The 72,089-nt window shown below is 39.9% G+C and overlaps 1 protein-coding gene across 5 annotated transcripts; it reads right to left on the reverse strand.

Moving 5' to 3' along the window:
- Window positions 1-1,789: 1,789 nt before the first annotated feature.
- LOC18440070 (uncharacterized) lies at window positions 1,790-55,204 on the reverse strand. Of its 5 annotated transcripts, none has more exons than XM_011627239.3 (9): window positions 54,646-55,204; window positions 52,077-52,168; window positions 51,243-51,943; window positions 30,039-30,109; window positions 27,053-27,142; window positions 26,744-26,938; window positions 26,550-26,648; window positions 17,616-17,748; window positions 1,790-2,713 (listed from the first exon to the last, which is right to left on the reverse strand). In XM_011627239.3, exons 1-9 carry the CDS (start codon window positions 55,018-55,020, stop codon window positions 2,535-2,537), a joined length of 1,935 nt encoding a protein of 644 aa, XP_011625541.2. In that variant the 5' UTR covers window positions 55,021-55,204; the 3' UTR covers window positions 1,790-2,534. The 5 variants fall into 5 exon arrangements, with proteins under 5 accessions (XP_011625541.2, XP_020526580.1, XP_088726527.1 ...); XM_088870400.1 differs by lacking the exon at window positions 1,790-2,713 and adding an exon at window positions 3,541-3,688 and having other exon boundaries at window positions 54,646-55,203; XM_020670921.2 differs by lacking the exon at window positions 17,616-17,748.
- Between the last annotated feature and the right edge of the window lie 16,885 nt (window positions 55,205-72,089).

Consider the following 72,089-nt stretch of genomic DNA (forward strand, 5'->3'; position numbering starts at 1 on the left):
AAATACTAAAAAGGAGATAGATGTTATGTCTATGGCAAAAAGGGTCATTTTGCAAAAAATTGCCCTAATCAAAAAAAGAAGAAAAAGATTATCCACCTTCTTTCACAAGTCCTGGATGAAGAAATTGATGTTGATTTAGAATCTGTGTTCTCTCTTGATGATGAGCAGACTTCAGAAACCCTATTGTCTATTGCATATTCAGACAACAATGAGGTAAATGAAATAAGCAACACTCAAATCTCATAGATATTGTCTCCACAAGAAAGTCATACAGAAATAGCTAATTTACCTTTTCAACCAACCCCAATAGCCTTGGTCCAGATACTTCCTGAACATTATGCAAAACCTTTGTCCAATATGAAAAAATAAATAAATTTTAAAAACTAAAATAATAATTCTAGTAGTACAATATTTGAACCGTTAGTTTGCATTGTTATTAGATGGAATACGTACTTGCATCCATCTTTAAGATGAATGCTCTACCCTTTTTGTTACCGTAGTACAGTCCAGCCCACATGAAACAATTTTCCTTTAGAAAATTATCCAATTACACACAAGACTAATAAATAAGTTCAACTTTTCTATTTTTTAAAAATTTCCCAATATCAAATTTTGGGTTAAGCTATTTCAAAGTTCACCATGGGCTTTCCACAATTTTCTTAAGCGCTCCAATATATCCCCACTCATACAAGGTAATCGATAGGTGCGTTTTTCGGAAAGATTTTCAAGGTCCTACTCATATCAAGTCCCTTTTAAAAAAAACTCATCCTAGAAATGTAAATAGGACCTAAACCACATCCTAAGTCGCTTCAAATATATTTTTGCTCTACATTCATGATTTTATAGCTCGAAAATTGACAAAATCTGATGATGAACAATGATAATTAGTCGAAAAAAAAATTCAAAACAGGCTACTTTCAAGGTTTCAAAATCCTCCCCCAGCCCCCACCACCTTTTTTTTTTAAGATCATTCGAGATATCTTGTGAAATCTTTGGTCCAAAATCATTGTTCGAAGGAGACCGCATTTGAATTGCATAGGTGCTTCCGCTTCCTGATGCACCAAAACTCTATATCCATTTCAACTAGCATACCTTGTAACTAATCACCATCAATGGCACGTAAGATAAGCCACTTCATTTCAATGAGGAATGAACTCCAAAACAGTCGCCATTAGCACGTAGTAAGGAAGCTTACCCTCTCAAATTGCACATAGTGAGAGCTCTACTTGATGGACAAGTTTCTACGAGTCTAAGTCACCGTTTAAAAATCTATTTTTGAGATGAATTTTAAGGACACATAACCTCTAACATCGAAATCATGAATATGAAAAAATAAATAAATTTAAAAATTAAAAATGATAATTTTATTAAAAAAGACATTTGAACTGTGAGTTTCAATTGTTTTTAGATAGACCACCTATTAAGATGGATACTTTATACTTCAGGGACCGCAACTATAGAAATGCGGTCCCCACCACATGAAACAATCTTTCTTACTTGATTACTTCAAACCATCAACTGAGGATCAACTCTTGAGAGTTCCCGACCAACACTGCTGATAGGTTGGACAAGTTCGCTGAGAATGGAACAAAGCAAAATAGAGCATTGGAAGAGTTTACACCTTTAATGCACGCCCCAGATCGATCAGATGTCACCTGCCCCCTTAGTTTAGAACCAGCAATTACGGTCTAAGAGAGCAGTCTCCTAGCCCTTCCCGAAAGGCTAACCAGATACCCAAAATAAAAACAAGTAGAAGAATGCAAAACATTCAAACAGGGGAGCCAAATAAGGAGAAAGAAATGTCTTCAACCCATTCGTGAGACATGAGGCGTATCTGATAGTTTCCTTGGCAAGATAGAGAATAACAAGGCATTTTTTGTAGTCATGACTGCTAGATAGGGAATAAAATTAAAACAAAAAAAAAAAAACAAAAAAGATGTTACAATAATGCCTGATGCTTGGTAGAGAGATTACAATACAAATGAAAGAACCAACCAAATGCACAACGCAAGCAGCAAAAACCGTCAACCTGTTACGAGATGAGCTATATCCACACCACTTGCCTCTCTTTGCTTGAGCATAGGCGTATCTGACAGTTTCCTTGGCAAGAGAGAGAATACCAAGACATATTTTGCAGTCATGACTGCTAGATAAGGAATACAATTAAAAAAAAAAAAATTGTTACAATTATGCCTGATGCTTGGTAGAGAGATTACAGAGATGGCTGCAGTACAAATGAAAGAACCAACTAAATGCACAAGCAGCAAAGGCCTACGACCTGTTATGAGATGAACTATATCCACACTTTTTGTCTCTCATTGCTCGAGAGGATGCAAGGAATCGGTAGCATGTGTGAGCCCAACTTTTGCACCCAACAAAATATGAATATCCTCGTGACGGACCAATCCTCAACAATTTCCAAGTAACTACAATGGCACCAGTGACCTCATAATACTGAGATCATTGATGATCTCAGAAGCACCAAGGGGACCAATGGTCTCATAATACTGAAAACTCTTTTATTTTTTCGTACTTCAATTGGTTTCTCTTTTTTGGTTATTAGCATCGGTAGTAGGAGGGAGTCTCTGGATCACATCTATGACCAATGATTGAAGGGTCAAGAACTTCTCCCTCATCTTCACATTATATTCGTAGAGATTTCGAAGATTCTTCTGTATTTCAAAAATATCCATTCCACTCTCAACTCTGATCTCTGCAAAAATCCATGAAAAGAAAATGATAGGATTTAGGATGAAACATTTGGTAAAATAACTTGAAATCACCCAGGATGATAAAAACAACATGCCTCATGTTTCTAGAAATTTTCCATTAAAATTTTGCAGATGTATTTTGGAATTTTTAGGATTTTTAAATCTTAGAGGGATTTCAAGTTGTTTTTTTCTTTTTATCCTTTTTTTTTTTGAGTATCTGAGGAGTTCGGAAAAGTAGTTAAATCCTTATGAATTACTTATTTTATTAGGGATACAATATCATTACAAATTGTTTATTAATTAGAAGTTGTAATTATATTGGAATTGGGATTCTTGAACGATAAATTAAGGTTTTAGCTTTAAATAGAGGTCAAAATAGGATTCTAGTTGAATATTGTTTGTTTTGAGAGTCTTAGTTAAACTAGAAAGCTAATGAAGCTCACACTTCCACCATTATTTTCAATTTTGAGTTGTTTGAATTCTTTCACTTTAGACATGACGCATGGTTTCCATCAATTCCTTGAGAGAATTCACAACATTGCAAGCCAAAGCAAGCTAAACCAAAACCTGATATCTCCAAGGGGAAGCCTAATGCTCCGTTATTATCTTATCGTAATGCAGATAAGCAGCAGGCAGGAGGTACAAATAATGAAGAGGAAGATCTGAAGACGAATTGGCGGTATGAGAACATCATCTCAAGGTGAAAACGAATTGATCAATTAATGGTTGGTTCAGCATAAAGGCATCACACAATGGACCAGGTAAAGTCAAATAATCGTGTTAATTTTAATGTAAATTTCTTTTATAATGACATGACAATGAGCGTGCATTTCTTTGTGATCTAATTTTTACACGAAGGCTGCCAAAAGATGTTGAAACACCAGTACATGCACATTCAATTTTATGTTGTGGTTGCTGGCTTTTGAGTCTCTGAATGTTTTAAAGAATCCTTCTTTTCTGCTTGAGGTATGTGAAAACTGCATAATCAAGGTGAAAATGAATAACCAGGGTCAAAATGCATAACCAAGGTTAACCGAGGTCAAAAATAACTGCAGTCAAAGTAAATGCCGAGCGCAAAATCAAGCTTAAATCTCCACTTTCTGAGCTGTCAAAGAGTATGGTGAAAATTGAAGTTCCAAACAAAGCTTAATACTCCACTTTCTAAACTGTAGCAGATTTCCAAAAAATGTAACTCTTGACTTCACCAAAAACTCGAAGAGCATCAATGACTAGACCTAAACGCATGAGACCCTCTCACTGTCTATGACGTATTTAACACCCACAACTTGGAGAATCCAAGATGCAATTGGGTCGGGATGAGAATACCCCCAGCCCCCAGATACAACCAAACCAAGTGAGGCACTTGGTAGAGTTCTCTAAATCAGCATGTTCAGAAAAGTCTCTAAAACGCATTGATCTCATGCCAATTTTCCCTTGAAAAACCCAGCTTCGGACAAACTTCGAATTTTGTAGAAACTTGAAGAAATTTGGGTTGGGAAAAATCTTAAGATACAAGGGTTTTTCGGCTAACCGTGGCTAAAAGTCACTGCTCTCAATGAACCAAAAAAACGAAAATGTGGGTAGGAAGAACTAATAATAAAGTTTGAAAGCAGCATATACAGAAGGTTATGCATAACTGCAACAAAAACTATTGCTTATGGAAATAGATAAGGTACATGTAGCAAAAATGAGTAAAAACTTCTCATGAGATTGACACATGTTGGGCATGTGGCAAAGCTCTTGGGAGGCGAATAGAGAGAATAATCACAGGAAAAGATCTTAACTGTGGCCAAAAGCTGAACCATGACCAAAGGGCGAATTTCAATGAAACGCTCTCAAATGGCTAAAAAGACTTAAAATGCAATGAGAAGTTCAACTTCCCTCTAAACAGCAGCCAAAGGCTAATCAAAAAGTTCGACCGGCAAAATAGACAGTGGCCTAGCCTCAAGTCATTCTCGCAGCCCCAACCTAACCACTTCTCAATAAGAGGTTACTAGAAGAAGAGATGGGCCCCATTGACAAGGAAGGAGATGATGTGGGGAAGCAAGAGGTACATTGGAGAAGTTCAAGTTGAGGGATGAGCACAAATTGAGGAGTAATGTCGGAGAAGAAGATGATGATGATGATGACGATGATGATGAAGGTACTATAGATGATGGTGACATAGAGGTGAATGAGATTGAGGGAGAGTAACAGTGTGAGGGCAAGCACAAACTGTGGACTAGCCTTGTGGGCTTCGGGTTTGGAGGGTCTACCCACGTTACTCAACTACAATACTCATTCCTAAACGATTGTGGAGAAAGCGGGGATGACGACGTTTAGGATGACAATGATCACAATGATTTTGAGCCTCCGCATCATTCATAATGGCTTTAGAATTGAGTAATTTGACTCGTATATTTGTCACTTTCAAATTTGAATGCATGCCCATTGAACCCATTATTTTATGTACTCCACTTTGGATTGTTAAATGAATGTTTGTCACTCTCACAGATAAACTCTTAATATATATAAGCTTTCTATTTTTCATCGATGCACATAGCATTTTTATTGATTTATCTCTTAATTTATTTATTCTATGATTTTTAAAATTATTTTTTACAGTTTTTTAGATCCTTTTAAATAGGCATCGCTTGCATTGGTCGAGCTGTCTCAGACTGGCCCATGGTCAAGCAGTAGATGCTTACACTAGATTACATATTTGACGTTTTCACCAAGAGAATGAAAAAGAAAAATTAATTGCCCTAAGAAGAAAGCTGGAAATGTTTCATCCATAGTTGGGCTCAAGAACAGGAATGGGACTGTGGGTAGTAGGCCACCCTATTAGGGATTGTTATCTGTATGACTTGAATTTTAGGGATCGCGGCTTTAGTAGTTAGGGAGAGGGATCCCACGCATATGGGATCACAGTTTAATTCCTAAAGGATTGAGATCCATAGGTTAGAGGATTAAGAAATTCCTGAGTCCAAAACTTGGTTCCCAAAGTAATACAATCGTGTTCCTCAAGTGGTTTTCACCATGGTTTATAAAGTTGTGAAAGCCAAGACCTCGCTTGTCAATAACAGGAAGCCCCCAGTAGTGGAATCAAGGTCCTTTTGATCCAAAATACGAGGACCCTGATACTGGTTGTCCTCAATGCCCTTTGATGTTGTTCCCCTAGTACGAGAATCGATGCCGTGGATGGCCATTAGACAAAATTCCCCTAGCAATGGGATTGAAAATTTGAAGCATCTTCACAATCTTAAGCCACAACCAGGTCTCTCTTTTGAAGCCAAGAACATACACCAAAATGTCGAGCTGGGGGTACATAGTACACACTATATCTACAAACTTTTAAGTCGAAAACTACAGACTAGAAAAGGCAAACCCATTTTTTGTTTCAAGTATACAAACAACAAAGTAAACTCATTTTTCATTAAGGACCATATTAGGGCAGCCGGGTTTTTTATCTCCATGAACTCATCACTACACGGGAGGCAGGACCAATAATTGACTTTTTCTATAGTTGGTGAAGCCTCCAACCATGGCCAATTACCCCGAGAGATGAACTAAGCCTATTTATAAAATGATCACATCTCCAATTACAAAAGGGCATGGTTTGTATAAGGTTCCGACCTTAAACAATCCAATTAACGTGCACCTCCAAATTTTACTATAAGATGTAATTTTGGTGTAAAAATTTCTTAGGAGGGCCTTATAATCCATTTTCATCTCTAATTATGAATTTTTAAACTCTAAAAATGGTCCAAATCAAATAGATCTATAAACACATGAAAATCTTGAAAATGGATGGTCTAGTTAATGTGTTGCTAGATGCACTATTTTTGGGACTTTATTTTTTTACATATTCATAAATCTCGACGCCGAGGTGATCAAGTAGAGGGTTTTCCAACATCAAAACGATCTTTTCCGATGGATTTTTGAGGTGCACCTTAATTCTACATTTTAAGGTTGCGACCTAATATAAACTTTTCTCATTACAAAAAAATTTAATTTACTTCTAAAATATATCTTATCTCATGCATAACAAATGTTGTAATTGGTATTTATTTTGCAGGGTATTGGAGACTAGAAAATAGCCTCAGAACAGTTTAAAGAAAGAGGCGGCACAGCCCAAGGCACCGTGTAAAGTCCATGGATAGCTGAATGAAATAAGGCAAATACACTATACTTCATTGGGATGAGTTTATAAAGTCCGAATAGTGGAATGATAATCTTATTCAAGTTAATACCACGATACCTACTAATGCCAATTTGTAGGGATGAGTCTTATTAAGTACAAAAGAATGGAATGATTATTCTATCCATGTTAATACACCAAGACACATACTAATACAATGGAAGTACCATAATTATGCACCCTTTTGCCTTCCCCTCTTTAATATACAATAGTCATGTCCTCATCGTCTCTTTAATGCAACCCTTGGACTTCAACGGTAAACAGGAATTTGTAAGTTAATTATTTAAAAGAGAAGGATGGACTCTGGCCGTTAGCCATTGTCCTTTCTGACTCCCAAAATATTCACCAATAACATGGAGTAGCATAAATTTTTGGAGACTACGAAATTTAGTTTAGGAAAAGTATTTGTGACCCCTGATTCTCAAACGTCGATCTTAAAGATGGACATAAAATAATGGGGGACCTGATCAAAATCTAATAGATGGTCCAAAAGAAATCCAAAAACAAAAATCACTTTTAGTAAGATTTATTGGTTTTTTTACGTACTCATGATTGCTATGGTGTTCTGAAAGAGGTGGACTCTGGCCATTAAGCATTATCCATTCCACTCCCACAATCTTCACCAATAAACACATAGCAGAATACTGTTTTTGGAGATATTAGTGATATTTGGGTCTATGGATGAGCAAAAAGGGATAATAGATTTAAAGAATAGTTTTAACGAAGGACTACTTTATGAGGAGTTAACAATGCAAAACGATCAGATGGATCAATTCATTATTCATTGCAAATGACTAATGAGACATGCTCATAATCCTATTCCAAATGACTAATGATACATGTTCAGAGCTTTATGGTAAGACTACGTTTAACCCAAGTTGCCAATCCTATTCTACCCTAGACTATCAAGGGTCTCCACCCTTGAGTCCTTGACTATGAAAGGTCAGAGCAAAGGCAGGTTAAATTCATAGGGTATTGTACCAAAGTATGATTGGTTGAATTCCTATGTTGTTCCATTTTTATAAGATTCAACATATCCATTTGCATCCAATCTTCACTTTTCCATCTCTAGAACTTTTTTTTTTCTTAATGAACCAAAATTCAACTCATTGTTCTATATTAAACCACAATTCATCCAAACAAAGATATCAAGATCCTTGTAAACTACAAGTGCCTAGGAATCAAATCCCTCCATTCTAATTACACAAGTTCTCTATGGACATGGCAGGAAAAAAGGGGAAGATTAGGGTAGGAGCCATAGCTTCTTACAGATATAGTATTATAGATATAGGGCAATGCCCTAGAACTTCGAAGTTGGAGCAGCTTATTTCTACAATTTTTGGTGAGGTCATCTTGAAGATGGAAAAAGAGGTTTGATTTGAAATTTTAAAGCTTTAAATGAAGAGAGAGAGAGAGAGAGAGTGCCTGTGGGGATGGGGGGAGGGGGGTCAGGGAGAGGAGAGAAAGGGGGAGAGAGAGCAGGAGTGAGACAAGACCATGGAGTCATACAAATAGATTAGAGAGACGAGAAAATCAGCTTCACACAGCGGGAGTGATAATCAAGTATATGAGAGAGAGAGAGATTCGTTAAAATCTTGTGAGACAGAGAATGCATGAGAGTTTGCGGTTGGAAGTGGGTCTCCCTGAGGAGTTAGGGGGCACCAGGGGTATTGTTTGCAGCACATATACTACAATGGAGAGTGATACCATCACGTCTGCACTCTCTACTCTCTTCGCTCCCACCTGATTGCAAACTAGAGACTAGGAGGGACTGAGGGAAAGATCACATAAGAAATTTCAGAGAGATCACAAAACAAACTCACAAAGAATGGGTTACCAGCTGCATGAAGAAGGGTCGCTTATGTACCCTGCCATGAATAAGGCAATGGGGTCATTTCGAAATTCGCACAATGACAAACCGCCCTACCCTCCAGCCATACACATGTGTTGTGTGTTTTTCAAATAAGAGAGGTAGTGAGAAACAAGCATTTTTTAAATATGAAATACAAATACAATATTAACATTAGCATAGTTAATAGGAGATATGTGAATAATCATTCGAGAATCGAATTTGAGGATCTATGCAATCTCTTAGCTTGTACCTATATGATATAGCTACATTGGCTGTTGTTTATCAACTTCATCCATAAAGCATTACAATCGAGGTTTCTACACTCTAAATATAGGTCGTCATCTTAGTGCTTTTATTAACAAAAAATTTTGATGTTAATGCACATTGGTAACTGCTCTATTGAGGCAATCTATAACCAGTTTGGCTTCTATTAACAAAAAAGTTTGTGATGTAATTTAATGCACTTCGGTAACTGCTCTATGGAGGCAATCTATAACCAGATTTGGCAAATGTGCCAACAAATAGGGTGGAGGCATTTGTTATCCCATTGTAACAATTGAAAATGCATAATTTACTTCATAGGTTCTCTCTCATTAGCTTCCTACAAAAAGCCCTGGCATTACGAGGGAAGGGGATTTTCTTATATTGCAACAGTATATTGTTTCATACATTTTTCATATATTGTAGTTCCGTAAAATAGTTCACATTTTTTTCCTTGACCGACCGCGAAGATACATGTGATAAGTAAACCACATGTACGTCAGACATAAATTACAATGAGATGTGTCTTGTGGAATGTGGATTTATATAATACTTAAGTCATATATCTAAGGATACTTTGGTAGCGGGCCTCCGCACTAGCCTCTCTCTCTATACTCACCATTCGTGGAACTCCACTCTTGGGCAGGCGTACATGCTTAGCCTCGCTCTCTCCTTGTTCCCCTGCCATTGACATTTGTAAAACCCGGAATTGAAAATTTGCGCTTTACTTCTAAGTTAAACCTCTCCTCTCACTTTGAACCTGGGACAAGCGGTAGTACACATTGACATGAGCTACCAATGTGGCGCAGGATTGGAGGCTACAAAACAATGTCACTAATGTACATGGTTTACTAGTTTTGTTAGTAAGGCCTGGGACTTCTATATTTGGCCTGTCAAGGGACGCAAATCCATATCTGTCCCCTGATACATCAAACATCGATCTTGAAGATGAATGGGGAAAATGGTGGCCCCACCATACCTTGAAATAAAGGTCTTAAAGTACATCAACAAGATTCATCGCACCCTTCTACCAACACTTATACTCCACGTGTAACATCTCACACGAGTATCCATGGAGAAAACCCTAGACTGCAAATTACAATTGTTAAACTTGATAGGACCAATTATCTGGAATGGTCAAAGTTTGCTAACATATTTATTGGTAAAAGAGGGAAGTCAGGATATATCAATGAAAAAATTAGTAAACCTAAAGAGACAGATCCGTTGCATGACAAGTGAGACTAAAAATTTGACTGTAATGTCTTGGTTGTTGCACTCAATGCAACGTCCATTAGTAGGGGTTTCCTATTTCTTCGAACTATGAAAGAAAATTGCAAATCGGTACACCAAATTTACTCCCAAAGAAAAAAATCTTAGGTGCACCAATTGAGGCAGGAGATATCCCATCTTTGGCAGGGGAGCAGTCTCTAGCAACATATTTTATTCACAGCCTATGGGAGGAGTAAGATCATTATCAAACATATAAACTAGCTTGTAAGCAATATAGGGATAAATACAAGGAGTTTGTGAAAAACAATCATATTTTTTGAGTTTTTCGCCATATTGTACCCCGAGTTTGAGTTAGCTAGGGGTTCAAATCCTCGGTTGGGATAATCTTCATCACTTTAATCAAGTATACTCCTTTATCCAAAGTGAAGAAAATAGGAAAGGTATCATGCTACCTGCACAACAAATAGATTGTTCTGCTCTTGTCCCAGCCTCATTACCTACTAGGAACAATAAGGGGAGTAGATCATCAAAATTTGGAAAAAGGGGTCCACATAGAGGAGATAAAAGTAGGTTGAAGTTTGATCATTGTGGTAGGACTGACCACATTAAAGAGAATTGCTAGGATTTAGTTGAAAGATCAGCAAAACTCAATAGTCCTAAGCAATTCAATGCACAAAATGCTTCATCCACTAGTGGTTTAGCAACTAGCAGAGCAGATCAAATACAACCCAATGAAGCTGCATTATCATCTTCTCCCCAAAAGGAGATAATATCAGTTCCCAAAGAGGAAATTGAGAGCCTTCATCATGCGTAGTTAGATGGCCCATCTACTACCACCACAGCATTGTTTGTCCACTCAGTTATCCATGCTTTTGCTAATCATGTCTCTCTTCATCTATCTGGATAGCCCTGAATCATTGATTTTGGAGATTCAGATCATATGACTAGTACATCTCCCTTGTTTTCCTCTTATTCTATTTGTTCTGATAGAGACAAAGTTAGAATTGTTGATGGACCTCTTTCTTCGCTGGAAAAGGAACTTTAAATATTTCTCCTCAATTGTCTTTGTCATTAGTTCTTCATGTTCTTAGCTTTGCTTCTAACTTAATGTCTGTTAGTAGCATCACCAAGAGTCTAAAATTTAGTATAACCTTTTTCCATTACCATTGTGTTTTTTAGGATCTGGATATGAAGAAGATGATTGGCAGTGGCCATGAAGCCAGTGCCTGTATATTCTTGGCTTGCCTGCTACTACTCCTCAAGCTCTTTAGCCAAGCATTGTTAATGAAGACCAGATCTGGCAAGGGCATCTCTGACTTGATCATACGTATATACCATGCTCTTCAAGATAAGACTAACTCTCCATTGCAGTACTCTCCACCTTGATCAGACCTAAGTACCTTAATTTTAGTATCAAACTGAGTATGGATCATCATACGAAAGAAGTTAAAGATTTTAAGAACTTACTTTGGTCTTCATAAGATAGATCCACTTACTTCACTTTGGTCTTCATAAGATAGATCCACTTACACGGAGAGTAATCATCCACAAGACAAATAAAATATTGATAACCAAAAAAAGAAGTCACAAGGAGGGTCCCACACATTAAAATGAACAATACCAAAAAGAACAACCATACTTATAATTGCCAGGTACAAAAGAGCTTCTACAATGTTTTGAGAGTCCACAGACTTCACATTGAAGCTCTGACACTAGTAAAAGTAAAAAACTTAAGAAATAGATTTTTCAATGAACATCAGGATTCTCGCTCATATAACCCACAACAAAATGGGGCAGCTGAGAGAAACAATAGACACCTCTTGGAAGTGAGTCATGCTCTTCTCTTGAGCATGAATGTACTGAAGCACTAGTCATGCTGCATCCTATCTCATCAATCGGATGCCTTCTAGTGTTACATACCTCCATATAAATATCTTTGTCCTAATTGTCCACATTTTAGTGTTTGGTTGTGTTCGCTTCCCTTATGTTCTTGGCCCAAATTGTACAATGTTGGAACGCCCCCCCCCCCCACCCCACCCACCCACCCACCCAAATAAAACACACACAAAGTCCATTAAGAAAACTGAGGGAGAGCATGATAAAATCAGTGTGAGTTAGAGAGATGCTAGAGGGAGAAACTATAATTCCCCAAGAGGCTAAAGCAAGAGAAATTGGGGGCGGTTTGGAAAAGAAAAATAATATTTAGGGCTCCTAGTGTTCCAGTTACTCTCGTTGGCCCATGTGATAAATCCATGTTGTCCTCCAAACACGCGTTCATTTCTTTGTTTATTCTATGTAAAGTTTGATCTTTTAGATTATAGCTAATCGATACTATTTCAGAATAACATTGCATAGTGAATAAAACATTGCAAATAAATAGCACTATTTTTTTTTCTTTTTCTCTATCAACCATTTCATTACTGATGTCCATATTTTGATTGTGTATTTGATGGTTCCTCGCAACCTACCATGTGACACATGGTTTTCTGCCCTTTTATGGCATTCCATAATTTTGGTTTTGCCACAGCGCCCCACCCTTCTAGTATAGTATCCGAATCTCATGAATACATTGAAAAATGAACCTCTGAATTGTTTTATTGTTTCTTTTTTTTTTTTTTGAGAGAAGGTTAACTGTATTCCGAATAAAAGGAATTACAATTTATCTAATCCTAAAGAAGGCAGTCCCACAGATTGGGTGCTCAGACAACAATTGAGAGAGAAGCGATAAAAGAGATGTGAGAGTTAGGGGAGAAACGAATAGAAGAAAACATACGGAAAAGAAAAAACGAAATCAAGAAAAAGTGGGCAAAACCCAACATGAGAATAAAAGGAGCATTCTCGAAACGAGTGACCAAGTAGAGACGAGGGCCTCCAATAGTGGTAGCATTCTTTGATAAATGGGAGACCACCCCATGGTAGTCAGTAGTGGGTTTGGTCCTCGACATCCGACAAAAAGATTTGGTGAGAGCTTCGAGCCACTGCAAGATGGTATAGGAGCGTATGACTCTTTTTTGTGGTGATGATGTCTGATTTCTGGTGGTGAAGAGATCATATGGCATGTAGGAATATAGCGTGCACGAGAAGGTTGTATTAGCTGGTGCCAATTGAAGATGATGACTTAATCCAACGGACACCCACTTGAGCAGAGCGTAATATACCTCCCATCTTGACTATGCCCAGTTCTTGGAGAGGAGTGTAGATGGGAGGCGGCTCCCATATTGACTATATCCAGTTCTTGGAGAGGAGAGTAGATGAGAGGACGGTGCAAACAGAGAGGATGAGGAAGGGAGTGTATGACCAACCCTAGAAATTCCATTCCCACTACGTAGAGTAGAGAGTGAATAGGTAAAGGAAGAAAAGAGAGAGGATATGGCAAAGAGTATTTATGATTCATAGATTGGGAAATCATGCGACACAAACATATTTCCCTAAAGTTGCAAATCAATTCAACTAAGAGTAAATAGAATAGTCTCTCTTTTGATTAAAATATAATCACAATGAAGTCTTATTTGTCACATGACTAAATTCTAAACTCTAATTTGATTAAAATGCGCTCAGATGAATGGGGACGAGGAGCTTGATATTGGAAAAGATATTTGTATAAGGGGCAACAGGCTAGAGTTTGATGAAATTGAAGATGTCGATAAGGCAATTCCGTGGTGGCAGGAAATGGAAATGCAATTTCCATTGCCAAGAAGCCCCGCACAACGGATCATATGTCCGAGTGCAGGTCCACTTATTGGGATTGTCCCCTGGACAAGCCGCACAAGACGATTATGAAGTACCCCAAGGTACATAAAGATGAATGGAGGCCTTTCAGGAAGAAGAGGCAGAGGTAATTAAGTTGTATGGCAGGGGTAAAAATAAGGGCTCTTTTCTCACTTGATCCTTTGTTGTTTCCCCAATACATCAACCATCCTGCATCAACAAAAAGGGAAGCAGTTAACCCCTCACATGTTCAATGCGCAGGTGAGAGAAGAAGTAGATGCGAAAGTAGCTCGTTTTTCTTATGCTCATGGCATCCCATTTCAATGTAGCCAAAGGCCCAATATTTTATGAAATGGTGCATGCTATTGACAATGCGTCCAAGGGCCATATGGCACCTCAATATGGAAAAACTAGGACAAACTTTCTAGATAACAAGAGGAACATGATCGATCGTGCGTTGGCTTGAAAAATAGCAGATTACTTGTGGCCTGTTAGTAGTTTCGGATGATTTGAGCAAATATTAAGAATGAGTCTTTGATCAAAGTAATGGCAATTTAAAGAAGGACGGCAATGTTCATCAAAGGATATGATTGCTCTTCCATTGAGAAGACAAGACATTGCAGATAGTCTTTTGAAAGATAGAATCGATTGGGCTCTACAATGTTGTTCAGGTCCTAACAGACATTGTTGCAAATTGTAAAAATGCAAGGAACATGATCAAACATCATCATCCCCACATTTTTTAGTCTGATTGCTTAGCACACCAGCTAAGATTCTTCATGAAGGAAATCATTGATAAAGACAGGAAGAATGCACCCTTTGATTTTCTACAAATGCAATGTTGTGAGGCTTAGAAGGTGATGAAGTATATCTAAAATCATACTAGGTGCTTGTAAGTATTTAGGACTTTCTTGAAACTCGAGGTCCTCAAAGTCAAGAAGACGAGATTCAGATGCCAATATATAATGTTAAGCTGGCTTTTGGAGGTGAGCTGTGCTCCAACATCATTAGTGTTGAGTGATGTATGGGAGGGTCTCAGAGGAGGTACAAGAGATGCAGAGCATGGCAAGGTCAGCGAAATCATTATGGATGAGGATTTTTGGATTACATATATGAATCTTGCAGTTTACAAGGCCGATATGGAAAATGGAGTTTACATATACTAATAGTGTTGTGAAAGGGATGCATATGAAAGCATGGATACTATAGTTGGCAAAATTGCGTTGGTAATTTATGACGATCATGCTCTATAACAGAGTCCAAAATAGTTGGTGGTCGAACAGACCGTACTAACCCTCCATTGCACTGTTTAGCATATGTTATTGAGTCTGAAGTATCACTCTCAGGAATAGGTGAGTAGACCTACTCCTACTGGGCCGAAGTAAACTCCACCATGACAATGAAGTGCTGGCTGCAAAAGTGTCTGCATGTTACTTTGCAACAGTTGATGTGTTGTATCTAGATGAGAGGGAGGGGTAGAAACATCAGAGATATCGTAGGAAATAGAGGAGCTTTTGCCCTGCTAGTATCCATTTGTGATACATGATCAATGATCTCTATTTCTTGGTGGGAGGGGTTCTCGAATTGTATTTGCTTGTAGTTAAAGTGTTATCTCAGAATGTCCTTATCATGCACAGAGACAAGCTGGAGCACTTATAAAAACATTGACAGTGTTAAGCAAAATAGACTAAATGCTGATTGATCTGAGTCACTGGTATATGTTCACTACAATGATAGTTGCTATGTAGATTGTGATCGGATTACAAAGATCCATGATGATGATTGTCCGCCAGCTCCACTGTCAGGACCTCTAGTTCCATATACATCCTCGAACCGGGGAGATGATTTATTTGGTAGAGAAACAAGTCAGCCTTGAGCCAATCATGAACATTAACCTCAATTGTCAAACAAGGGCTTCAAGCTATTGGAAGCGGCAAGAGGATAACAAAATAGCATACTATAATTCCTTCTATCTTGTTTATAGCTTCAGTTCTCCCTCTCTACCCCTTATATGGCAAAAGGGATCTCCCTTTCCTTGGATATGAAAATACAAATCATTGTACATATATTATTATAATTAGTTGTGTCTTGCATAATTTTGTTTTTCTTGTCCTTACACGCTAATTCGTAATGAATAGACAATTTTTCTCTATATATCATGGTCTTTGAGTGTTCCCTAGCATCTCTTGAATGAGTAACATATACTAGGGAACTCCATTTTGCGAAACCCAGGATATTAGATTTTTAATATATAATCTTGAATGTGATAGTGTTAAGACCCTATTCCCATACACTAGGGACCTCCAGCCATGATTCTCAATGACCTTATTTTTCATCACGATGGAGCTTGTTCCCTAAAGGATTTAGGTCACGATCCCTATTGAATAGGTGCGAGATATTGGAGCAAGATCCCGAAAATAAGAACCACGTTCCACTTGCAATGCTTGTTTGGGACAGCAAGGCCGCAGTCCTGGATCAGAACAGTGGACTGGTCCACACGATCCTGGTATCTATGGTTTGATCCATGGGCCACTTTGGGGAGTGTTGATGAGAAAAGAAACAAAAAGAAGAACTATAAGGTAATACATACTCCTTCATTTCCTCATATGTCCACATCTTTGTTGTAGGTTTGACCAACTCGTGATTTTTAGTTTGAATGGCTGTTCTTCGTAATTTATTAGTAGAAAGTAATGTGATATCAGACTGATAGTGATCACTACATCATGTATTTGGTTGCCGCCAATATCAGTGCTATTAAACTCAATTTTGATGGTTGCTCCCTATAAGGCCCAGGCAGCAAAGGCCTAGGAGGAGTGTTTAAACAGCTTACAACTTTGCTTCCCATCTAATTCAGGTTCCATCAGGGTCACAAATTTCACCAAAGCCAGAGCTGGTAGCTCTGCTTGAGGGCTTGAAATTACTCGACTACAGTTGGGTGCTTCACTTCAGGAGAAAGGGCACTCCATGAATGTGATCAGATTGGAAGAAGTCTTCCGATCAAATGGCAGCCGTTTCTGTAATTATTCATCCACCCTACCATCATACTCAGAATGATGCTACTAACTCAATGCCTGGGCTTGAGCAAAAGAAAGAGCATCGAGTAACATTTGGATTCTTCTTGCCTTCTTTTTTAACTGTAAAATGTTTTATTAGTAAAGTTTTTTTTTTTTTTGGCTTGCTGGTCCCAATCCTAGGTATGCATTTTGTTACACGAAATTTTTGTACATTGAGCACTATCATCAATACAAAGTCACTTATACTCAAAACAATAGTAGAAAAAGACTTGATGCATTTAAACCTAAGAGGGAAATGAAGCATGTAGAAAAAGAAAAAGAAAGGAAAAGAATTTGAGCACCATGTGCTCTCTCCATAAGACCACATTCTCCTCTAGTTTCTAGTTTTACTTTGGATTTATATGTGATTTGATTAGAGCACTTAACTACATGATGCCCTTGAACAATTATACATATTACATGAAAATAATTCCACCCTTGCGCTACTACAAGTGTCAAGATTTCAGCAATTGGTCACCTAGGAGAAGACCATAAGGCAATTTTTGGAATATATTTATCAAAAATTGAAGAATCGCCAAATCTTTAAGGTAAGCAGCCAACATTAATACGCTTTAGATTTGCAAACCGCAACAAAAAAAGAAATGCAAATGATTACGTACCTGGAAGAGGCAATAAAGGATTTATGCACTCCTTAAGGTGAACAAATTCACATTCAGAAGTGTGGTCCTCATAAGAACTAACTAAATCCTTCTTCTTTGTGTTTTTTATGGCAAGCACTTCGTGTCCAATAGCCTTTTACAAACACCAAGGACCAAGTAAGAAGATAAGAATAGGAGTTCATATTTGCAAAATGCCCATTCAATAAACCTTTGCCACAAGAAGAGTATATGATGTTCAATTCTTTCTTGTAAGAGAACAAATCTAAATGAATAACATAAATATCATTTGAAGTAGACAAAGAATTGAGGCATAAATATTTCTCTCGATGATTGAACAAAGAAAAGAATCATGGAACTTTAAAGATGTGCCTCAAATCTTGCTGGAAATTGAAGTTACGAAAATGAAACCCTCAAGTTGATAATCTCAAACTCAATATGAGAAGGAAAAAAAAACAAAAAGATTTCAAGCCTTACAAATACCATATTTTGTAAGACATTATCTGGAACATCCATTTTCAAGTGTTCACAAACGTATCAGATCAACACCATTTTTTGGAACCTTTTCATAATCAGGGAGGAAATAGATTTCTGCGCCATCATAACGTTTCCAACACCAAGAATACATTTTCAGAAGGGTGGTGCAGCTTTATTGTAAAGTTGTGGCAAAACATCCCACAAGAACTTAGTGGTAAAACTATACGGTGCGTTAGATAACTTTCCCTGCAATTTCTCTAGGACAATTCCTACTACTGACTTTCCTTAAATCTAGGAGAAAGGTGAAAATTGGTAGCCTGAAAGCTAAGAACCCTATTTGATAAACTGTGGTGCTGATATTTTCACCTGTTTGGTATTGGGAAAGCTGGAAACCGCCTGCTTAATAATCTCCTCATCACAAACATCAAATCCTAATATTTACTATGTCTAACACTATATCCCAACCACTTCCAACTCAACTAAGAAAGCTCAAGCTTTCTATAAAATAGACCTTCCACTTCATATTTAATGATTGTTTTAGCATTTGACGTCAAGCAATGCTAGTATGCTACATCTTAAGTTTGATTTCTACCACTGAACTACCTAAAAGAAGAATATTTAATGCTTGTACCAAAACTCAATTGGGGCATGAGGCACAACTAAGATTTTTCATTTTACTAAATCTTATACTACTTATTTATTCCAAAAAACATAAACAAAATGCACTACCAATTCCTCTCGTCTTTCCTTGTTGATAGTTCACAAAATCACTCTATCAGTGTCCCATACTTGCATACCAAAGAAATATATAATCAACGATTAGAAGGTGGTCGAATCAAGAGTTAAAGGCCACTGCATAGAAACTAGGTCAAGGTAAAGAAACTCCATCCGGTCATATTAACAACTATTCGAACTCAATTTTCACAATGTTCAAAAACTCAATTGCAAATTGCTTATTCAATTACTCTTAAATATCAGTTTATCTAAAACTATCGTTAATAGTTTTGACCACAATAACCAATTAAAGGACAGTGAAATGTAAGGTTTAAGGTGAAATCAGGTAAATGTATTTTTACTATGTACCAAAAAAATTTAAAGTTTAATTATGGAAACCCCACCAACATCACCAAAACAGATCCAATCAAATAAAATACCAAAAAAAAGAAGCGATTAAAAAAGACCAAATGAAAAGTATATACTTTTTATTTTTATTTTTCATTTTTGTTAATGTACGTTAACTACATTCACAAAAATAAATAAATAAATAAATTTTTTTATATAAATTTGACAAATTCACAAACCTTATCATAAAAGCTAGAACCCTAAAATTCTCGAAAAAATTGAAAATTGATGCCAAAAAACACTATAAACTTCATCATAATCAAGTACTCTAAACTAGCCACTGTTATTCATAATACATCGCACTACATGAGAAACCATACCAAAAAAAACAGAAAACCCATTAAACATTTCACAGAAATCAGAGGACCCATTATAGAGAGAAATAAAAAAAATATAGTGTATGTCAAAGAATGAGGGGAAATGTTATAGATAGATAAATAGAGAGAGAGAGAGAGAGCCCTTATACATGTGATCAATATTATCAGGGCTTAATGGGGTCGTCTATGAACTAAGTGTGTCTTTCGCTTCAAATGAGTTTTTCTCCTCCTCTGGTTTGACTAGCCTTTATAGTGAACCCCCTAGAAACTTTCAGGGCTGAACAATGGGAGGTTACCTTTGCAGGTTTGAAAATGGGCAGAAAATTAGAATTAAAAAAAAAAAAAAAAGAAAAGAACATCGGGTTGAGGAAGAGAGACAGGAGGGTTTGGCATATGGGATGAGGAAGACAAAGAGGAGCATGTGGAGTGTGGGATGAAGAAGAGAGATATTGTAGGACAAAGACGAGACCGGTAGAGAATGAGTGAATGACGGGGGGCGAGAGAGAGCAGTGGTTTTTGTTGGTGCAAGTGAGGGTTTCGTCTTGTGAATTTTCCTAGAAAGTGGCAGCAAAGGGTTACCCATGGGCTGCCACTGCACTCATTTAAACAGTGTAATGGGGAATTTAAGTTTCGACTTTTCCCTCTTTTACTATTCCCAAATAGGGGAAAGCTACAGTAAAAGGGAAATTAGGAGACTTTCCCAAGGATTCATCATTATCAAATGCATCCATAGAGATGGCATACTTGAGAAATTTTGATGAAGGTAAGTAAGAGCACTGAATAAAAGCCATAAAAAGAGACAAATAGATATAGTAAAATGATAATTTGTTTCTATTGGCCAATAAAAAGGCATTATCAATTATCTTCTGTCCTAAGACATTTATTTCTTCAATAAATTTTACATGTTCACATTCAAGGTGTTGGTGGTCAGGAGGCGTCAAGGCTGTTGGTCAAAAGATGGGGCAGGTCCTAGGGTGGTCCTGAGGATAGGGTGGTGGCAATGACGGGCCAGGTGGTGGCATTTGTGTGTGCTTGTGTCTATATTTGTCTTTTCGTTTTTGGAGGGGGGAGGTGGGGTGGGGAGGAAATCGGGAGAGGTTAAACATACAGTAAAATGACCCTTTTTCCATTGCTTAAAAAACACCATGGTAAATATCATGTGTTTTGACATATCAATAAATTCCACATATTCACAAGTCAAAAGGTGGTCTACAGTGTTGACCAGAAAAAAGGTGTGGGTGCTAGTGATTAGAAGAGGATAGTGCTAAGGTGGTGGTGGTGAGGAGAAAGATGCCTTTTTTTCTTTCTTTTATTTTGGAAAGACCGAAAAGGGCAAAGGGTGGCCCAAAGGACGTGGTTGGAAGTAGTCTGAAAAAATATGAGGACTTATGGCCTCACTAAGGATATGGCCTTTAATAGAGCAACATGGAGCACCATGATTCATGTAACCGAACCTAACTAATTGGAAAAAGACTAAAATGATGATGATGATGATGATGATGATATATATATATATATATATATATATATATATATATATATATATATATATATATATATATATATATATATATATATATATATATATATATATATTCCCTTTTGTGGGGTTTTTGTTTTTTGTTTTGGGGCAGGGCAATCCAGGTTCTTATCACCCTCAATCTTTGGCGAAGGATGAGGAGGAAAGGGCTGCAAAAAAGAACATGCCTCCACTTACTAGTGGAAATATGTTTTTTCTGAGGAAATTTGTTAGTGCAAATATTTTTATGAAATTTTTCTTCAAAACATAGAAAAATTTAGAACTTAAACGTTGTTTTATAGGTGGCATATTTGATGTGGTATCACATTTCGATTTGGATGCTATGATGACGTATAGAGATGCTAGCTAATTTTTGTATGTGCTTTTGTATGGGTGGTTGCTCCTTTTTTTATGATTTGAGATAAGGCCCACAGCAAGAAAAATACAACAGATAAAATAATTTTCCTAAAAAATATAGTGCTATGATCAAGCAGCCACTCATATATAGTCAAATCATGTCTTCAATGAAAGAAAACACATTTGAAAAGGTCATAGGAGAGACTAAGTATTTCAAATGGACCAATGAAAAATAATCTAATAGCCTGATGTAAATCAAAATTCTGCAGAATTTCTCCAAGCAGAACCAACATACAACACCTTGTCTCCCAAGCGACAAACCATAGCATAAAGCAAATGGAACAGAGAAAAATATGGATGGTGGGAACGATTTTCACGAAGGAAATAGTAGAAGGCTATGTTACAAAAGCAAGAAAAGGTGCCCTTAAACATATGAATCAACAATATGAGTTTATGCAGACCAACTCAAAGGTCTTCAAAATTGATAGAAAAGCTTGAAGAGAAAGAGAGAAAAAGAGAACAAGAAGTGCATGAAATACCCACCAATCTAACTCATGGAGTGCTTGTTTCTCTTTTTTTAAGTATTAGATAATTGCAGTGTACAATTATTCCCTTGACTATGATGGCTTTGTCAACATGGTAAATATAAAATGAGTACAGCATTATACATTAAGTACATATTCTTAACGTGCCTAATTGCACATAGTGGTTGAACATACATAAAACTTGTCCTTCAAAAAATGATGATTTTCACTTGTACGTCCTTTGGTGAAGATACCAACAGTTTGACTCTCGGCAGTGTTTTAAAATGCAGCTGCATCGCCACATATGCGACCACATCATGCTGGATGCGCTTGCATCCGCATTAGAGAGAGAGAAGAAAAAGTCCAGTAACCCTCAATGAAGGTAACTTTCTCTCCCCTCTTTTCTCTCCCCTCTTGTCTCTCCCCTCTTTCTTTCTCTTCATCCTTTCTGTCTCTCTCTTCTCCCTTCTTTTTCTCTCCTCTTTACTCTCCTTTTTCTTTTTCTCTTCTTCCTTTCTTTCCCTCTTCTTCCTTTTTCTTTCTTTCTCTCTCTTCCTCTTCTCTCTCTCTCTCTCATCTCCATCTCACACATGCACGACAGTAACCATTGTCGTGCATGTCTCTTTCTCGCTTTCTATCTTTCTCTCTCTTCTTCTTCTTTCCTCTTTTCTGTTTGCTTTCTTTCTCTTCCTATTCCCCCTCTTTCTTAATCTTCTCTTTCCTTCTCTCTCTACTTTCCTTTCTTCCTTCTCTTTCCTAAACCCTCTTTCTTCCTCTCAATCTTTCTTTCTCTCACCCTATTATTTCTTTTCTCTCTCCTCTCCAGTCATGCACGGCGATACCCATCGCCGGGCATGACATTCTCATTCTTCCCTTATCCTCTGGAAACATGCATAGTGAGCGGAGCCTTAACCCGAGTGGCGGGCCGGGCCTCTGTCCAAGTTTCCCCTTCACCATGTTGTGCACAATGATGCTCATCGCCGTGCATAACATTCCTTTGCTCATTCTTTGACAAGGACACTGAACCGGGCCCTTCACCGAGTGGCAGGTGGGGGCGTGTCCGAGTCCCTTACGGCACAAGCAGCGATGCCTAGCGCCGAGCGTGACTTTCCCTTTCTTGCTCCTGTCTCTCTCTCTTGACATGGGTGGCGAAACCCATCGTCATCCATGCTCTATCTCCCTCGTCTTTCCTCTATCATGGGCGGAGAAACCCATCGTCGTCCATGTTCTTTCTCTCTCCTCTGTCATAGGGGACAGAAACCCACCGCCGTCTATGTTCTTTGTCTCTCTTCCTTTTTCTCTCTTTTTCTTCTCACCTTTCTTCTTTCTCTCTCTTCTCTTCTCCGTCCTTTCTCTCCCTCTCTTCTCTCACTCACTTCTCTCTCCCCCTTCCTTCTGTCTCTCCTTTCTTTTATCTTCTCCCTTCTCTCCCTTTTCTCTTCTCTTCTCGCTCCACATTCTTCTCTCCTCTTTACTTCTCTCCTCTTCTCTTCTCTCTCCTTCCTCTTCTCTCTCTTCTCTTTCTTTTCTTTTCCTTTACTTCTCTTTTCTCCTATCTCTTTCCTTCGCTCTTTCTCTCTCTGTTTTTCTTATCTCTCCTCTTTCTTTCTTTTTCTTCTTCCTCTCTCATTTGACCAAAGGACAAGTCTAGCACTGTCACGGTAGTCTCATCATCGAGCAGTATTGTCGCCGTGCTGGTCTTGCTGCCACGTCGAACACGCCGTTGTGCCAGGCTGGTTGGTGTTGGTGTTCTGTCGTCGAGGAGTATTGCCACCGTGCCGGTCCGCGTTACCGTGCTCGTCTTGCTACCACGTCAAGTCAATCATCATGCCAATCTTGCCACTGTGCTAGGCTAGCCACCCAGTCAAATGTCTCTTTCTTTTCTTCTCTTCTCTCTTCTTCCTTCTGCCAACCCTCATCTTATCATTTCTAGTTCTCTTTTCTCCTTTGAATGTGAACGCCTGTGTGCATTCACCCAAAGATAAGATGGGGTCTCTTAGCCCACTTGTCTTGTAAATTAACCACGTGTATGTGACAGCAGAAACAGGAGAATACAAGCCAAGGGAGGCGATTCCGAACCAGTTGTACAACTGGAGGGCTTTCCGACGTGATTTAAGAGGGCGCCTACGCGATCCAACCCGAGTGAGTCACGGACCCAGGTGAGGTGTGTCCCGCCTCACAACAAATTCCTCTCTCATTGGTTGGTATACCTGCCCTTGTTCTTGCGCAAGGATCCCGAGAGAGTGCTATCAAGTCCCGGGTTCCCTTTGAAACCCAATACACATGCCACCAGATCATCCAGATCCGGGGGCGAGATCGAGGCACCTAACCGGTAAGCTTTTTCCCAACTCATGTTTGAGTACAAGCTTGTGGGATTGGGAGACATGGTGGAAATGGATGATCTCGTGAGCAATGAGGGCACTGTCGAGAATTTGCCAATAGTTATTGTAAAAAAAGAGAGGGGGGAGGGGGTGGGTTTGAGGGATCAGGAGTGGTTGAGGTTTGGGGATGGAATTAATGGTTGAGAAGGAGCTAGGTTGAGACTTGAGAGATATAGGACAAGGGGCCAAAGGACTTGGAGTGCATGGGTGGACTAAAGAGGAATGCCTCTCACGAGGGACGAACAGGAGGAGGAGGTCATACTAGAGGAAGGGGATTAGAATAGAGCGCAAGCCATGATCATTTAAATGTCCTCAAATTGGATGAATTCTTTTAGATACAGTAGCTGTTGTGGATAGATTGAAGACTTGAACAATACTAATGAAATAGAAGTTGCTCAATAGCAAAAAGCATGATGGCTGTCGCAGTGCCATCACCATTAGAACTAGAAATGGAGGTGTTGCTCATTGTAGGAAAGACCTCCACTAAAAGGCACCCTCAATTGTAAAACAAGCCATAGAGCTTGTGGTGCCATAAAATTCCAATATCATCATCTTTTTTTGCTTGCATCACTAAAGTGCAAGTTTCGAGTGCATCACACGTGCCTTTGACTAATGTGAGAAGGATTCATGTAGAGCCTTCCATAATTCTATAGCTGTGGCATTCCAATGACGTCTATGACGATTTCTTGAGAGAAGAGCTGTACTGATCCATTAAGTGTGTTGCTGATCAATACCAACCCACTTCTCATATGCAAGGTTCTTGAGTGAGACTTTAATTTTTCCATCTCATCAGTCTCACTTTTATTACGATGATCAAAGGGGGGTTTTCAAGAACACCATCTAATGCCCCATTATTATCTGACCATGAAGGAAAGGTGCAATGATGTCTTTCTATGATATAATATTGGACGAAGTCAGCTTTATAGTGACAATAGAAATGGGTCAAAGGAAGACATTATGTAGAGCTAGAAGTTGAGAAGAAGAGAAAAACGTTGCCGGACTTTTAGGAAAGATTGTTGGCAAAGTGAGCATGTGATGCTCTAGAGGAAGAAAATTGAGCAAATGATGCCCTAGAGAGTGGATGTAGATAATTAGCGTTTCCGTGAGAAAAGAATTTTGAGATTTTGTCAAGAGATGAGAAGCAAGAAATAAAGGGACTGCTAGGTGTGTGATACCCTAGAGAGAGAAATTTAGGGGAGTGAGTCCCTAAAGAAAGAAAACCGGGCGTGATGTCCTATAGTGATGACTTTTTTCCCTTCCTTTTTTTTTCTTTTTCTTCTCTTCTTTCTCTTTTATTCAGAGGCACGTGAATGGAAAAAGGAAGAAGAAGTAGTAGGAATCTGAAGACAATGTAGGAAGAAGAAGGAGATAAAATCTAGAATTATGTGAAGGGAAAGAGGAACATAGATATGTAGGAAGCGGAATGAGATAAATTCTAGAATTATGTGGAAGGAAAGAGGAAGAAAGTGCTTGGATAAGCCATGTCTATGTAGGCAAAAATGAATGGAACATGAACTATTCAAATACTTAATAGAACTACCCAACTTCAATATTGAGATTGAGAAACATGGAAGAAAATTCTAGAACAAATTGAGGGCATGTAGAAATACAATCAGAAATGCTCAAATAAAAAAATAAAAAAAGAAAAGAAAATTCAAAAGAGGTTGATGAGTACAACGGGGATTGACTCAAGGGCAGTAAACAAAACCCATGGATCGCTCAGGAATACCTGTTGATTGGACGAAGATTGTCCAAAAGTTTCAAACTTGAATGTGCAAGAAGGTGTTAGATAGCTTTGATTTCCTCCTAGGTAGAGAGACCAAAGAGCACCTCAAGACAAACCAATTTTAGTGAAAGATGCTTCCACAAGAACGAGAATCAACTAAATTATCTATTGACTGTACTTCTGATGCCGCATGAGATGATCAAAATGCATTAATGAATAAAGGAACAAAAGAACACAGAAAGAAAACTTTACAAGCTCAAGGGAAACTTTTCCAATCAAATTGATGCTACAAGTCTAATGTGGTAACAACAAAATATATTACATCATAATTAAATGCCGCAAGACAAATAAATGATAATGAGTCCATATACAGCATCTGTACAATGACTAATGTACATACAACACTATATAATGCCCTTGCATGCGTACACAAATAACAGTAACATCCTTGCTCACAGATTTGACAAATAAAACTTAAGTCAAAGCAATAGTTTGAAAGCAAAATCCAACTCACATTTTCTACACCATAGGAGCCTTTATACTCTGTTTCATGTGTACTTGTTGCTAAGCATGACTTTACCATATCTGCAGGAGGAGGTGTTGATATGCTATTCTGCATGCCAATTGTGAGTCGCTTTACTCAGAATGAACTACAGAAGCATACATCCAGTCCAATCGGAAAAGATAAAACATCACTAAAATGTTTACCTTCTCAAGAGGTCTCCTAGTAGATGCTACTTGATCCATATGATCTTCAATACTTTGTTGCCTCCTAGGTTCCAATGACCCAAATCTTTGCATGGATCGAAAAATCTTATGGACAAAGGTTTTCCTCTTTGTAATGCCCTGGTTCTTCTCATCAAGTAGTTCAGAACCCCATGTGTACATCACATATTTCCTCAACTTGTGATAAATCACAGAAAACCCACTCAGTTCATCACATCGAATAAACATTATGAAGGAATATAGTCACTGCAGTTACATGAGCTTTAGAAACTACAAAGATTGCGATGATACCTTATTCCAGCGCTTCTGAGCTAGCCTGCGACTTCTGATCTTTCTGAATGTGGCATCTTCATATCGGAGCTTCTTAATTCTGTATTCACACTATGGATTGATGCAGATAGTTATATATAACAGTATAGCTTTTTCAGCAGTGTTAATCAGAGTTTTGCAAAAAAGAAAATTATCAACTAATGCCCAAGTGTTGTCGTATTCTCATAATCAGTTTGAACATCAGAAACTAGAATGTCCAGGAAACCACTAGAGCTGTATGAATACCAAGAACATCAGATAAAAAGGACATGAGCAGAGACAATGGAACAGATCAACCTGATAACAAGAAATATTAGGGAAGTTGATCCTTCATTGAAGCCATATTAAGTTGTAAAATTTATTGCTGTCACTCAAACAGCTAAAGTCAACATGAAATTAAGCTTTAACATCTCATATTAATATTTGAATAGCAGTTCTAACCTTACAACTCTTTAGGAAAAAATACAAATAAAATTCTCCCAAACTCCTATACTTCAAAACATACTCCCATCAAAATCCTTTAAGCGACCATACTACTCCCCGTTATACACTGAAATAACCCCTTTCCTACAAGTCCACAACCCTTCATGTTTTCTCCCGAATTTTGTCCTTCTCAACTCCCTCGATTTCCTCCAAGTCCTAAGCCCCAAACCATTACCCACTCAAATTTCTCTCGCATACTCTTGCTCTCACTCTCACTCTCACTGAACATTCTGTCATTCTGTCGCACTCTCTAAAACACACACCCTTAATCTCAGAGAAGTCTTTGACTACAGAGTAAAGATCTACTGCGGAACCTTTTGTGGACCAAGTAATAGAGACTTATGGAATACGTCAAAGACTTCTTCAATCAACCTCAGAGAACCAATGATCAAATACTTGTTTCTTCTCCAGTTATTCTTCAATCAGGAACTAATGATCCAAAACTATACATCATTTTTCAGGCAAATTCATGACATGAGCTTCATTCCGGAAATTGGCTGGAATCTGTCTCATATGCAGTTTCTAGGTGATCATTTGCAATGGCCTTGACATATTTTGCCACAGCTTCTAACTCTTCTTATTGGTAATTTTTTTTATCAGGCTTTACGATAGGAAAAATTTTATTAGAAAATATTATCTGGCTTTATGATGGGAAAATTTTAATTAAAAGCTATAACCTGATACTGATATCAAAGTATTCCATTCCGGCCAAAACTGTTTGCCCAGTGAAATTTCATCCATACCTGACCATAGTGATAAGATAAAATTCTGGTTATTTTTTGGTTTCTTGGTTTTTTTGCCAAATTCTTGGTTATTTATATGATCTATCTTTGATTTTGGGAAATCACTTTTGAATAATGATTTTCTTCTTCATAATCTGATTTTTACTAAGATTGATGCAGTTTTAAGGCATTGGGATTTTGATTACTTTTGATGAACTTCCCTAATTTCTTGAGAATGAAGAGCTTCGCTTAATTGATCCAATAAACAAAAAAATGCTTAAACTCCAATCAGTAATTTTTGGGTTTTCGTGGACTTCATCAACTCCTAAGCTAAATTCCAATGGACATGGTTTTTATGAATTAGAAAGGAGTCCCCTCTTAAAAATCTATTTTTGAGGGTAGAATTTTGGACCCAACTTTTATGGACACATAATCTCTAACATGGAGATCCTGCATATAAAAAGTAAATAATTCTAAAATTAAAAAAATAAAACTTTTATGAAGAAAACGTTTGAACCGTTAGTTTCAACTGTTTTTACTTGGGACCCCCATTTGCATCCATCTTTAAGGGATGCAAATGTAGAAACCCCCCGAAGTTTCCAATTCTAATATCTAATTTTTGGGTTTTTCATGGAGTTTATCAGCTCCCAACAACTGAAGAGACAAACTTATCAAAAAGATCGATCATTTCATTGAATGCCACGGCTTCTAGTTCGAAACCAGATGGAGAGAGATCCCAATTGAAAAGAACCAAAACTTGGAGCCCTGGAATCTCATGTCGAAGGCTTCCACAGCTTTTCATTACTTCTTGAGCTTGGAAAGAGGTGATGAGAGAGAGAGACCTAAAAAGCTCTTGTTTTAGCGAGAGAATGGTGACAAAAGTGTCGAGGTCATGGTTCTCTGGAAATGGGTTTTCTTGCTATGGTCTCTGAGGAACTCCTCCTCAACTTAGGCCTCCAGCGTTACTTAAGTTATCAACTCACAAAGCTACCAGAGAAAACCAACCCAGAAAAGAGTGCCCATATAGTCTTTCTTTTTTCAATTGATCAGTAGAAGCCAAACCATTCTCAAAAGATTTCATTAATACAAAACTGTAACCAATAACTACCGAACAAAACACACAACAAGCAGACTCTATAACATAAACTCTAACAAAAAACTGCAAGGATGAGAGAGCAGGCATTTTTGAGAGACAGAGAGAGAGGGTGTTTAATATAGGGTTTTGGGAGGGTTTTATTTGTAAATTTTCCTTTGTTTTATGTCACAAAGCCCCTTAGATTTCATTATGATGACCTAGAGGAGTCACAAGCATCTCATTAAAACCCCTGGCCCCAGAATAGAATCGAAAAATAATGAATATAGATCCAATCCTATGCAGAACTACGCAGTTTTTGCAAAGAGATTTCCCATTAATCTAGTCTCTAAGCAAAACTTCTGCAAAATTTGCAGTAGCAAGAACTTCTGCTACCATTCTTTCCCTATGAAAGCTATTGGCACAAAAATAGTATCAGGAAAAAGGCTAAGAAAGAATATAGGTTTCCAGTTCCACATTGATATTATGAAGAACAAACAGAAGAATTTTGAAATAATTCTTCGTTTTCTTGATGCATTGTCCCATCATACCCTCCCTATGAAGGACCAAGGAAGTAACATGAAGAAAAGTACAGTTCACATTGCATTAAAATCGGATTATCAATGGACACAGTCACAAGAAAACAAATAGCGCAAAAGATGATTTCCAAGGGACGTTAAAATAAACTTACTTGCAGCAAGAGGTATAAGAATACAGCAATACTAATGGAATAGAGGCCGCCGACATCCGCAAGGAAGCTTACTGCACAGATTAATAATAATGGAGCAGAGTAAATTTATCAAACAGACAGTAAAATGCCAAGCAGGAAAAGCCTTTCCAAACAATAAACAATATGCAATGGAAAAATGTTTGATAACATGAACTATTTATACGATACTTCATACAGACAAATATTCCCTCAAAAAAGAAAATATAATGAAAATCCAGAGGAAGCATCCTTCTCAGCATTTTTATGATTGACATTAAGAACCTACAATTTATGGGAAACAAGGCATGATATTAAAGAGGATTCAGAAACCATAACAGCTGGAACTGAAGCAAAAGGACCGAAAGACTTGTGAAGCTAAAGGAATGTTCCTGATTTTTTTCAGTGAATACAAGCTCATTTAATTAAGGGTCTGACAAACACAGCTGGATCAACTTGACTTATCAAGTGGAAAAGCTCATTTAGAGTTTGACAATCCCCCTGAATCATTTTACCTTATTAAGAGGAAGAGTTTTATAGATGAAAAACTCGAGAACTGTCTATTTTCTCATTAGAGAAAATTACCACATTGATTTGACAAATATAGCCTTTTTCAATATGATAGCATCGTGTATGACTTCTGTGATCAGAAGGGTTTCCCATCACAGAGACTTTGCTTGTTAAAAAAATTTCCACAAATATTTTGAGTTAAATATGTAAGCGGTTTTGGCAGTGACCGAGCAGCCACCGACTTTCTAGCCTTGAACAGCAGCGCTCTTTATATAGTAACGTAGTTTCAAATTTAATAATTATGACATTGTTTTATAATTTATACTAAGAATCACAATCCTAGTGCATAAAAGATCTTCACAGAATTTCTGTACTGCCTGAGTGACTATAACTTTTAATTGGTTGGTTATGCTAAATCAGGTGTATCCATTAAAGCCAGACAGCATTCAAAACATACGGACAAGTATCTTCCCAAACATTCAAATCATGCTGTTTTCATCAGCATACTCATCAGAATACTTCCTGTAACAGCTGTAACTCTTATACATAATGGGCCTCATGGAGTAGCTGCTATCGTATTATGGGCTCTTGCACATTAAAACCTGCAACTCCTATAAACAATGGACGTCAGGCCCATTAGAACCTGCTGTAATAGCTTTTTTGTAACTCCTGCTGTAATGGTTGTAATTCCTTTGCATGTTGACCTACCCCTAGTATAACCCCTATAGGAATATTTGTATATATAGGGCACATTGCCCTGTGATTTGTAGAGTCCGAAAAACATATGTATATACTTGTGCTTGAATATTACTCTCTATCTCTCTCTTCAATCCCAATCTTAACATGGTATCAGAGTAGGGATTGAAACCCTAGGATATCCATTACTTCCAATGACCCTAAAATCATGATTTTCCTTCCTTCTTGGGCTTGAAGCCGTGTTGTATCAGCAATCTCGTATTTCCAGCAAGATCATCTCACTTTCTTTTACCAACAAGTAAGTTTTCATCCCAAGCTCCTTTCTTTTTCAGCAACCACATATTTCCAGCAACCTCATATTTCCAGCAATCTGACATTTCCAGCAACCTCACAGTAATCCCAAACTCCTTTCTTTTCAGCAACCTCATAATTCTAGGAACCACATATCTCCAGCAACCTCACATTTCCAGCAACCTCACATTTAAAACTAAGGAATTAGTACCTTGAAAAGAAAAAAAAAAGGCCTTAGGGCTTCTAGTTTTAGAGAGAAGGAAAATGTTAAAAATCAAGCACAATAATTCCATGGGAAGCAATCAATCTGACCACCCAGGATTGATGATTACTACAGTTAAACTAGATGGACAAACTACTAGAATGGTCCCAATCTGCCAAAATGGTCATAGGAAGCCGGAGGAAATTGATTTATATCACATGAAAAGTCGGAGAGCTTCCCACAAATAATCCATCCCATAATGAATGGGAAAGTAAAAACTCGACATTAATGGCAAGGCTCCTTCATTCCATGCAGACAAGTATCAGCAGGGAATTGTTGTTTCTTAATACCGCAAAGAATATATGGGAAGCAACAGCCAAGACATACTCACAACGAGATGATATGGCTAGTCATTGCATCGCGAAATAGCGAATTTGCATCAAGGAGAATTGACTCTGGAAGATTGCTTTGGGATACTACGGCAAAAGTGGGAAGAACTAGACCACTATCAGCCTATTTATCCCAATGTTGATGATAATAAAAAATAGTCCGATCAAAGAAGGATCTTTGAGTTCTTAACAGGTCTACATCCTGACTTTGAACTTCAGAGAGTACAAGTTCTAAGAAAGGACAAATTGCACTCTCTTAAATCTGTCTATAATTATGTAAAGAGGGAGGCCAGTAGAAAAGCTATTGCAAAAGGACAAAACTCAAGCATCCATCATGAACGGTCAGCCTTTGCAACAAGCTTCAAGCAAGGAAAAGTGGGTATGAAAGGACCACATCGTGCTCAATTATCTCCCTCCAAAAATGAGAAACTCAAATGCTCCCATTGTGGGAGGAGGAGACATACCTGAAAGCATGGTTGGAACTTGCATCCACACGAGACTGAAACAGTGTTTTAAAATGCGGCCGCATCATGCGGGATGCGCTCGCATCCGCATCGCGAACTGGCGCATATGCACTTTTGATAGATGCGGCCGCATATGCGCCGCATCAGGCCACATCATGGCCGCATCCCACATCGCACTGCATTAGACCGCATCGCACCGCATCTGTTTCTACGGAAAAAAATTTCGATTTGTAGGGAAACTGTTTGGGGGGTTATTATACCCCCTAAACGAAGATTCCAGCCACTTTTGTGGCTTTTTTTGCATCAAATCGAAAGAAAAAAAATTAGGCGAAAATTTTTTTTGTATCCAAATCTTCACGCGGTTGTTTGATACTTGGATGTTCATTTGATGCCTTTGATTGTTGATTTGGGGATGTTAAGGTGAATTCGTGATAAGAAATTAGGGATTTCATAAGCCATGAAGAAATCGAGCACTACTTCACAGAGTCGGTAACTTTTTACTCGTTCTTGTACAATAATACTGTTATACTTATTTTTGGGGCAATGTCTTCTTCCCAATCTTCTAGTAACAAGGATCCGGCTTCGAATTATGCTAAACTAAAAAATCCGAAAGAAATTGTGTGATATGCTTGCTCTGTGGAAATACTTATTATATGGGTGATATTTTTCGACAAAAAGAGCATTTAGCCGGAATTTCTGAGAATGTAAGAGCATGCCCACAAGCTACAGATGATATAAAAAAGGAGATTAAAGAATGTTTGGATAGATTGAAAAAAGATTTGCAAGACAAATCCTTGTTACTCAAAGATTGTGAAAAAAAGCTCATTTGGTGGCTAAGGGTTTTACATAGTTATACGGAGATGATTATAAGGATACTTTTTCTCTTGTGGCAAAGTTGAAATCAGTACAGGTATTTTTATCTATTACAACAAATAGGAAATGGCCACTCCACCGACTCGACGTAAAGAATGGAAATTCTATATGAATTACCACTTGGGTTTTATCCTCAAGGGGAGAAAGGAAAGGTCAGCAAGTTGAGGAAAGCTATATATGGATTGAAACAGTCACCTCCGGGCTTGGTTTGAAAAATTCAGTATGGCAATATGTCAATTCAGATTTCAAAGGAGTCATCTGATCATTTTGTATTTGTTAAATAGATTTTGTTCTACCACAATACTGATAGTGTATGTGGATGATATTGTGCTCACAGGAAATAATGGTCACAAAATTCAAAAAGTAAAAGAGTTCTTGGGGGGTATTTTTTGAAATACTGCCTTGGAATAGAGGTGACTAAGTCTAAACAAGAAATATTTTTGTCTCATTGGAAGTGTACTCTTGATCTCCTCAATGACACAGGAATGCTTGGAGCCAAACCAACTGAATCTCCTATAGAGGTTAATCACAAACTGTATGCTCAACTATCAGAGCTTTGAGTAACCCTGGTTTATACCAGAGATTAGTGGGTAGACTTATGTATTTGACTATCACACGACCAGACATTGCATATACTATAAACGTGTCAAGTCAGTTTATGCACACACCATGCTCCCATCACTTGAAGGTTATTTATCGCATTTTACAATATTTAAAATCTGCTCCAGGGAAAGGACCACTTTATACCAATCATGGTCATCTTGATGTAAAAGTTTCTGCAATGCGGATTGGGTAGGATGTTCTCATGACTGACGATCTACCCGTGGCTACTTTATGACAGTGCGTCGTAATTTAGTCACTTGGAAGATTAAGAAGCAAAGTGTTGTATCTTCAACAGAAGCGAAGTATCGAGCAATGGCAAGTGCTACATGTGAAATAATTTGGCTCTATTCTCTTCCTCAAGGGATGGGCGTTAATGTATCAACTTCTATTCCTCTACATGGTGGTAATCAAGCGGCAATTTATATTGCCATGAATCCAATACTTCATGAAAGAACCAATCATAATGAGGTCAACTGCCACTTTGTTAGAGAAGCGATCGCTTCAAAGATAGTATGTATTCCATTTGTTCGCTCTGAGAATTAATTGGCAAACATACTTACCAAGGCCTCTAATCGAGTTCAACTAAAGGATACTTCGGGAAAGCAGGGCATCTATGATATATATGCTCCAACTTTAGAGGGAGTGTAACAATTGTCATGGGATCATGCAACTGGTATGGGCTCATGCTCATTAAAACATACGTGACAACTGTAATTCTCATACATAATGGGCCTCATGAAGTGGTTGTTATGGTATTATGGGCTCATGCCCATTAAAACCTGCAACTCCTATGAATAATGGACCTCATGCCCATTGAAACCTGCTGTAATAGCTATTGTAACTCCTGCTGTAATGGTTGTAACTGCTTTAAATTTTGTCCTACCCATAGTGTAACCCCTATAGGAATATGTGTATATATAGGGCACATTGCCCTACAATTTGTAGTGTGTGAAAAACAAATGTATTTACTTGTGCTTGAATATTACTCTCTCTCTCTCCTCTCCCAATCTTAAAACATCCCATAAATGTATATCTGAAGTTTCTCGACTTTACAATGAGAACTAAACAGGAAGGAAATCTGGAACTGAAATGCCCATGATTCTAATGTAGATCAAAATGCGATATCTAAGCTTAGGCAAATTATCCATTCCCTTTAAAAAAATGATCCTGTGAAAAAATGTCAAACATTTATAGTTAAAGGCACAACAGAACAAGATGTTAATGCCTATTAATTAAGGTATTTCACAGAAAATACTAGCTTAAATTAACTCTGCCATGGTGTACCCCAAAATATATTGTAACATTGTGTAATATTGAGTTACATACAAAGGTTATCCCTTAATTTCATCTGAACAGTGCATCAGTCAATTGTCTTATCTCTGTACAAGTGTTTACATCTCAAGGAAAGAATCAGGTATCATCCTCTATCCCTATTCCAGCAATGAACAGTGTTATCCCAGCACTGGTATGTGCCACCCAGGCAAGAATCGATCCTCAATATCTATAACTCCCCATATTCAAATTTTAACCTCAAATTCCAATCATACTGAAAGATGCGCTGATTTTGTTAAATTCTTGTAGGGTGTTGTGCCACCTAATCTGTCTGATATTTAATTTTTGTCTGTCTGAAATTTAAGTACAAAGCTGAAATTCCTAGATTAAACTATTATACTCAGAAGTCAATTTGAAATGTCGGCTGAATAATTTTGTTTTCTGTTGTCTTTTGGATAGGCACAGGAAATCAAACTTTCCTCACAGCTCAAATTAAGGCTTTTGAAAAAACATTCAATCCATAAATGGTAAACTAGGCTGCTTTCAGTTACTTGGACTCACCCAATATCTGTTCAGAGAAGCAGAATGTCGCAACCATAATAAAGAACTTAGGCACCGTGAGATTTACATATTCCAAGAAACAAAATGAACGAAATACATTGTTAGTCCCACTCCCCTCATCTACATCAATTTGCTTTGGTGATTGGATGAATTCAATAGACCCAGATCTATCTACCACAACCACCAGAAAAAGAAATACAGGTTCTTCAGGACCTCTTCAAAGACCACCCTCCAACACTCACCAGAAATACAGGTTTTTCATGTTAGGAATTAAAACACTAAAGTTATTAGAAATAAAAGCTATATAAACCAAACAGAGAAAATGGTTTGCAATTCATTCACTCGCAATGGCCGCTCATTCGAACAATGCAAACAACTTACCTAAACAAACCCATATATGCTTAATGTGGTAATGTCAAACACCATAAGACACAGACACCAAGAATACTTGCGTACATCAATGTGCAATATAAATAAAATATCAACTTATGCAATATGCATACCATATCAAACTTTGCATTGTGATATAACACAGCTAAACTTATAATATCTTCATCGTAATTTAAATAGTGCGATATATCTAGAACAAGGAATACAATATGATGTATATCAACCAGCATCAGATAATCAGACTAACTTCACGACCTGTTAGGTGCATGGAGCGAGTCCACTCAGCAAGTCCTAAGTGGACTCTTGAGTCTAACCCCTAGTTCAGCGAGGGTCACCCACAAAAAACCTGAAAATATGGGAAAAATCATAAAAAATAAGAAAAGTTACATGCAAAATTAAAAATGATGAAAACTTGATTTTTTTGGTTATATACTCTATAAGATTAGTATTTTTGATATTTTTGGCCACTAGTCTTTGGAAGCTCAAAATCTCGTAAACCAAGATTTTGAGTGGGTTTTCGTGCAAAATAAGCCATTGATTAGATAGAAAACTCAAAAATAGGTTAGGGAAGAAATTCCTGGAAAGGTCAAGCTACAGTTACGAAACTTTCACAAGCTATGGAACTGCGTCAAACCATAGATTGAAAATCAAAATCTTGTTAAATCAAGGTTTTACATTTTTTTTCTCTCTAAGTAGATGTTTTAAATGGTTAAGAGGATGCAAAAAGAAGTCCATGGGTGAATTTTCATTTCAAAGCAAACAGAGCTAGAAATGATGAAAAAATGGAAGAGAGGGCCCCCTACCCCCTTTCTTCTCTTTCCCTTTGTACCATAAAGTGTTGGACTCGGTGAGTTTCAAACTTGCCAAGTTGCTGAGTCTATCACAATTTCCTAGCCTGAGTAACTTGGATAAGTACAAGTCAGATTCCAAGTTTTTTTAACAATGATACGACTATATAAAAAGTATGCCATACATCATTAGACGTTGCTACTATATATATCATATTGCCTGCATTATAAATACATGTCAGACAGGATATCCATCCCCATATAGATGGACAAAAAGGATCAAGCAAAGGGAGAACAAGCAAAACCTAAAAACTAATTGAAAATAAAGGGAGCTTAGAGGCCAAGCTATAGAGACACACATAGATAAACCAAGAAACCTTAGGGATAAAACTCAAAAAACTACCCCCCCTTTTATCATAACCTATCTATAGTCTAAAACCCAACCAAAGCACAATATGGACCATCAATTACAAACTCTAAATCACAGCCATAAATGGAGTAAAAAAGCAAGAAAAAGACAATCAAGTCCAAAATACCCAAAAAGACAAAACTACCCCTGATTCCTTGGAAAGCACTTTGAAGGCCATTTCCGGACCTCTAGAGACCACCTTTGACAAAATTGGTTTTTGAAATCAGCAGAGCGGGTTGGGACACTGTAGAGCTCTAATAAAAGAGCTTTCTGTAGACCGTCAATAAGCCTAAATCTAAGCTACGAGCAAAAGGTTAGGCGATTCTGAAGGCGCACCAATCACATGTCAACTACGTCGATCTCCCCTGTTTGAGAAGACTCGCCCTCAAGTCCTACTCGATCATGAACTTCCTTCATACTTCCTCATCGATCGGCTTTAAGTCCTCTTCTAAAATCCATGAGTTCTCCGGCTATGGTATACTCTTCTACTAAACTAGGTATTGGCTATACGAACCACCCCACATGATGATGGTCCGAATATGAAAAACCCCATGAATGGATTCATTAACTCACTTAGGCAGTTGGGCATCCTACTGAGCATGCCTATGCTTGCAGGTGCTCCATGATACTCGTAACGGTCAGCAACATTGAAACACCTTATATGTTAAACCTGTCGAGAATCTTGATTTTATCAGCATTGCTGCCTATTCTTTTTAGGACTCAACCGGGAGTGATTCTTGTACTGCAACTATGATACGTGCTGACTTGAAAGTGTGCTTGCCTCAGCTACCAAATCTCCTTCATATTACTCCTATCAATAGTCTTGGTCAGCGTCGTCTTCATACTCGGCATAGGTCGCCTGTAGCTTCTCTCACACCTGCTTATGAATGTCTTGAACTTGCTCGGCCAAAGCCTCTATATCATTACTAGCTCCTTTGGTCTTAGTTAGAAGAATCAGGTCAAGCACTTTGCTCAGTTGCTGATCATACACAACCTCAGTTGCTGATCATACACTTGGGATAGGACCTAATCCTACTGCTTGGGCTTGTCCCCGGCGAGAATCTGAAGGAGATTTCCCCGGCTTCAGTTTACCACCTCAGTTTGGCCATGTGTTTATGGGGTGGTTGCCACTGCTGTACAGAAGCTTGGTTCCACCATAAAGTGCATCAACAAAGACTCACAAAGCCCGCATCCCAGATAGGTGATAGTTTCGAGGACTTCATGGAGGCATACCACTTCCTTGAGGAATAGATTAGTTGCATGGGTTGCGTTGAGGGTATTCTTGCAAGGGATGAAGTGTGTCATCTTTGAAAATCGATGCACCACGACAAAGATGGAGTCCTAGACTCTAGTTGTGCAAGTGAGTCCCACCGAAAAATCCATGTTGATGTCTGTCCAAGAGATGGAAGGGATGGGCAAAGGGGTGCATAAGCCGTTGTTTTGGGCCCATCAATTGGCTAGATGGAAAGTTTGGCACCTCTTTATTAATCAGTGACATATGGTTAAGTCTAAGACAATAATACTTCGCTTCCAGCAGATGAATTTTGTACTAGAACCTGCCCCTCTGGTTTCTTCTCTCTTAAAAAAGTTGCTTTCAACTGGTTCGATTTGGTTGACGAACCCTAACGACTACAGTCGAATGAAGTTCAAGCGCCCCCCTACCAAGAGATGGCGTCGAGCAAGATCTCCAGGCTGTACCCTCGCACCTCACCTGCTGAATCCTTCTCCGCCCTTCCTCCTCCCCCTCTTTTCCCAACCCCGTCACATTCTCCACCTCCTCTTCCCTCCCCTTCTATCCCCACAGTTCTTCCCTCTAGTTCCTCATCCTCCCAACCCACCTATGCACAGGCGGTGCCCTCCAAGCTCGTCGGCAGTTCGGTTGAGGTAGTGAACCCCTCCCTAGCTCACCCACCTAGCCCTCCATCTAAGCCCTGCTCTTCTTCCTCCCCTCTGACCATTTCTACCCCGGTTGAGATTTTAGCACCTCTCAAACTCAAACTTTGCTCATCCTTGGTGGGTTACTTTCAACCCAGGAGAAATGATTTCAGGGCTATCGAGAGATGGGGTAAGCGTCTTTCGGGGAGCCGGACCTGGGGTGCCATTGTCTCTCTAACGGATCCATCCTATTCAACTTTCCCACCGAAGCCAGTGCCCTTCAAGCTCTCCAAATGGATTCTTTGCTCACTTTTGAGCTCAATAAATGGTCGTCAGATGTAAGCTCTTTCAAGAAGCATTGGGTTTGCCTTACAACTTCTCAGATTCCATTACACTCTTGGTCCCCCTTTACCTTTGAGAGAACAGTCGAAGCTTGCGGTGATTTTGTTGAGATTCACTGGAAATCTCTTGAGTACCTTCCAAGGGGCTCCATACGTCTGGTACTAGAAACTTTGGACCCTCGTCTCATACCCCATTCTCTCTAGTTGAAGGTGGAAAGCTCCTGTTTTCGCATTCGGGTATCCGGGTCCTCAGCCTCTCCACCCTCCCCTCGGTTCTTGAACCACGAGGATTCTCAGCCCCCCACAATGTTTCCCCCTCTGACAGGAGAGTGGTGCCCGACCAACGCCACCACCCTAGGCGACGCCCCCGGTCGGTGGCTTCTGAGCTCGTGAGGGAGCCCCGTACAAGGTTTCCATCTAGGATCCCACCTCCCGCAGGTCAGCCGCCTTTGGAAGCGACGTGGCAACCTGCACTGAAGCAGCCCGACAGCAGTACGACTGCCACCCACCTTGCTGCAGGCCACGCCTACTCCCACTCTGTCTCTCCCGTTAGTGGCACTCCCGCTCCAACTGTCCAATCGCGTGCGACACCTGTTCACATCTCTTCACCCGCACTGCATCTCCTTTTTATTTGAATGGCGGTTTCACATCCCGCCCAAGTAAAGAGGTCTGGGTGGACGTTGATCACCCAGGCCCACCTCAACAGGCAGCATTTATTGACACAACTAGACCATCGGGCAGACCTCCTCCTCGTCGGCCCACTAATGTGTTGGCCCACGGACACTGTTTCCCTCCCTCCATCGCCTCCTTTCTCCTCCACTGTGACACCTGTCCCTCCCATCTCGTCTGCCTCGATTTCCACCCCCCCCTCAATCCACAGTTGAATCCTTTTGGGGACACTTGTCCCTCTATCCTATCTGATCCTCTTAAGAACCTACCCCGATCCTCGAGCCCCTCTCCCTTTCTCTGCTACAATCTTCCCCACTTACCCCCATCTTTTCCTTCTCACCTCCTCTTATCTGCTCATCTTCCTCTTCTCCCCCTCGCCTCCTATCTATCCCCACCCTCACACCTTTTGACGAATCCCCTCTGCCACCTCCACCTCCACCTCCACCCTTTCCCCAGAAACCTGCTTCCATCTCTCCTACCCAACCCCTCCCAGTACCTCTTATCTTACAGCCGGCCTTGTTGGGGTCTCCTGATATTTCCTCTCTCCCCAGCACCTCCCAGCCTGGGTCTCCCTCCCAGAGTTTTACCACCGCCGCCGTGACCCCAAACCCCTCTCTTTCGCTCTACACCTCTGTATTTGGACTGTCCAATCCCGACACTCTCTTCTTTAACAACACCGGCGCCCTCCCAAACCCTTACCCAATCTCGGATTCCTACAGAGTGGCCTCCCCTCTCTGCTAGGATTCTGGTCGTCTAGTCCCTTGATCCTACCCCACCTGACCCTAAGGCCCTGGCCTCTATGTTAGCCCCCTACCTCCACTATGCTCTGAACCTTACTTTCTTGGGTCGGGTAAGGACAGAGGTGCTCTCCTATCCCTCATCCTACTTGACCCATGCGATCCCCTGTTAATGCCTAGAGTGGCGTCCCACCCCTTCCCTTACCAAGCCTCCGTCGCCTACACTTACCCCAATCTCCCTCAGGTCCAAGCATATTCCTACCCCCTGCATCTACCAATGTTTTTCTACAAGCGACGCTCTAGCCCTTTCCTTGGTGTCACATATGCCCCACTTGGCCAAATCCCCGTTGGAGACAGGTCATTTCTCCTCTTCGGCCTCTCCTACGCCAGCCAGTTTGTCGGCCATCCTAGCTTCTCAGCAGACTCCTCCATGTTGTCACCCACCTCTCACCCCCTTCCCTGCACCGGGACCACCCTCACCCCCTCCCCCCGTCTCTCAGCCTGCTTCCCCCTCTGTGGAACCTTCCCGCTCTCCCTTTTGAACTCTACCCTTCCAATCCTTTTGACCTACCCCACTCTCCCCTTGATGAGCATTCTGCTCAGTCTTCATCTGCGTCTTCTTCTTTATCCTTGGTCACTCAACTCGCCATCGCCTTCTTCAGTGGATTCAGAGTATTTAAACGGAATTGACCGTGGACAAGGAGACATCAAGGAGATCCTAAGGGTCATGGGTTTTCCTCATCATGGCCCTGAGGGGCCATCCAACTGCTTTTTTAAGGCTGACGCACAAAGTAGGTTGAAGGTAAGGATTAAAGGCCAAAGAGAGATTTTAAACCACTACTCCAGCATAAATTACGACAAACAACCAATCTCGGTGCCACCTGCAGTGGCCCCCATTCCACCTTCCAACCAAGAGTCCCTCCTTAGGAGATCTCCTAAGCTAAACCCCTCTTCCAACCCCCCCTGTTCCTCATGAAACTGCTTACATGGAACATCCAAGGTTTAGGACAAGACTCAAATGCTCAATAGTGCGGGATTTGTGTGCCAAACACAACCCATCCATCCATCCATTGCCGCAGCAGGAGCATCTAGAGGTATATGGGTCATCTAGAACCCAGCAGAAAACACTCTCGTCTCATCTCACCTAAGGGCTTTTTCGGTGACTGCGATCCCCACAAGGATCGCGAATGGGCTACCCTAGAAATTCACAGTAGTTTACGGGCCCAACACAATGTCCCTCAGAACTGCGCTTTGGAAAGAATTAGATCTCGTGGCCAATCTTCCCCACCCAGCGTGGTGCCTTGAGGGAGATTTCAATCTCACTAGGTGATCCTTTGAGCATAACTGCAACTCCAATATTTCACAGGGGATGCTCGATTTCTCCGAGTTCATCTCACGTAATGAACTCCTGGACATTCCACTCCAAGGCAACCTCCTTACGTGGTCTGATTACTCCTCCCAACCCACCATATCCAAACTTGATAGGTTCCTACTTCCTAACCTCTCTGCAATGGGACGATGTCTTCTTAGGGTCCCATGCTATAGCTCTCCCGAAATCTACTTCCAACCACTACCCTATTCTGCTCCAAACCCACTCGGCTCATAAGGGCCCCAAACCATTCCGATTTAAGCCAGCTTGGTTGGAAGAGTCTTCTTTGTCCTCTATCATCCCCCAGTGGTGGGACTCTTTCTCACCTTTAGTCTTGGGTAGGGCAGGGTTCATTCTTCAAAGGAAAATTCAACTTCTTAAAGCTGCCCTCAAAAATTGGAGTAGAACCATTCTTGGGAACTTTAGCCAAACCAAAAGCTCTATTTTGACGGCTATTCAAGCACTAGACTGTCTGAAGAGTCCAGACCCCGCTCCACCTCTGAGTCCAACCTTCGGACCCAACTTAAACTAGACTACTTCTCAACCCTCAATAAAGAAGAGATCTTCTAATTTCAGAGATTTAGGGTCAAATGCCTTCGCCATGGTGACCACAACACTGGCTATTTCCACAGATTAGCAAATTGCCAGCATAGGGAGAACTTCATCTCCACGTTTAACGTGCAAAATACTGTATTGGATCAACGTTCTGAAATAGAAGAAGCTATCCTCTTCTTCTATCATTCCCTCTATTCGGCTCCTTCGGACCCGAGGCCTAGGACGGGGGACCTCAATTCCTCACCATCCCTAATCATTGGTCCCGATGGCCGGAAAGACCCTTTTGGGAACAAGAAATTTTGGACGCCATAACAGACCTGGGCAAAGACAGAGCCCCAGGTCCGGACGGCTTTCCTGTTGTCCCATTCAAGATCTTTTGAGATACTTTTAAGCCTGACTTCACCAATTTCGTTGATGAATTTTTCGATGGGGGCATCCTCCACAATGCGATGAATGCCACCTTCATCGCTCTGGTACCCAAAGTCGAAGGGGCTGAGGAACTCAAGGATTTCAGACCCATAAGCTTGGTCAACTCAACATATAAAATTTTGTCCAAAGTGCTGGCCACTGGAATTAAAGAGGTGCTACCCTTTGTGATTTCCTTGAATCAGAGCGCATTCATTAAAGAAAGGCAGATCCTTGACAGGGTTCTGGTGGCCCACGAGTGCATCCACTCTGGACATCTTGCCAAAATACTCGGTCTAATCTTTAACATCGACTGGGAAAAGGCCTATGACCACATTGACTGGTCAATTTTGGATGAAACAATGGCTAGGATGGCGTTTGGGGTCCGCTGGAGAACGCGGATGAGGGGCTGTTAAGCCCACCCCTTCTTCTCCGTGCTAATTAACAGTACACCAAGCGGATTCCTCCCTCCTTCCAGGGGCCTTAGGCAAGGGGATCCTCTATCCCCTTTCCTGTTGGCAATTTCAGCCGAGGTATTCAGCCAATCTATCTCACAAATGTATCAGTCCCACCTCCTTTCTGGCTTCAAAAGCAATCCGAAAGGCCCTACCGTAACCCATCTACAGTACGTCGATGACACGTCGGTGTTCATCGATGCAGTACCACACGAAATCGAATACATGCGCCTCTTTCTCAAGTGTTTCGAATATGCCACTAGCTTCAAGGTTAATATGGGGAAGTCCACTATGATTGGGGTGGCTCTTTCCCCATTGGAGACTAGAGAGCTCATCCCACTTTGGTCGTGCAAAGTTGAAAACTCCCAACAACCTACATCGGGATGCCTTTAGGCATTGGGAAACCGAAAAAGATTTTCGGACAATAGTCTCATGTTATAGACAGGGTAGACCATCATTTAGCTGGTTGGAAAGGCAGATTCTTATCCTTTGCCGGTAGAACTACACTGATAGAGGCTACATTGTCCAATCTCTAGACTACCTCATGTCCCTTTTCCATATGCCGGCAACAGTAGCCAATCGCATGGAACAGCTCATGAGAAACTTTCTTTGGTCAGGCGAGTCTAACTCTACTAAGTTTCACCTTGTTTCCTGCGAGAGAGTTTGACAACCTAAGCACTTGGGAGGACTAGGGATTAGGACCTTGAGGAAACAGAATAAAACACTACTCGACAAATGGTGGTGGCATCTAGCGAATCACACCAACCTTCTTTGGTCCCAAGTCGTAAGGTCTAAATACTGTATCCCACAAAATACTTGACTGTCGAAGGGTAGAAGACCAACCAAAACTTCTGGGGCATGGATATCCTTTATTTCGGTCCTAACTTTATTTCGGCAAAACATTTGGTACCACCCAAGGGGTGGTCAAAGAATTCGCTTCTAGTCAGACCTTTGGTTGGGTCATACCCCCTTGAGGGATAGGTTCCCCTCTCTTTAGCCACCAATCCATCCTCCTCCATCGCAGAAGAGCTCTCAGCTTCAGGGGGCCCAAGAGTATGGAACCCCTTTTTTAGACATCCCTTTCTGGCCCTGAATTCCTTGAATCCACCTCGTTGGCCTCCTTATTGCATGCCACTTTCCTGCACCATTCTGGGCCTAATAGAATGATTTGGACTCCCTCACCCTCAGGAGTCTTCTCGATATCTTCTTCCTAGAATAAGGTGTTGCAACCACCCACTTACCCTCTATCCCCAACTTCAGTCGTCTTCAAGGTGTGGTCCTCTATTGCCCCACCGAAGATGCAGGCTTTTAACTGGATTGCGGGTTCTGAAAGAGCCCTCATGGTCGATCAGCTCCAATGGAGGGGTATCCCAATCCCCAACCGTTGCGTTGTGTGGTTGCGATGAAGAGACTAATCTTCACCTTTTCATCCACTGCAATCTTGCCCATAAGCTGTGGGGTAAACTCGGACTCTTCGGTCAGACCTGGGTAACTCCTGCCTCTAAACCAGGCGTCCTCCTCCTTGCTGCGGACCCTCCTCGGCCCAAAGCAAATAAAATTTTATGGAGGGCTTCCATAGCAGCCACTATATGGGTAATTTGGACTGAGAGAAACTCGAGGATTTTTAGAGGAGCCAAAAGTGAGGTCTCGGCCCTCTTCCATAGAATCACTTCCTTAGTGATCTTCTGGGCTACCAACCACAAAGCCTTCAAAGGTATCTCAGCCACAGTTTTCATTCATAGATGGGAAAACATCATTCAATTCCAACCACGCCGGGCAGCAAGAGCAAACAATTGGACGCCTCCTCCGGCAAATCACACCAAACTTAACTTTGACGGGTGTTCCCTAGTGAACCCGGACCATCTGGAATTGGGGGGCCTTCCGAGATCCCCTCGATCACATTCTAGCTTCCTACGCTACCCATATTTCAGCTGGTTGAGTCCTTGGCACTCCTTTCGAGACTCAAATTCTTTCAATCTGGTTGGGACCTATCCTTGCTAATAAAAGGAGATGCCAAGAATATCATAACTTGGGCTATTGGTCGCACCCCTACTCCTTGGTACCTCGCATCGATTTTTTATGAGATTTCTCACATCTGCAGGGATATTCCCGTCTTATGGATGCATACCTGGAGGGAATCAAACACCTTCATACACCAGCTGGCTAGGGACGGAGCACTTGCACAGACCATAGATCATGAAGCATCAGGGACTGACGTTTAGAAGACCATAGCACCTTTTTTGGCACAAAAGGACTGGTTTTGGTCCTCAACCCAGGACCTCCCCCTCCTCTGGTTTTTTGTATATGTTTGTTATGGGCGACTACTTTAAGTCCCTTTTTGGCTTTCTCTGTATACTATTGTAATGGACGATTGCTATAAGCCCCAATTTTTTGTATAGGGTTACCTCTTAGGGCAGCATATTTTTTGCCAGGTGACCCAGGCCGTGGGTCCCCTGGACTAACCTCTTGTACACCCTTTTCTTCTATAAAAATGTTAACAATTTAAAAAAAAAAATACTTCTCTTCCAAAACAGCAATTGTCTTACTTATCTTGCTAGAAGTGGCCACTATGGCCCCCACCATGCATTTTGGCGATGATCATGGTGCAAACATCCCCTCTACGATGCCATAGTTTATTCGAAATCCATCCTGCATTACAAAGTCAGGGGTAGGAACCTTGCTTCTCCTGCCCACATTAATCAACAATTTTACAGTAATAGGGCAATGGCAGGATCTTGAATCCAACCACCAAAGCATCGGCCACTGTGTGTTGGCTATGGGCCTTTGTGTTGAATTACAAAGGTGAACTCCTACAGATAGGAAATCCACCAGGCATGGCACCTATTGAGCATTTTCTGGGCATTCAAGAACTTCAGTACCTCATGATTTGAGAACAGAATGAACTCTCTGAAAAACAATAATGCTGCTGGTGACGCAAAGCCTGCACAATCGCATATAAATCCACATCATAGGAGGATATCAGGCCTTGGCCTCATTTAATTTCTCACTGTAAAATGTCATTGGTTTTGCCTTACCAATGCCAACACCCACATGGGAGGAATCATAATCAACTTGAAAGACTTCTCAAAATCCAGCACTGCTGGCACAGGGACATTAGTCATCTTATCTTTAATGAGTCATATATAACAGTGCCAAAATTCTTGATAAATCGCATGCAAAAGGTAGCAAGGCCATGGAGCTTCTAACTTCCCCTATGGTCTTTGGCGTCAACCACTCTATTAAGAGCCTGCATCTTGGCTTGGTCCACCTTAATCCCTTGTGCTGACACTACAAATCCCATGAATATCAAAGCTATCCATCATAAAGGAAACTTATTCATATTCACAAATAGTTTCTCCATTCGTAAAATCAAGAAGGCTTGCCTCAAATGGCCCAAATGCTCTTCATAAGTGCAGCTGTAAACAAGGATCTTGTCAAAATAGACTACTACAAACTTCCTAGAAAAGGGCCGAAGTACCTGGCGTTCGAGGCATTAAGCCGTACAAATGGCATGATGGGCCATTCGTACAACCCTTGCCAGGTCTTGAATGCAGTCTTCCACCCATCACAAGAGAGATTTTGGATATAGTGATACCCACTCTTCAAGTCAATCTTAGAGAAGACCCTTGAGCCTGCTAGCATATCAAGCATGTCATCTAGTCGATTAAGAAGCAGCATTTCACAAATATCTGGTTGATTGCCCTACTATCCACACACATCCGCCAAGATTCATCCTTCTTGGTTTTAGTAAGGGGAAACAGCGCAGCGGATCATGCTTTCCTAAATCAGCCCTTTAGAAACTGGGAGACCTGCTGGAGCAACTTATCATGCTCTTTCAAGCTCATGCGATAATGGGTAGGTTTGGGTGCCCGGAGCGAAGTCAATACAATGTTGCACATTCTTCATGGGAGGCAGACAACTAAGCAACTCCTCCAGCATTACATCTTTAAATTTAGCAACCAATGGCTCTACGACTGTGGGATTAGCAGTAGGAAGAGAGGATTCCTTGCTACTAAGGCATACACAATCCCTTTCTCTGGGCCCTCACCCAGAAATTGATTCAGGGAGAGAATAACCACATTCCCCCTTCTTAGGTTCAGTTTGGCATCCTCCTTTAGGGGTTGCAAGCTAATTTTAACTCCAAAAGGTATGTGTTGCGTCATGGTGAATAGTGGATAGGCCATACTGCCATTGGTGACAACAAAATGGGCATGCATCAGTTGGGAGCTCATCACAGTTCCCAATAGTAAAAGTAACCAAACAACAGTGGTCAACAGGGGTTTCGTTACCTCGCTCAAACCAGGAGATTTTGTAGGTTTGAGGGTGTTGTTCACCCATCAACTTGAGCTTATCCACCACCTGCTGTAACACCATATTGCCGTAACTCCCACTATTGATGATGATGGTGCAACCTTTACCTTGAGTGGTGCATCTAGTGTGAATGATATTTGTTCGCAACCACAGTTCACCCTCATCCAGATAGAACTCTGTTGCACCTCGTTCTAGTTCATCCTCAGCCCCCTCATCATAGATAGGCTCCATATCAATATCTCCCTCAAAATCCTTGTCCCCATCACAAAGCTGCATACCAACTGCCTCTTGAGGCTCTCGAAAGAGTGGTGTCTCTGTCCATCTCGCTTGCAACACTGATCCCTGAGCTTGGATAGGCTTGTTCATGGCCAGATTCTTCCCTACTTTCACCCCACCGCTGGACGCAAAACTAGGGTCAGCTGGCTCCTGTTGCCTCAGACTAGCACTATGCCCTTCGGCGGTTGAGGAGAACCCTTGGTCAGAGAAGTAAACAACAATGCTTCTCTTCAATTTCATCTCCCCCTTTAAGGTAATGGATATGCCTCATCAAGACTGATCGCCCGTGCAGGATCAGCTCATCTTGAAGCTGGAGTTTCAAGCTACTGATCTAATGGGCTATGAGCTGATCAGCATTTTCGTGAATCTAGTTTTCGCTCATCAGGAGGTAAAACTCCTGTGTATATTCTTGCACAATCTTCTCCTTTTGGTGCAAATGATGAGACCCTGGAATAAATATTGGACATAATCAACTAGGACAAATTTTCATTCAAACGTGATTTTGTCTTCCAAGTCAAGATTTTCTCCTTGCCTCCTCACAAAGGCCTGCAATTGCTGCCACCAGAGGAGGGCATGCACCTTCATTCCGGTGGCTATGAACTTCACCTTCTTCTGTTCATATATATCCTTCCACTAGATATACATCTCAATGCTGGCAAGCCAATCTAAGAAGTCCTCTGGTTGTAGCCGACCAGAGAACTCAGGCACATTTATCCAGATGCCTCTATCTGCTCGTTCCAAGGTTCACAGTAAATACTCCTAGAGGGTCAGGTTGGGGCCTTTCCCTTGGTGAAGAAGCAGAGTTTCATCCCTCTGCCAGTTATGGAAAGGGTTCTCTTCTCTGGGCTCTGATTTGTCACTCTCATGGGCAACCAAACCCTGCTCCAAACAAGTTTGGGGCCCTTCCTGCTCCGGTTCCTCAAATCACCTCAGCAAGTCATCAAAATTTTCCCTCATTGGCCCACAGCAAGTACTATCGTCGGCCACTCTAGCATCACATACAACTGAAGTTTCCAAGGCACTTTGGGAGTCGACCTGCTCTAACACCAGTTGATGGTGGAAAGGGATCAAGCAAAGGGTAAACTAAAAACAACAAATGGATTGAAAATAGTAAAGGGAGCTTACAAGCTAAGCTCCATAACCACACATCTAGATAAACCAGAAAACCCTAAGGATAAAACTCAAAAAACTGCCCTTCCCCTTACATCATACCCAATCTGCACTCCCTTACAAACATTTAGTCACAACCATATATAGAATATAGGAAAGACAGAAAGACAATCTAGCCCAAAACACCTCAAAAGATGAAACTGCCCCTCATTGTGCAGGTCAAGCTTTGAAGGCCTCTAGGACATTTCTGACAAAATCGGTTTCCGCAATCGGCAAAGCATGTTGCGACATCCTAGGGCTCTAAGAGAACTTTCGATAGAGTACCGATAAGCCAATATTGAGCTGCTAAAAAGTTAAAGCAATTTTGAAGGCACATTGCTCACAAGTCGACTACATCACATACATGTCCTTGGTTTTGGTAAATCCCAAGTCATATACGTGCTCCATGTATCCATATATGTTAACGAATCCACGTCTAGGTCTCTTAGAAATATAATCATTATAATCTCAGGATATCTACAATTAAAATGCAAGAGAATAAAACACAACGATTTAATAAGTATGTCCCTTCTAATTCATTAGCATAGCCAACATCCACTTCTCTACCTACATGATTTAACCAACTAACTTTCACGTAAAGCACGTGCTACCAAAAGCATCCCTCAAGCCACCAGGATCCCCTAGTTCTTATGGTCCCTCTACTAAAACCAGTCCTTGAGTTAGCCATGCTAACTCTAGCAAGCACACAAGGGCCTCATAAGCTATGACTACTTTGAATCCTCTAAGAACCATTTTATGGTAAATTTGAAACCACCATTGTTCATGCACGCTGATTTTCCCTCTCAAGCTGACTTAAATACTCAAATATTAGAAAACTAAGAACTTAATAATCTCCAACTTAATACACTGCTAAATGGGATTTAACATTTATAGCCAATAAGTTTTATTATGATGGACTTGAGCGAACAAATGGATAATATGTCATGTGCCAGCTAGTGTCTAGCATAATGAAGTTACTAAATGATCTCAGTGATCCTATTAATTTAATTAGATTCAACGCTGAACAATGCTCAAGGTGAATCATGGCGAAATGATCATTGAGAAGCAGATATCCCAAAAACACATAAAAGATAATCACCAGAACATGTAGATAAACACAAGAAAACAATGATGGCCAAATGCAAGTGTAAAACGAGACACAGAAAACTGCATTATCTACAGCTTATATGTCAAGTGAATCCTAACTGACATGGCAAGAAACTCTTGGGAAATATCTAGACAGTACCAAGATCACCTACATAGATCATGTAGACAGTCCGAAAGCTAGAAATAACAAGACAGTACATGGACCTGTCGAACTTTTCAAATAATTATTTACCCAATCCAGTGTTAAAATATTTGACAAATCAGAAGAGAAAAAGGTCAAATGACCAAGAGTAAAAATCCCTTCAAAATATGGATGAGTCTAATGATTTCCCTGATATTTCACTTTTTGAACCACCCGTGTGAGCATTGCATGTGTGTCAAGTACTGTCCTGATATTTTCTCTAAAAATTTTATTTACGAGAGAATTGTTTCCTACATGAAAGTGATGCACATATAGCAACTCATGCTTCAGTCATAACAATGAAATCTTACCCGGTCCTACAACATTCTCGCTGTCAACCTCAATAATGTAGTCAGAGATAAAACTAATGTAAATTGTTATGTTGATCAAACCGCCATTAGAATTATCCAGTGATGCACGAAACTTGTTGGCATCAACAAAAGAAGACCCAGGAAGGAACTCATGAAACAATGGTTGAATGAGCCTCAAGTTGTGCACATTACGGTATATCTGTGGGAACATATGGAAGTTCAAAACATTTCCATCTACCCCTCTGAATGTTGTTGGCCTTTCTGTGGTAGCACTTCCAGATTTCAATGTTCCAGAGATAGAACTCACATGCTTATTGTTACCAGGCTTCTGAGCTGTGAGGTTAAACTGAAAACCAACAGCAGTAGCAGGATCTTTCGGGAGATCAACAAATTGCCATGAAACGTATAAATTGTCTCTCGTAATGCGACAATTTTTACATGAAAGTGATATTGTGGGCCCCATGCTCGAGTTGTGACAGCTGTAGTTTGCAAACATTGACAGGGGCAAAACTCTGTGGTCGATGAAACCAGGGATTCCAGTCACTACAGAACCCAGACCATGGAGATGAGCGCAGCTCATACTGGAAACAGTAGTAATATTGAATTCCATATCATTAACAAAAGATAACAAATTTGAGACATTTGAAGCTTTGACATTATGCACCTCAACAGCCCGTTTGGTGATGATGTGATATAGTAATCTGTGAACAGAAGGATTAAAATAAGCCAGCGTTGGAGCAGCACAAACTGTCAATGATGAAATAAAAAATGACATGTACAAGGATAATAAGTTTATGATACAAAAGCAAATACTAATCACTTTAATGTACTCACGCAGAAACCAAACCAACGAATAAAATCCAACAAGCAACAGAGAGAGTCCCTCCCAGCTCAGTTTTGCGCTTTGCAACAGGTTTTTGGTCATCCTGCATCAAATAGATATGCATGTTGAAGTCTTACGAGTATGTCAGCAATGGATCACACATAAATTATAAGCAATGCATTCATTATTTTCCTTCTCAACACTAAAATCGCACTACCTTACATACTGAAACTGTGCTAGTCAACAGTGAGATGTGTGACGTTAGAAATCTAAGAAAGCCCAAGTCCATTCAAAATTTGAACCACAGAAATTGGAATAACCAAGGTTCCAGAAACGGGACTAAGACCAAAAATAAAGAACCAAAATGATTTATGCTTTTCAAAATTGTTTCTTCTGGTTTCTGAAAGCCCCCCAAAAATCTCTTCTCAGTCCAAATGAACTATTTGATCCCCCCAAGTTCAAACGTACCCAGCCATCATAGAAATCCCACAAAAATAGCATCCAATTCAAATGGGAAACATACCTCTAACCCTTATCTTAATGTAAACATAACTGTACTTGAACCATCCAAGATTTTCTCATCCTATATGTTCACCACAAAGCAAAACAAATATTAGCTGAAATTGAGGAAAATACTGTATGACATTTTTTCCATCATTCCCATGCGACATCTTTAGGTTCCATACCCTACCAGCAATCAGATCTTCAGTTATAGTCAATGTTTCCAAAACCAATATCCCCTTTGACTGTTAAGGAATTTGGATAAGAGTTATAACTGTGTGCATTATCTTTTTGATAAACTTTTGATGACTTTATCAAAAAGTACATCTGAAGATTAAGGATTAAAATGAGGAGCCACATTGGGTTCCCATATAAACTTCTCAGTCTTTCTCTTCTATTAGTACCTGTACATCTGCATTTACGTGGTTAACATCAGGGAATGTAGGGGAGGTCATGATCATGGGCTTGATAATTGAATTACATCCTCATATTTCTTTCGAAGCTTAAATACACGGGGGACTTGAACGACGATCATTGGGCCACTATTCCCCTAATCCCTTTATAAACCAGTTTCTCCATAAAATTTGAGTTGAGTAGTTTTATTTTCACCAATTCATCATGCACCTTCTTTTGTGTGTTTCGTTCACATCTCACAAATTACATCTATTAATAACTCCAAAAGAAAATCCTCATGAAAGTCCTGATGCAAGAATCTATTCAGGCGCCAGAGCAGCATAGCAAACTCCTAAGGGTAAAGCATACTTATTAAGTTTATGGGAGTTGTCAGCCATGGTTAAGGGTATATATCTGCACTTGCCATTATAAAACAACTTACCACCATTAGCGATCACAATCTAAAATTCTCACATGGATATAGATAAGGTCCATTTTGTTTTGCAACCCTAGCATCTATGGCGTCACAGGAAAAATGTAAAATCAATGAATAAGCAACAAAGACCAATGAAAAAAAAATGAATAAGATCAGAAGTTGCGTCTTTACATGGTCCTTATCACTGTGAGGTTTGGGGAAAGTAAACTACTAATGAAACAGCAAGAAATCAAGGCTCTCCCCAGAAGCTACGAGGGTCTAACCATCCTCATATTTCATTTTCACTGTTTCCAAATAATATCACGATCAGACAAGTATATTGGCTACTTCTTGCACTACACTCAGGGCTATATTTTCACCATAATTGTTTTGAAGCCCCACATTTTCTTGAAGTCCACCTTTTGCCATGGGCAACCAAGGTGACGTAGAAGTATTCACCGTCACTGGCAACTCAGTAGTTAATTTTACCAAAGCAGTGTTGCTATCTTGTTTTCTTGGAGTCAAAATAGACCAATGGCATCCAAAATCGTTGGAGGTTTCAAGGTGTATATAAAATGCCTCATTTGTCCTAGAGCAAAACCCACAGTTTGCTAAAATTGCATCACCTTAATGAACAAATGTGATTAACTAGCAAACTACGGAAGTCTGGCAAAGTTTGGTGACTGTCCTTGTCACTAACAAATTGATTTAGACCAAAAAGGGTGAGGTGAAGAAGGCTTAAAAGAAGTCTTCAAAGTAGTAAAAAGAAGTTCCATACAAAGTAGAGAAATCGAATTTTCGAAATGGAAGTTTCTTCAATTTATTTTTTTGTTCAAAGATGCAAAAGAAATGTTACAAATGAAAGTTTCTCATTGAGTATCTTCATTGTGAACATTTTGATGCAGGACCCTCTTTACATATTCAATCTTGGAAGGCATGTTCTCCCCTGGCATAATTTGTTTGAGGGAGTTCAGCATGATTATTTCCCTATGCGAGCCTTTTGATTCACATATTTGGCATGCATAATTAATTTTTCTATATATTTGCTCTGGGATCACTTATTTCACATAAATTTGCATTTGGGTGTCGGGATTCTGTGAGCATTTGGTATAACATAATTCTCAAATTTGAAATAATAAAACTCTAAATTAGACCTCTGTTGGCACATGCTTCGACAGAACAAGAGAAAACAAAAAAAACAAAATGAAAGAGATACGAGGACTTGAAAGAGAAAGGCGAAAGAGAGAGAGAGAGAGAGAGAGAGGACTTACAACCCAGTGGTGCGTGGCGTAACAAAAATCCAATCGGCTAATCCAATAGCGAAGCTTAAACCAATGGCTCTTGCCATCTTCCACCTTCTTCAGGCGCAGGGCAAAGCAGCAGCCCAGCCAAGTGAGCAAAGAAACCAGAGTGGCTTCAAGGAAGAGGGCTTGAGACTGTGTAATCCCGTTAATGGCTTCAAACGAAAAGATGGTTTTGGGGAAATTGTGATCATAAGTAACACCTGAGTCCACAAAAAATTCAGCACCCCCAGGAAGCCAGAAGAGGGTACAGTTCGAGCGAGAAGCGTCCATGACAAAGCCAGGGTTGCAGGCACAGAGAGAGGAATTGTAGAGGAAAGAGTTTTGGGGACATGGTGGCTCCATTAGAGAGTCGAGATGCAGAGGAATGAGAAGCGAGAAGGGGGCAGGGATTTAAAGCGGGAGTGTTAAAAAAGAAAGGGATTTAGTGAGAGCGAGCTTCTTAAGGGATTTAGTGAGAGCGAGCTTCTTAAGGGATTTAGTGAGAGCGAGCTTCTTTCTGCCATAGAGAGAGAGATTTAGATATTTAGAGAGAGAACGTGGCTCTTTCTTCTGATATGGAGAAAGGGTCCGGTTTCTATGCGGCCAAGCCCGCACATGTAGAAATACGGGGCTCTTAATAATTCTCTCTTTAAGATGGATTTCGGGGCTCTTAATAAATTTATTTTTGAGATGGATTTTAAGACTTAATTTTAAAAAACGTATAATCTTTACTAAGGAAATAATGAATATGAAAAACTAAAAACTACAAATAATAACTCTAATGAAAAGAAAATTTGACAGTTAATTTCTATTGTTGTTAGATGGAAACCTGGTTGCATACATCTTTCTAGACCGCATATGTAGAAATACGGCCCAGCACAATTTTCCTACAGAAGTGATGACGAAGAGATGGTCGAGTTTTTAGAGAGAGAGAGAGGAGAGAGAATATGGCTTTCAAGGGAAGGTTCGCGGCTGCGCGAAAGGATCGAATAAAAGAAAGTGGTGGCGTTCGTTTCCTTCTTTTGTTTTTTTTAAAAGAGAGATGGGCAAGAATGCATAGGACCGATGCTTCATAGGGAGTACGCTGTTCATCAACTCTCTCCGGTAAAATTGATAGTTGGGATTCTTTTCTTTTTTTATGCAAAATTTTGGGACCCATCTAAGCGCTACCTATTTTAAAAAACAAATTGAATTTTTATTTAAGTGCGGTTTGTATAGAGCCAAGGCTCTAAACTATCAAATTAAAGCCCACTGTCAAATAGTGTCGAGAAATATAGTTTCAATAGTGGAAAGTTTTGTGCTAGCCTTAAAATATATTTTTATCTTTAATTATAATATTTGAAGCTTCAAAAATAGTGCAAATCGAGGAGATCTATGAAAACTTGAAAATCTTGAAAATTGACGGTCTAAAAATGCATTACAAGATGCACTATTTTCAAAATTTGAAATCTATTTTTTTCTCATATCCATGCATCTTGATGTCAAGATGATCAATTTGATGATATTTGGGCATCAAAACAACCTCTTCTAATAAATATTTTGATGTAGGCTCTAATTTGATTGTTTAGAGCGTAGGTATAAATATTTCCCTTTTTATTTTTAGGGAAAGGTTTTTATACTTGCCCTACAACATAAAAGATATATGCTTCCCCAAGCCGTCCAATTTTGATCAAGAGAGCCACTCACCGTTTGATCTTAGATATGACATCTCAAAGTATTTTATTTTTAGTTTTTTTTATACAAATTTAATGAATATGAAATTTGGTAAGTGTCATATTCTCATTGGGGTGCATCTATAAAAAGTATTATAAATAATTTTTTGATAAAATATAATGACCAAAATACCATTTGAAACTTTCAGATGTATTTTAATCATTTTATTTTATTGTCAATATTTTTTATATATTTTTCGCTAGTACAAGTTTAATAGAGGATTGGACGTCCAAAATTTGGTATCAAAATAGTTTATAAAAAAATTAAAAATAAAAAAATATAGAAATGTGATATTGTGATTGGGGCAATATTAGCCTTCTATTCAGAACGGACGGTTGGATAAGGAGAAGTATATAAGTTTTATGTTGTAGAAGAAACATAAAAAGCTTGCCCTTATTTTTGTTTCTTGAACGTTGGATATCTCTTTCTAAAATTATACAATTCTTGTTCAATATAGAGACATCATTGTTTTTAGGAGGCTAGAGAGTATAAAGTATTATTATTTTCTTCTTTTCCAAAATATTGAAAGCTTGAGTTTTTGCCCGAGGGAGCAAATGGACAATACGCTTCTAAGAGAGCATGAAATCTTTTCTTACGCACGATGGTGATCATGTTGCGGACAGGTGTATACATGGACACATTGCAATCTTGTAAGAACAAGCTGGTGTTTGTGGACTTCGACACGACGCGCGAATATCGGGTAGGACTTAAAAGCAAAGAGAAAATCATCGATAACCTCAGGCATGCCCACCCTCGATATATTTCAAATCACACCATTAACTATTTCAATGGTATTTTATTTTAGGGTTATGTTGAGAGTGCTTAGGACATTTTATTTTATTTTTTTAGTGTTAATGGTAATTCATTGAGATTGCTCACACTAAAGAGCATTTTATTTTATTTTATTTTTTGAGCATTAATTCATTGAGAGAATGAGAATTACAAAGAAAATAACCAAAAAATGATACGAGAAAAAGAGAAACAAAAGAAAAGAAAAGAAGAAGAAAAAAGAGTTAAGGAGAGAGAAATAGAGAACGAAGGAGAAGACAGACTAAGAAGACCCTAGTTTCGCAAGAGCATTAGCATCGCCATTTTTTTCTTTATTGATGTGATTGAAGGGGACCTCTTTGGCCAAAATTGCCAAGCAGATTTCATCCAAAATAGAGGTCCATGATTGGAGGACGGATGGGAACACCAATTGATCACATTAGCTGTGTCACCATCAATAATGATATGATTATGTCACTAGTGGGCTCAGAGACCACCTTCCATGACCGCCCTAAGCTCAACCTTATTACTGTCACAAAAGGCTAATTCCCAAAAAAAAAAAAAAAAAAAAGGAGAAAATAATGTTCCCATCATGGTTTCTAAGAATCCCACCAAAGTCAGCTCTCTGCATTTCATGTCTCACACTATTGTTGAAGTTTAACATCAACCATCTCGATGGGGGGAGGTATCCAAGGGAAGGCTTGATCACTATATGTGGTCAGTAATAGAGAATATCAGCAAAATTGGTGAAAATGACTCTTTGGGACAAAAATTGAAACACAGAAAAGTTTCTGCCCAGCAAACAGTGAGTCTCATGATTGTCTTAGAGAGAATATCCATATCGCTAAAGATACCATCTCTTTCCATAAAGACCAAAGCACAGCAGCACAAAGAATACACCTAACGTGAATGCATGCTTTGGAGAAGGGGGGATTGAGAACATAAGCAAATAAACCATGAATATTTCCTGGCATGGTCCACCGCCAATTGGAGATTGTAGAACCCCAATTCCAAAAAAACCGTAGCAAATGGGCAATGAAGAAATAAATGATTACAATCATTCAACTGCTCGATTTCAAAGAAATCATACATAAATCATTCCTCTTTTCCTTAACTGATCTCCCGGCAACACCCTACCTTGTTCCAGCAACCATAAGAAAGCTTTAAGCCTTTTAAGGACCTTAATCATCCAAACCTTAGAACTTTTTTTGCTCAAGTCAAAGAGTATTTTATAATTGTACTCAACAAATTTTGGACATTTATATACTTTTGTTTTGTACATGGATCATTATTTTTAATAAGGGTACTTTTCGTCATTAGAAAATGTATGATATTATCCACATAATGTGTGACATCACTCCCATGGAACGCACAAGTTGTATTTAATGCTCCATGTAAGTCATGTCATACCACTTGTGCCAAAAATATCCTTACTTAAAAATGGTCTATTGTGGTATATAAGTGCCTAAAATTTGTTGAGTACAATTGTAAAATGTTCTATAATGTGAGCACCCTAGCATAACCCTTTATTTTATCGAAGTAAGAAAGTAGTCTTTTTAGGATGAAAATCTATTATTGCAAAAAGAGGTGAAAATATATGATATTATATACATAAAATTATATATAAATTTATTATATTTATTTTTACTACAAAATTAGCAAAGGAAATATTTATTTACATTTATATTACTAGAAAAAATTGTGTATAAATTTATTATATTTATTTTTACTACATAATTACCAAAGACAATCTTTAATTACATTTATATTTTTGTATGAATACATACATATCTGTTTATAAGTTGGTCAAAACTTTTTTTTTTCAAAATTGCCCCATTTTTTAAAGGGTGCAATCTGTATAGAACCGAGGTTCTAAACAATCAAAGTAAAGCGCACCTTAAAATAGTATTGGGAAATATGGTTTCAATACTCGAAATCTTTGTGATAACCTTAAAACATATTTTCATCTCTAATTATAAAATTTAAAGCCTAAAAAATAGTGTAGATTGAACAGATCTATGAAAACTTGAAAATCCTAAAAATTGATAGTTCAAAAATGCGTTACAAGATGCTCTATGATCTCATGTCCATGCATCTTGATATCGAGATAATCGATTTGAGGGTATTTGGGCGTCAAAACAACCTCTTCTAGTAAAATTTTCAAGGTGGGCTCTAATTTGATTGTTTAGAGCCTCGGCTCTATAAAAAAAAATTCCTTTTTAAATATCAACATCCGAAAATTTTTAAGTTTTTAAATCTTCAAGATCCAAGAAATCTTTTAGTCGTTCTTCTCCCAAAACCAGCATCAATGCTCTCTTGCATCTCATTCCTCTCTCTCTATCTTCTCTCATCATGTTCTTCTCCTTGCTACTTCTCCCATTCCCCTGCTCTTTTCCTCACTGGGGTTGGTTAGGAGTTGAATTAGAAATCAAAGCCTTCCACTCAACTAGACCCAAAATCCAAAGTCACCTTCTCGATATAACCCAACAAATTCATGATCCACATTGTATATTCAGGGAACTCATGATACGACTTATCAAAATCAAACTAATGAGTGACAATGAATCCATAAGTACTAGTAGATTTCAAGTGTACCCCCAAGAGGCCATGCACACATATGGTATGTGGGTCCCTTTCTTGGCACATGTGTATACACCTTACCCGTGGATCATTGAAGAGCAGCTTCCGATGCATTGTGACTATTTATCCACATGCTATAAGGTTTTAAGAGTCGAGGATTTGGGCCAATGCCCTCTGTTGGCCCCTAAATTCTCATACAATGTTATTTTGTCATTAGGCTTATATCATCAATCACATAAAACATATCGCATGCACATTACATAGTCAAGAGGCTCAAATATAGTAACCAGTCCTGAAATAAGGGTTATCCTCAATCCCCTCGATACCTTCCATGCATACAAATCGTCCACATGAATCACTTGCGAATCTATGACTCTTGGTCCCAATTTGTCAAGATCCGAGAGTCATGTTGCTCTTATACTCCCATTGAAGTTAAAAGATCCAAATGTCAAAATTTTAAGGCTTTGGAAAGACTTATATCCATAATTGATTTTGGAAGAAATAAAAAGTAAGTGTCAAATTTGGGATTGGCACGAATGAGATTTGAGAAATGAAGACTCGGGAGAGGATGTAGGTGTTGGAATTTTGGGTGGTGGTTGCTATTGTTGGGTTTATGTAGCCTTTAAAGGCCTTATGAGTGTGTAATGAAAAATAGTTATTATAGTGGAACATAAACTCAGTGGGAGTATGGTCCCTCGAGGACCATACTAAGCAAATGATATTTGCTGATACCGGACTGTGCTTGAAGATTTAGGCCAGTCGATTGGAAAACCCAAGGTACCTGGGCATAAAGAATAAACCGAGAAGGGCTTTTGGGTTAGCCCTTGAAGAGGTCGGAGCTTATGCCTAGATGAGTGAGCGAATGACTGTGTGACCCTTATGTGTGATGGTAGGCCCACATAGACAGGGCCAAAACCTCATCCATGATCCATCACACGGGTGATAGATCGTTTGAGAAAGCAAGTTATCCACCTTTTGAGTGAAGCGTATGCATGTGCGAGAGATACCCCTATGCACCATAGAGCTATGATCGTATCAGGTCGTGGTGACCTTGACTCGTCTCTAAGAGAGGACCTATAATCCACAGACTGGGATTGTGACCCTTTGTCTCATCAGCCAGACTTTGGTGACCCACTAGTGAACCCCTGCTTGGACTGTGGGTCATGAGAAAACACTGAGTCGGTTTGATAAAACAAGTGTGGTCTGTAGTCTACAGTTGAAGGTGTAGTACCCCATAATTACAGATTGAATTCCTAAAATCATATGGATCATTTTCCCATCATATTAATTTAATTGTGTTCATTTTATTATTGAAATAATTTTAGTTTTATTATTTTAATTTTTATAAATCTCTCAATATTTTATTTATAATTTTTGGACTTATAAAAATATAGTTATTGATTTTATAAAGTTATAAAAAATTCAAATATATATTAAATTATTTTTTATAAAATTTCATGGGGGCCTATAGTGCACATGGGCCCACCGTGTGGCATGTGAGTGCGGCCCACATGTGCCACATAGAGGTGGCACGCCCCACCCCTTTGGATTCCTTTTGATAGCTTTGTGTTCAAGTCATTTAAATATGAAAAGTGCATCTTATGACATATGATCAATTTGTAATATAGTAAATATTGACCATATCTTATCTATTTAAGATAGCAAATATTAACCTGATATTTCTTGAAATATTCTTATGGAATATATGAGATGGATAATGCAATTTTATGGAATGCATGATATTTTTAATGGATTTAATTTATTTAAATATATTGATGGGAAAACGTTTTAAGAAAAAGGGGATAATGGTTCATGCACCTTCCATAATGTTGATAGCCCATTTATGGAATGGATAGATCAGATCTCTCACCCCACAAGTCACCTTGATCAACAGTCCATATTTAATCTTAAGAAAGAGGCAAACTATGGGAAACTCTAAAGAAATCCTATACCTAAATTTCACTATAAATAGGGGTGCTCTCCCCCCATCTCTACACACCTCTCCCCCCATCTCTACACACCTCTTTCTCTCCCATAACCTCTCTCTCTGTCATAAACTCTCTCTCTCCTCCTTAGGGGCTACACCCCTCTTTCTCCTCTCAAGATTTCTCTCTCGAACCCTCTCTCTCTCCTAAGACCCATAAGGGGCACGCCCTAACCCTAGGTCTCCTTTTCTCTCTCTCTTGACCTAAATATTTAAGGGTTGAGAAAATTAGGATTTGAGCCTAATTATTTTGAAGTTAGGGTTTTGCAGAGATTTAAGGGTGGTTACCTAGTTTGCCTGAAATTAGCTTTCCCGGTTCGAGATTGAAGCTAGACCGCTAATCCCACACCGTTGGATGCGGTAACTCGGTGTGGGGTGTAATAAGCCCAGTTGAGGTAATCTCCGGCACCTTCTCTTTTACTTTCTTCCTCTTTTATTTTATATTCTCAAGCATAATATTAAGTTATAAAAATGACCTCAAGTGGTTGAGTTTTATTTTTATTATTGTCCTGCTTATTTTGAAATATTTATTTATTGTAAAAGGACCATCTGTAACTGATCTTTTTGCCAAAATAGAAAGGGGTGATTATTATCATTTAAAAAAAAAAATTGTATTCCTCTGGGAAAGATCACATAAGTCTTTCTTTCATTGGTATCAGAGCTGGTTTTACTTGATTCCCATTAGGAGTCTTTTCTTATTTTTCTTTGTTTGAGAATAGAAATGTATGGCTGCTCGTACTTTCATCTCAGAGATTCTGAAAGCTGAAAAGTTTGATGGGACCAACTTTGCTTCATGGAAAAGAAAAATCAAATTTGTGCTCTATGAGAAAAACTTGCATGAGGTACTCTTTGAGGACTGATCTAGTCGTCCAATTGACGACTCATCTCAATAAATCAAAGATGATTACGCCAATTGGAAGAGGAGGAATCTGATATGCAAAGACATTCTTTTATTTGTCATAACTGACTCATATGCTTATGAGTATGAGTCAATCTATATTGCAAGTGAGATTTATGATAAACTTGAGAGAAAGTATGCTGAACCCTCTCTTATGAAGCAAACCATGGCTATGAGGACATATAATGAGCTAAAGATGGTAAAAGGTACCAAGTTTGCAGATCATGTGCACGTCTTTCGTGCACTATTCAGAGAGCTAGAAGACACAGGCATGAAACCCAATGAATCTATGCCAGTGATTCATCTTATGAATTCACTTTCTAATTCATGGGAGACTTTTATATCTTCCCTTGTTGGTAGTAGAAAGACACTAAAAGTGGAGGAGCTCATCACGACAATCAAATCAGAAGAAGAGAGGAGGAATTCAAAGCAAACTCCAAGGGAGACTATACATATGATAAAATCTCCACCCTCTTTTAAATTTAAGAAAGGAAATGAAAGAAATTATTTTGGAAAGAAAAGAGATTTCAAAAGGAGATATTTTTGAAATGAGAGAGACTCGAACTTGCTTTATTTGCAAGAAGGTGAGCCAGATAGCCAATAGTTGTCGGTTCAACAAATCTGGAAGGACCAACAAGGAATTGACATGTGTGGTTTTTGAGTCTATACTGGGGGAGCCTCTTGGTGTCTTGACTTGGGAGCTACGACCCATATCACAATACCAAAGATGGTTTCTGTTCTTTCACTCCCATAGGGTTAGGACAACAACATATTTATATGAGAGGAAATCAGAAGACTGATGTACATGAAGTTAGAAATTTTGAGCTGAAACTGAAGAGTGGGAGCACATTTATTCCAAAGCAAGCACTTTATGCTCCTAATATGAGGAAGTGCTTGGTTTCAGTTCCTAAGATGCCAATGGATGGATTCATAACCACTTTCATTTGGGAGAAAGTGGTGGTAAAAAAGGGGAAAGATGTGATCATGACTGGACGACTTTTTACTGGGCTATTTACTATTGAAATAAAAGAGAATGTTGCTTATGTCTCGTCCCCTAATGAATTGGATGCTACCCTATGGCATATGAGGTTAGGACACATTAATATCAAACGAATGAAAAGATTAAAAAGGGACGGGATTCTTCAAAATTATAAAGAAGATTTATCAAAAGTGTGCGAGTCTTGTGTGCAAGAAAAATTAATAAGGAAAAATACCACCAGGGCAAAAAGAGCTACTAGGGTATTGAAAATCATTCATAGTGACATATGTGGATTTATAAATGTGACCACCAAAAGTGGAAAAAGATATTTTATCTCTTTTATAGATGATCACTCGTGATATGGCCATGTGTACCTTATTTATGCAAAATCAGAAGCCTTAGAAAAATTTAAAGAATATAAAGCCTAGGTAGAGAATCAAACCAACCTGAAAATTAAAGTCCTTTGAACCGATAGAGGGAGGGAATATTCATTTGACCTTTTCAAAGAATTTGAAAATGAGATCATCCATCAGTACACCATGCCTTATGCTCCTGAACAAAATGGTGTAGTTGAGAGAAAGAATATGACCTTAGTGGAAATGGTAAGGAGTATGATGGGGCATGCAAATATCTCATTGGAGTTTTGGGGAGAAGCCGTATTAACGGTATGTTACATCCTTAGCCGAACTCCCACAAAAGCTGCCCCACTTACTCCTCACGAAATTTTTACAGGTCGTACTCCCTCCCTTGAACACTTGAGAGTTTAGGGTTGCTCAGCCCATGTCCTTATCCCACATCAAAATAGAATCAAATTGCAACCCAAAACCGTCAAAACCATTTTCATTGGTTACTCAGATCATGGTAAGAGGTATCGATTTTACAACCTTGAAACATGTGTGGTTATTGAAAGGCGCGATGCTCACTTCTTTGAGGAAGAGTACCTTGAAGCAATGGTGAGTAGAAAACAAACTGATTTTTATGAAGAGGCCAAAAACAAGGATGTAGTTCGAGACCCTAAACCTGAAACTTCTAAACGAACGCAACCTGATCCTGAACTCCCTAAAGAAAGTGGACTTTTACCTTAACCAAGACGAAGTAACCGAGTTAGTATACCACATCTTTACCTAGAGTAATTTGTTTACCTTGGAGAACATTTTGATAAGATTGGGGAAGATCCAGATTCAGAACCTAGAACTTACCGTGAAGCCTTGACCTGTCCTGATAGGGAATATTGAGTAGAAGCCATGAAAGATGAGTATGCTTCCATTAACCAAAACTATGTATAGTACTCTACCTCAAAAGCGTAAGGTCATTGGTTGTAAGTGAATTTTCAGGCCATTGGTTATAAGTGGATTTTCAAGAAAAAGTTGAACTCTGAAAAGAAAATAGAAAAATATAAAGCTAGGTTGGTAGCAAAGGGTTTCACTTAGAAAGAAGGGATAGATTATGAGGAAACGTTTTCCCCTATTGCTAAATTTCGATCCATCCGAATCCTTATAGCTATAGCAGCCCATTTTGACTTTGAGGTTCATCAAATGGATGTTAAAACAACCTTTCTAAATGGAGATTTAGAAGAAAAAATTTACATGACCCAACCTAAGGGATTTGAGAAGAAAGGGAAAGAGAACCTAATATGCAAACTTAATAAATCCCTTTATAGCCTGAAATAAGCATCACGACAGTGGTACATAAAATTCCAAGAGACTCTTGCTCTTGCAGGGTTCTCTACAAATAATGAGGATTATTGCATAAATCAAAATGTCAGTGGGAGTGATGTGGTCTTTATATCGTTATATGTGGATGATATGCTAATTGTTAGTAGCTCAATTGCCTTAGTAGTAGAGAAGAAAAATTTCCTTGTACAACACTTTGATATGAAGGATCTTGGAGAAGCTTCACATGTGTTGGGCATCAAGATAATAAGAAACAGGAGAGAGAAGATTATCTAACTTTCTCAGACAACCTACTGTAAGAGGTACTAAAAAAGTTTGATATGAGTATGTGTAAGCCCATGTCAACCCTAATTGACAAAAAGACGAAGCTTAGTAATAAAATGTGTCATACTGAAGACATGAATATAAGAGATATGGCGGATCCAATGGCGGTGATCCCACAACAAATTGAGATACCAAAAATATAGCCCTAGTTATAGGGTCCGTTTCAAGGTAATAGAGGTTGATTATGTAGAAACCGTTTCTCAGTCTGCACTGCTTTAGACATGTCGGAACGCGACAAAACTTGGCAGGAGACTTTTGAGAGTCCTTATGAAGATCTTGGCCAGTTCTGGGGCTATTATGAGATTGTTGAAATTTCTATTGTTCGTTAGGCTTTATTGCCCGGGGACTCATGATGATGAAAAATGTCTTCCAACAGCGTGCCCCACCAAATGTTGTGCTTCAAGAGAAGCGAGAAGTACAATCATTCAGGAAATTTCCCCTGGCTAGCCATAGGGCTATGTGAACATTGAGGTGATCCACATACTGCTGTAACTAGGATGCTCAGACATCTTAACGCAATGTACTGGTCCCTCCGTGGAGACTTTAGGGGGAGAAGAGACTTTTAAGGGATCCTATTGAATTCCTCACCCTTGAGGGACTATCTACGATTCTGACAGCTTGAGGATTTTATAGGGACCTCATTGGTTAGAATCAAGCCTATCTAGAGGCCAAGTGTTATGAACCTTTGGTTGGCATTGTTTGCTGCTACACCAGGTTTGCTTTTGATGGTTAGAGTATCTCTTTAGGCTTCGTCTAGCGGCGTCTAATCGGGGGCTTTTGATCTGTCCTGAAAGTCTGGGCCTGTCGGTTAAGAGGAATTTTGATGAGGCGGCCTCGTGGGCCCCATCCTGTCGGGTCCAATCGAGGGCTTGTTAGCAGCCTGTCGTGAAAATCTAGGTAGGTCGGCTAAGAAAGGTTTTAGGCGAGGTGATCTCATGGTGAGACATTACCCTGAAGTCTGTGGCAGGTTAGGCCCTGGCTCCGTCAGTTTCTTGTCATCATGAGGATCTTTAGAATTTTGAAGGGATATTTCGATCATCATACTCACCCTCAAGGACTCTCGTTGTTTTTGGAGGTGAAGTGTGAGAGATCTTATGAGGCTCTCACTCCCGGATGATCCATTTTGTGTTGTGATTGGATTGAATGCTGGTAGTTGAGGATTTTAGGTAGACCTCACCAGCCAAAATTATGACTATTTGGCAATTGCGCGTTGGCTGAGGCTTGTGGTGCTGCGTCAACCTGTTTTGTTGGTCCAAGCGCTCTTTACAGGTTTTCACTAACTTTCTTGATTTTTGAGCTCTTTTACCCATGACCTTGCGGTCATGTCCACCCTTTTCATCCATTTTTGCTCACGGTGCCCTTTGGGGTTTTCACCGTGCTTGGCTTTTTGTTTTCACGGAACTCTTTTACTCATGGTTTCATGACCATGCCTATCCGTCATTTTTACTCATGACGTTCCCTTGTCCAGGTATACACCATGCCCTTTTTTTTTGTTGTGAAGGCATGTTTAGGGTCATGCTTTAGAGACCTGTGCAAAGCCTTTTAACGTAATGCGGCTAGAACGCGCACTACAGTTAGGGTCATATAGTTGGACTATAGTGGTGGTGAATGACAGTCTGTGGGGGCCAAAGGGTGAGCATGGTGATGGTTTTAACTCACTTTCGAGAGATGGTGCGAGGCTTGTTTGAATGTGTTTTTCAACACCTTGGTCCTTGGTAGGAAGCAGGTCAATAAAGCCTACAAAACAACGTAAAATTTTGACAGTCTCAGAATGGCCCCAAAATTGCTCAAGATCGTCATCAACACTTCAAATGACCACCTACTAAGTTTCATTGCGATCGGATATATCTAAGGCAGTGAACACATAGAAACAATTTTAGCAAAATCGGTCTCTAACACCCTAAAATGGACCTTGTAACTAGATTTATATTTTTGGTGTGTCAAACAGCTATGGGACCACTGCCATTAGATCTGTCACGGTCGAAAATCCCTATGGGTTAAGTTTCGGCTTAATCGGGTACTCTAGGACAAAGGTATGAGCAAAACATTGAAACCGGAGGGGCTGCACACTATTCCCATGTGGCCTCATTCCACAAAACACCATTAAAGGTGGTTGTTATCACAACCACGAGTAGCAAAATTCGGGGTTCATATCTCACTCGATAAGAATCCGATCGCTCTCAAATTTTGTGAGTGTGTTCATCTCATCTAGACGAGTGTTTTGATATGTGGTATGCCCCGTGACAATGTCCGAGAAGGGAGAAAAACTAGAGAGAAGTTGCCGATATGTGAAGAAGTTGCAAAAATTTCAACAGAGATGCACCTCGCTCGAACGGCCAAATCATGGTGCTCGAGCATCGGATCAACATGAAACCAATTCCATTATGTGCGTAAGGTCTAGGGTTATCATTGGACCGAACCCTAGTGCCGGTTGGATTTTTCTCTCATCTTCTCTTCTCATCGTTATCTCTCTCTCTCTTCTTATCTCTATCTCAATTTGTTCCTTTCTAATGCAACTGGTGAGGCCTAGTGCCGGTTGATCTTCTCTCTCACCTTCTATCAGTTGATGAGACCTAGCATCGACTGGTTCTCTATCTCCTCTTCTGTAAGTCGGCGAGACTCAACACTAACTGGATTCTCTCTCTCTTCTTCAGTCAGTCGGCGAGACTCAGCGTCGACTGGATTCTCTCTCTTATTCAGTTAGTTGGCAAGACTCAATGTCGATTGGATTTTCTCTCTCTCCTTCTATCAGTCGGTGAGACCTAGCGCCGACTGGATTTCTCCCTCTTCCTCTGTCAGTCGGTCAAGCCTGGCACCTGTTGAATTCTCTCTCATCTGCTGTAGTCGATGAAGCCTAACGCTGGCTCAATCTCTCTCCCTTGCGTCTCTCCCATCGCAATCGGTGTAAGCCTAATGCCGGTTGGCCCACTTTATTGCCACGACGGATTGACCATCGTGCCTAGCTAGCTAGTGTTGGTAATGATGTCTATTAGTGATCCTGTGAGCCGGTCTCAGTTACTGAGCCCGTTTCGCTACCACGTCAGGCCAATTACTCACCCGCTTAGTCCTCTCGCTTAGTCGAGCCCTTCTCTCCCCCATCGTTCTTCTCTTCTTCTTTTTGAATGCGCTTGTTTGTGTACGTTCATCAAAGAGGAAAAGGGTGAGGGCTGACCCACCTGTCTTACAACCTTTGCCATATATGTGTGTGATTGCAGAAAAGCAGAAAATAAGAAGAATACGAGCCAAGGAAGGCGATTTTCAACCAATTTTGTTACTGGGGGGCTTTCTTCGTGATTTAAGATAGAGCCCACACAAGCTAGCCCGAGTAAGTCCCGAACCCACCTTTAAATTCCTCTCACTGATTGGTAATACCTGCCCTTGTTCTCGAACGAGGTTCTCGAGAGAGCGATCTTAGAAACATCCTGAGTCTTCCCTCGAAACCCGAGACGCATTCCTCCTGATCATCTAGGATCCGGAGGGTAAGATTGAGGCACCTAACCAGCTTTGCGACTCTACTAGGGACTTACTACCCCTTAGTCGGATCATTCTTGTTTGACTAGTTTCTTCTTTTATTTCCTGCTTTCATTATCTTTTCATATTCACTTATGGCTTGCGAGTTTTCTAGCCCATTTATCTAGATTGGGAATTTTCTTATCCCCATATTCGAGAGTGTCCCTAGCGAACAAGTTCCTTCAAACTTCGCTCCCGAACATCCTCTGAGTAAAGATGCCTTGTCTAGCTCCCAGGTCTTAACCTATTCTCTTACAGACACCTGCTCATAATTATCGACCTCCTAAGGCCAGACCACTTGCTCGAGCCCGGGTTGACCCTCAGGTCACCCGTAATCCTTCTTCAAGGGGTGCACACGCGATCTCAGGCTTCCCCTCGCCTTCAACTCAAGCCTCCTCATGAGTCAACCCTGCCTGCTCCTTCTTCATCGAATAAGCACCTTCAGCCTTAGTACTAGAAGGTTTTCCACAAGAGTACCATCCTAAAACAACTTCATCACTTTTGTTGTGTCTCTGGAGCTCATAAGAGAGATTGGGGCATGGACCTGATGGAAGATCGAGTCCTTCATCCTCCCCGGCCAAAGACGACTCTAGTTCCTGACCCTCATCCATTGTCGCACCTGATGGAGACAACTCTCTCCTGCGCAAGAAGAGCTGATCAAATGTGACCTAGATCGTAGTTTTAGCACGAAGTCCATCAAAACCTCAAGGCTAAATACGATAGAGGTCTCCAAAGTTTGACTAGGGAGGTGACCAAGGCAGCCAAAACAGCTAATTTTGACTACCCTCTTCGCCCGAAGCCCTTCTACCCCCTTCAGACGACGAAGCTTGAAGAAGAGCTCCATGAGCCCTGCACTGTGGTTACTGTCACAGAAGAAGACCCAACTGCTCAGCAGCCACGGTCCCAAGACCGTCGAGAACTAGTCCAAACATGATCATCATACAAGAGTCAAGTTCAGTCAGGGCATGCTGGGCCCCTACTGACTGACCTATCACGTACGAACCCTCCAAGTTTGCAAGCCCTCAGTTGCCACTAACGTTGACCCCCATAGTGAAACGGTCGGCGTAATGGTCGTAAGCAAACCCAGTGATGCGCAGGAGGATCGCATGAATAAGTTTGAGGATATGGTGAACGCGAAGATGAAAAAGATAGATCGTATTGACGCTGCACGACAGTTGGCTAACCATGAGGTCAATTCCCATCACTCTGATGGTGTACCTCCACGGCAGCCTCCTCCTTCTACCTCACAGAACAATTCTGTCCCCCATCTGGTCTCACAATCAGATATTGACGCTATGGTCACCCATAGCCTAAAGAACAGACAAATTCCAGGCATACAGGGTGCGACGCCTTATCAAAGACCATACCGCTTCTATATTGATCAGGTCCCATTCTCCTCAACTATAAGGGAAGTTTCCTCTATTAAGTGGAACCACCTCCCCAAACCAACATATCGCCTACTTCTAGGCGGCATGTCGGGAAACAGTGGCTGACGGGAGGCTTCTTCTACGACAATTCGTTGAGACCCTCGATGGCCCAGCATTCGAATGGTATGCCCGACTTCCTCCAAACTCAGTCCATACATGGGAAGATGGAAAATTCTATTAGCACTTCTATGAGGTCGAGAGAGGTGTTCAAACCATCGAACTTCTGACCCTGACTCAAGACCCTGATGAGCCCGTGGATCAGTTCATATCAAGATGGAGAAACTTGGCTTACCATCATCCCAATTCTATGCCTGAGAAGGAAGCAGTCTAAACTTGTGTGTGGAACATGGGGCCCGAAATCGCTCTACATGTCGAGGCCTCTAATCCAACCTCCATGTCAAAGTTGATCTCTATATTAGTTCGCATAGAAAGCTTGCCACGCCGCCACTGTGGGACAAGACAACCATCTACAAATTCAGCAAACAACCGGGGCAATGATAGCTCTCGAAACAACACACGGGGCAACAAATAGAAAGGGGTAATCAGTGCAGTCGTCATGGTCACTGATTCGAAGAAGGCTCCCTCCCAAACCTTGGACCTCTTTAAAGGGGTAACCGCGGCAAAGGTAACACCCCAGGCTAGAAAGCAACAACCATCGTACAATCGGGTACCTCCACCAGCCAACGTTGATCGTGGTGATTATTTCGCCAGGCATAAGAACAAGGTCTATCCCTTCTAGAAGGAATGGGTCCCTGCGTTGTTTCGACTATTATTGGAACATAATATGATCCAGCATCTAGAAATCAAATTCCCTGAGCAATCCGACTTTGACACTCAGGCGAATTATTGTGCTTACCACCGGAGAATCAATCATCCTATAGATGATTGCTACACGCCGAAGCCTCCCATGCCGTAACCATTCAAGAGGAAGACGACACTTAAAGAAGGCCTGATATCCTCTACGCCTTCTTTATTATGATGCTTCAGGAAGGCATAATCACACTAAAGTAAACGAGGCAACATTCTCGCCTTGCGAAGGGGACTGAAGATCGTTGGTGCCCATACCATTAGATATGAGGTCATTACTTATCAGAATGCACAGGTTTCCTTGATATATTCGCAAAGAAAATGTTAGAGTGTCAAGAGTTTTACAGTCTCCCTATAAGTAACCCCCAAGTCACTTCTCTATTGAGGCAAGGAGATCTCCCGAAGCAGGACCTTCTTATCAATGATTTAGACTCTGTGAAAACCTCAATTCCCCAGCCATGGATAGTCTACCATGGCCGAAGCAGACTCAAGTCTTTGAGGCAAGAAGCTGTTCGTTAAGCTAAAGTTGTTTGCCAGCCCAGCGAGATGAATCACACATTACCTCAGAAAACCAGAAAAAGGTGAGCACCAAGGGCTACTCACCGAAGAAATAAGACCGCTCAACCCAAGTCGAGCAAGAATTTCTCAGGCCCCTTCCTTTGTTTTCAACTTTACTGGACCTCATCCCTAGCACGATCCTTCTTCATCTTGTCAAGAAGACGTCCCTATGCCATCTTCCACTTAGCATATGTCTGATGAGGGTGACAAC

This window comes from Amborella trichopoda, chromosome 6 (assembly GCF_054954075.1).
Source record: "Amborella trichopoda isolate Santa Cruz 75 chromosome 6, AtrichopodaSantaCruz75HAP2 v2.0, whole genome shotgun sequence".
NCBI classification, from domain to species: domain Eukaryota; kingdom Viridiplantae; phylum Streptophyta; class Magnoliopsida; order Amborellales; family Amborellaceae; genus Amborella; species Amborella trichopoda.

Bases quoted from the DNA above. Each gene is read 5' to 3' on its own strand.
- LOC18440070 (XM_011627239.3), bottom strand. From the start codon at position 55,020: ATGGAGCCACCATGTCCCCAAAACTCTTTCCTCTACAATTCCTCTCTC. The intron at 30,110-51,242 runs GTAAGATTTCAT...TAATCTGTGCAG, and splicing joins CGAGAATGTTGTAGGACCGG to TAAGCTTCCTTGCGGATGTC. The intron at 26,649-26,743 runs GTAAACATTTTA...ATTGGCATGCAG, and splicing joins CTAGGAGACCTCTTGAGAAG to AATAGCATATCAACACCTCC.